General features: G+C 41.3%; 8 protein-coding genes and 2 long non-coding RNA genes across 22 annotated transcripts; 4 read left to right on the top strand and 6 right to left on the bottom strand.

Moving 5' to 3' along the window:
• Positions 1–2324: 2324 nt before the first annotated feature.
• On the top strand, positions 2325–3590 carry LOC118512127 (phosphopantothenoylcysteine decarboxylase subunit VHS3). Its single transcript, XM_036056128.1, has 2 exons — positions 2325–3105; positions 3241–3590. Exon 1 carries the CDS (start codon positions 2621–2623, stop codon positions 2870–2872), a length of 252 nt encoding a protein of 83 aa, XP_035912021.1. The 5' UTR covers positions 2325–2620; the 3' UTR covers positions 2873–3105; positions 3241–3590.
• Positions 3591–7476: 3886 nt separating this feature from the next.
• LOC118512131 lies at positions 7477–9166 on the bottom strand. Its single transcript, XR_004906247.1, has 2 exons — positions 8758–9166; positions 7477–8699 (listed from the first exon to the last, which is right to left on the bottom strand). It is a non-coding gene; the product is annotated as an uncharacterized LOC118512131 (long non-coding RNA).
• A 2908-nt stretch (positions 9167–12074) lies between these two features.
• LOC118512135 lies at positions 12075–13885 on the top strand. Of its 3 annotated transcripts, none has more exons than XM_036056158.1 (4): positions 12075–12203; positions 12606–12969; positions 13046–13234; positions 13322–13865. In XM_036056158.1, the coding sequence occupies exons 1-4, from the start codon at positions 12182–12184 to the stop codon at positions 13797–13799; spliced, it is 1053 nt and encodes a 350-aa protein (XP_035912051.1). In that variant the 5' UTR covers positions 12075–12181; the 3' UTR covers positions 13800–13865. The 3 variants fall into 3 exon arrangements, with proteins under 3 accessions (XP_035912051.1, XP_035912061.1, XP_035912043.1); XM_036056150.1 differs by having other exon boundaries at positions 12160–12260; XM_036056168.1 differs by having other exon boundaries at positions 12088–12969; positions 13322–13885.
• Positions 13886–16245: 2360 nt separating this feature from the next.
• LOC118512175 (lysoplasmalogenase) lies at positions 16246–22913 on the bottom strand. 8 transcript variants are annotated; one of them, XM_036056265.1, is made up of 8 exons: positions 22679–22913; positions 22041–22095; positions 21725–21852; positions 20956–21125; positions 20688–20878; positions 17838–17953; positions 17671–17772; positions 16246–17608 (listed from the first exon to the last, which is right to left on the bottom strand). In XM_036056265.1, exons 3-8 carry the CDS (start codon positions 21749–21751, stop codon positions 17471–17473), a joined length of 744 nt encoding a protein of 247 aa, XP_035912158.1. In that variant the 5' UTR covers positions 21752–21852; positions 22041–22095; positions 22679–22913; the 3' UTR covers positions 16246–17470. The 8 variants fall into 8 exon arrangements, with proteins under 8 accessions (XP_035912158.1, XP_035912203.1, XP_035912194.1 ...); XM_036056310.1 differs by lacking the exon at positions 22679–22913 and adding an exon at positions 22244–22648; XM_036056301.1 differs by lacking the exon at positions 22679–22913 and adding an exon at positions 22230–22648.
• Positions 22914–27312: 4399 nt separating this feature from the next.
• On the bottom strand, positions 27313–30209 carry LOC118512146. 2 transcript variants are annotated; one of them, XM_036056182.1, is made up of 4 exons: positions 29565–30209; positions 29080–29443; positions 28719–29023; positions 27313–28630 (listed from the first exon to the last, which is right to left on the bottom strand). In XM_036056182.1, exons 1-4 carry the CDS (start codon positions 29665–29667, stop codon positions 27441–27443), a joined length of 1962 nt encoding a protein of 653 aa, XP_035912075.1. In that variant the 5' UTR covers positions 29668–30209; the 3' UTR covers positions 27313–27440. The 2 variants fall into 2 exon arrangements, with proteins under 2 accessions (XP_035912075.1, XP_035912084.1); XM_036056191.1 differs by having other exon boundaries at positions 28487–29023; positions 29565–30207.
• A 247-nt stretch (positions 30210–30456) lies between these two features.
• On the top strand, positions 30457–32399 carry LOC118512163 (RNA-binding protein 12-like). Its single transcript, XM_036056241.1, has 2 exons — positions 30457–31001; positions 31067–32399. The coding sequence occupies exon 2, from the start codon at positions 31069–31071 to the stop codon at positions 32137–32139; it is 1071 nt and encodes a 356-aa protein (XP_035912134.1). The 5' UTR covers positions 30457–31001; positions 31067–31068; the 3' UTR covers positions 32140–32399.
• Positions 32301–35127, bottom strand: LOC118512157. 3 transcript variants are annotated; one of them, XM_036056205.1, is made up of 4 exons: positions 34724–35127; positions 33963–34374; positions 33574–33881; positions 32301–33513 (listed from the first exon to the last, which is right to left on the bottom strand). In XM_036056205.1, exons 2-4 carry the CDS (start codon positions 34343–34345, stop codon positions 32417–32419), a joined length of 1788 nt encoding a protein of 595 aa, XP_035912098.1. In that variant the 5' UTR covers positions 34346–34374; positions 34724–35127; the 3' UTR covers positions 32301–32416. The 3 variants fall into 3 exon arrangements, with proteins under 3 accessions (XP_035912098.1, XP_035912108.1, XP_035912118.1); XM_036056215.1 differs by lacking the exon at positions 34724–35127 and adding an exon at positions 34579–34596; XM_036056225.1 differs by lacking the exon at positions 34724–35127 and adding an exon at positions 34450–34535.
• Positions 35128–35314: 187 nt separating this feature from the next.
• LOC118512168 (mitotic checkpoint protein BUB3) lies at positions 35315–38482 on the bottom strand. The gene is made up of 2 exons (XM_036056253.1): positions 38028–38482; positions 35315–37965 (listed from the first exon to the last, which is right to left on the bottom strand). Exons 1-2 carry the CDS (start codon positions 38220–38222, stop codon positions 37177–37179), a joined length of 984 nt encoding a protein of 327 aa, XP_035912146.1. The 5' UTR covers positions 38223–38482; the 3' UTR covers positions 35315–37176.
• Positions 38483–39648: 1166 nt separating this feature from the next.
• LOC118512228 lies at positions 39649–43086 on the top strand. Its single transcript, XR_004906270.1, has 3 exons — positions 39649–39982; positions 40111–40916; positions 40977–43086. It is a non-coding gene; the product is annotated as an uncharacterized LOC118512228 (long non-coding RNA).
• A 234-nt stretch (positions 43087–43320) lies between these two features.
• LOC118512222 (uncharacterized protein K02A2.6-like) lies at positions 43321–51893 on the bottom strand. The gene is made up of 2 exons (XM_036056341.1): positions 50990–51893; positions 43321–44847 (listed from the first exon to the last, which is right to left on the bottom strand). The coding sequence occupies exons 1-2, from the start codon at positions 51019–51021 to the stop codon at positions 43485–43487; spliced, it is 1395 nt and encodes a 464-aa protein (XP_035912234.1). The 5' UTR covers positions 51022–51893; the 3' UTR covers positions 43321–43484.
• Positions 51894–59597: the final 7704 nt, after the last annotated feature.

A 59597-nucleotide genomic window follows, 5' to 3' on the forward strand; every position in this document is an offset into this window, starting at 1 on the left:
ACATTATTATTTTTTGAATCTCAATAAATCTTATTGCACGATAGTTATGGCCTCAAAAATGTCAACCTAAAATATTAAATGTTGTAAATTAATCATCTTAACTAATTAATTTAATACCAATAACGATTAATACCAATAACGATTCTGAGGTTCAGTTTACAGCAATTGTTTAATTTTAATTTTAATTTTAGAGTTTTGCAGGATTTTGTGTTTAGCTGTTGATATATTAGATGTTCTACATAAAGATGGAGTTTAAAATAAAGATCTATTGCAAACTCACCCGGTTCGCTTTGCGATTCTGGAGAATTCACATGTCACTATTACGCACGCAATGCTTTAAGGCCGCGAACTGCTGAACCAGCGCAACAGGGACGCACAGAGACTTGTGGGATTTTAGGATAACCGGATCGGCTTCCCAACACTACTCTCGGGGCTCAACAAATGCGTCCCACCGATGTTGCTTCGCCCTAGGTCGATGCTCAACGTAGAGCATTGCCGAGCACGATTGGGCGATCCATTTTTCTTACGTGCCGTAAGTACAGCGCCATATGTGATCGTCACCAACCGAAAATGTCGTGCGCCACGTTTGCGCACGTGGCTAGGGCCTAAAACTGGAAAAGGAACGCTATTTGAACAAAACATACTTATTAAAATCACAAATGATAGAAAACGACATTCAGCTCACGACACATAAGTTGTAACAGTTTGATTTGTCTATAATTGGTCCTGGTACACGCAAACACAGATTAAACATGTTTAATCTGTTTGGAGCTTTCGTATTGGTCAGGTCTACGTATTGGTTCCCTACAAAAAGTACATTGAATAAATTTTTATTTGATGTTGTTCGATCGGCGCAGTAAACGCGATGTTTCTTTGTTATGTACCTTAAATTCTATTTATGATATCAGCAAAAAAGGGAAGCAAATAATACAGTTTACTCTATGGATCGTACGACCCATCATATTCCCTGTGTTTGGCGCATAGAATATTTTAACTATTTACATACCATCATCATAAGTCCAAACACTTGCTTCAATTTCGTCTCACACCAAAAGCAGAAGATAAAATTCTACAAGTATTGCCCTGGTCACTTCAGGTATCGTTAGCAGGCAGATGACGTTGATCACCGCAGTGGATTACCACTTTGGTAAAAACGAATAAAGGTAACTTCCCACGACTGGCCAAAAAACGATGAACAGTATTTGGATATCCCTAGACATGGATACGCGGCTTCCTAAAGTCTGGGTTTGGGACCATATGAGTAAGGTTGTAGCGAAATAAGATTACTAGATAGCTATAGTGTCTTTTGTTACACTTTAGTGATGAAGAAGGAAGTTGACCTCCCGGGGTTGCCTCGTGAGGTTTTCCATCCCAGTGGCTTGAAGATTGGAACCACCCAACCGTTGGTTGACTATTGCTAATACTTCGTGACGGCTTTGGTCGATTTCTTATTTGCTTATTTATTTGATCTCATTATCCGTAAGTTTTAACAAAGTTGACTTGTTGTCTGTAATTAACTTAATTATACTAGTCGTAGGAAGGAGAAAGGAAAGAGTATGAATAGCGTTCAGTGAGAGGGTGTGGAAAGATTTAAGGAAGGAATTGAAGTCGAAGAGGATATACAGACTGTTGAACTGGCGAACCCATGAAAGACACGAATCCTTTGCGCCATATATAGTGCGCCTGGGAATATCTGACAGGAAATGTTGAGAACGAAAATTATGTGACGGAACTAATAGTTATAGAGAGTGGAAGCAGTGCCACGGGTTACCTTTACCAATGCTGATGTCACTGGTATAAATAACTAATCGACTTAGAGTTCGTTTATGTATTAATAACAGGAAGAATGTAAAAAATACTATACTACGGTTACATTAGGATTTAATTAGTGTCTTACGTAAAAGCCAGGTTACATGAAGCGAGATGTCAAAAAGATTTCGCTCAAAAGGGGAGGTTATCAAGGTATATGTATATAAGAGGTAGAGTTGTTTAGAGCAAATTGACATTTCTCGGCCTGACATAACAGGTCTCTGGTCATCGAGGGGAAGGGTATTGAGAGGAGTGATAGAAGCGTCGGAGGAGGCGCCGGTGGTGGTATCGCTTGCGATTTTTTGACGAAAAATACAATCAAATGTCTTCAATCCTCTGTGGGACAACATTTGATATGCGGAAATGACCCATAAACTAGCGAAATTGCTCAAAGGACTGAGAATCGAGACTGTTTGTTTATGTTGGTAGCCCCATGTCATATGTTTTTGTAAACAAACTCTGACACATCTCGACTAAAATGGTGGGCTGTCAAATCGACAAAAATTCACCTTCTAAATACATACACCTTGCGCACACCCTGTAATACAGCCGTAACCCGCAAGCGATCGGTATCAACTGTTTTCCCATTCTCGCTCGGCACACACCCGCGATCGTGCGTCGATAGTCGACAAACGATTGGCGACGTCGAGCAGCTGGTTGCGTCTGTAGGGCCGCTGAGGCCGCGTTCTCACAACATCTCCCTCCTTAGTACAGTAGGTAGAGGTCGAACCAACGCGGTACTCTTCTATCTCTAGAAGAGCGGCGTGGTGATAGTGCCGACTGTTCTTCCGTTCCGTGCGACTCTCGAGAGATGAAGTCGCTAGCAGGAGGTGCTGATGGTGGTTGTTTCACGGGTGATGACGATGAGAACGAACCCGATGATGCCGATGGTAATGATGACGATGACGATGATGACGATGACGAGTGCGATGCGGACGATGGCAATGACGATGATCACGATGGACCAGACTGTCCGGACGATGACGATGATGATGATGATGAAGGCGATGGACTAGACGACGTCAGTGATGATGGCTGGCTGGACGATGATAGACGATGGTAACAACGATGAAGACGATGGACCAGATGACTACAGTGGTAATGAACACGGAGAGCTGAATTCGTTTAGCAGGATATGCAGCGGCAAAAGGTTCTGATTCTGCTGCACGGTTGAACCTCGTCGACGAAGCTGGTTAATATGACTCCGTATTATTCGATGGTCCTTAGTCATTACACGGTACATCACGTTTCCGCATTTACGAAGTATTTTGCATGACTTCCACTTCCATCCGTTTCGTGAGTAAACCTTTGCATACACCGGATCATTTGAGCTAAAACTGCGTCGATGTTCGTCGTTAATCTCTCTCTCTGGCTTGCGAACTGGGCGTATAAGCTCTAAACATGTACTAATTTGTAGACCAATCATTACAGTTGCTGGAGCATCATTATTTGGCACTTGCGGATTAGGTGTGGCCCGGTATGTTTGTAAAAATATTTCCAGTGCGTCCTCAATTGCAGTTCCATCGCTCGAGATTTTACTTATATCGCGCTTGAATGTATCCACGAAGCGATCCGCTTGCCTGTTCGATTGAGGGTGGAACGGGGCGGTAGTGAGGTGATGTATTCCGTTGCATGTGCAAAAATCCTCAAATTCGGAACTTATGAACTGACGACCGTTATCGCTCACGAGAGTGATTGGCATACCGTAGCGTGCAAAAATGCTGGTCAGGATAGGTATGGTCGCTTTAGACGTCGCGCTGGCAGTTCTTATAATCTCAGGCCATTTAGAGAAAGCGACTGCAATTAGGTAGGAGTATCAGTCGATAGGACCAGCATAGTCGATATGGATGCGTTGCCAAGGTGCAGTTACCTTTGGCCAAGGTACTGGACTAGAACGTGGCGGCTATTTTGCTGCAGACGAGCAAGCGTTACAGACAGCCACGAGGTCAGCGATATCGTTAGCTTCTTGTCAATGATTTCATTCGTTGTATACCTGGATGTGCATGGTGTAATTGGCGTAAGCATCGTTGCATGAGAGCTCTTGGTATGACCACTCTTTCTCCGAATAAAATACATCCTTCCACCTCAGACAATGCATCTTTTCTGGAGTAGAAGCTAGCCAGTTCACCGTCGAAAGCACTAACACGTGGCCATCCTTTATGCACATACTGTAAGATTCGACGCAATGTGTTATCCGATTCCGTAGCAGTCTGGACGTCATTTGAATTGAGTGCGATTGAGCTTAAGGAGCTAACAACAACTGTCCGTATGTCCTCTTTCAGGTTGATGCTTGCTATAACATAGTCTTGGTCAGGCTTGTCGTGGTTTCTAATTAAACGCGAAAGGACATCAGCGTTTCCAAAACTCTCAGTTGCTACATATTGTATGTCGAAATCGTAAAATTGCAGTGTTAGCGCAAATCTCTGAAGGCGGTTGGCGTTATAGACTGGAATGCCTTTCTTTCTACCAAAAATACGCAAAAGTGGTTTGTGATCCATTTGAAGAATAAAATGCCGTCCATAAATGTAGTTGTGAAATTTGGTCACAGCAAAGATGATTGCCAGACCCTCTCGATCGATCTGGCTGTAGCTCGTCTCAGCTTTCGTTAGAGCACGGGATGCGTGTTGTACCACCTTATATGTTCCGTCGGGGAACTTGTGACTAATGGTCGCGCCTAATCCAATAGACGATGCGTCGGCAGATATGACGATCTCGCGCCTTGGATCGTAGTGCGTGAGAAGCAATTCCGACGAAAGTATCGTTTTGAACTGCGTAAAGGCCTTTTGGCATTCTGGGGACCAATGGTCCCCAATGGTTAAAGCTTCCTTGCTTTAACAGGTCGTCCAACGGATGGCGTAGTTTGCGCATATTTGGGATAAGTCTACCGTAGTAGTCTATGGCGCCAAGGAAGGAACGTACACCACTAACGTTTTTCGGCACCGGAAGGTCCGTTGTGGCAGCTATTTTGATAGGGTCGGGGCGGATCCCTTGGTTGTCGACAATATGACCAAGATAGCGTTTTTGACGTTTGTTGAACGAACATTTCTCGGGGCGGATAGTGAACCCATGATCCTGAATACGCCTCAGGGTTTCATTAAGTACTACGTCGTGTTCCGCTTGCGTCCGACCACCGACGATAACGTCATCCATGTAACTTGCGGCACGTTCCATTCCTGCAAGCATTTAGTCCATAACCTGCTGAAACGCGCCTGGCGCTATTTTGATCCCTGGTGGTAACCGATTATACAGGTACAACCCTATGCTTGTTTATGGTGAGCAAGCGACGACTTTGCTCTGCAACGGGGACCTGCAAAAAAGCATCAGATAAATCAATTTGGCTAAAAATTGTTGCGATACCCAGCTTAGTGTAGATGTCCTGTGGCAGCGGTAGCGGATAGTCGTGGGGGTGTAGTGTTGCGTTGAGGCCCGTCAAATAGTCACCGCATATCCTTATTTGACCATTCGACATGCGTACCATTACGATCGGGGCTGCCCACTTCGAATGCTGAACTGGTGTGATGATGTTGAGCCTTTCAAGTCTGTTGAGTTCAGCAGCCACTGCATCGCACATGGCATAAGCTACGGGCCGTTTTGCACGGAAAACAGGACTGCAATCCGGTTTCAGGTGTAGTGTAACATCAGCTTTCGTACAAAACCCCATCGTTTGTCGAAACAGGCCGGGAAATCTCCTTATGATTTCCTCAGGAGTATTCGTTGTACTGGTGACCTTATTACATAGCTGGTCAATAGGGACAGACCATGGAGAGAAAGCTTCAGCTAGTTCGGTTCCCAATAATGCTAATCCTCTTTCGACGACGAAAATTACAGCTGTCCTCTCCCGGTCGTTGATTTTGACAGTGTCGCGAAATTCGCCTGCAATTTCGAGCTTGTCACCTGTTGCCGATCTCGCTGCTACAGAGGGTGGTGATAGCTGTGGGCTACTGATGCGCTTCCAAAGCTGACGACTAATCACACTGATGTCTGATGCGGTATCCAGTTGGAGCCGAACTTCGACGCCGTTCATCGTACATGACATAAATTTTCTGCGATGTCATAGGCAGTTTACGTTTACGAAAACACTGCGCATGTTGGCTCGATTCGGGTAAATCTTCTTGTGGCTGAACTGCTTTTTGTTTCGTTGCTGCTCACAGAAACCTTCGCGATGGCCAACCAAATTGCATTGTGTGCACGTGTGCGTCTTGAATATGCATTCGCGAGTCCAATGCAAGGATCCACATAACCAGCAGGGTCGGCTAGGTTTGTTTGTATGCTATTCGCTTATTTGATGAGACGGGGAAGAGTTGGTGCGTTGATCATGATAAACGCTACGATGAACAGCAAACACTTGTTTGCTACGGTCGCGTTCTATCGTATCGCTACTTGGCGCAGGTTTGTCATGCGCTGACATTCAGCAGACAGTTGATGAAGCATTACCACCTGATTTTCGGTATCGGTATCCTGATTTTCGGAGCAATCGGTATCAACTGCTCTCCCATTCTCGCTCGGCACACACCCGTGATCGTGCGTCGACAGTCGACAAACGATTGGCGACGTCGAGCAGCTGGTTGCGTCCGTAGGGCCGCTGAGGCCGCGTTCACACAACAATATAATATAAACATTCATTTCATTGATCAGGTATTAAAACGAGCAACATGCAGAAAGAGTAATGAAACTTTTATTCGAAGTGATATGGCGAACGGCGAAGAGGTGTAATTCTCGCACTTCAAAAGGAAAAAGATTTAAATAAAGTTAATAACTGCTAAAGAATTCACAAAGCGTTCGTGAGGATTGTCAAACATTTTTGCGCGCCCCACCGTACCCTCATAAGCCCCCAGCCAAGACAATAATTTCCCTTTCCCTCTTACTTATTAATCTTTTGCCATTATCAATCCATGGTAATAATAAAGTTAAAAGGCTATCTTGACCAAATGATAAAAAAAACTAAAAACAATGAATTGGTGTTTGTTCCCGAGCGTAAAAACCATGCGGATTTTTCGCATTCACTTTTTACGATAAAATAACGATAAATCGTAAAATTGCACAAAAAAACCTGCATGTCATCTTATTCAACACGTACTTTTACTTTTACATCTTATCGTACACGTACGTACCAGGTACCGGTCCGTTACTTATTTTACGGTACTTTTCCCATCACTAATTCTGAGTCACTTGTCGCACCCGAGCATTCCATTGGGAACGGTTCGGGACCGTTCGAGTTTCAGGCGAATTATGGTATTATCGTTCGCCTATTATCACGCATATTAAAGCTCATAATACCACACTTTTGAGTTACTTTCGTCACCAGGGATTAAGCTCCTTCGATGTTCCGTTCGTGAATTAAACTGCATTCGTCAGTGTTCGCTCGGTATACTTTTGTGTTTGATGCTGCACGGTGCTACGTACAACACTTCCTTTCTTGACGAAACAAAAATCGTGCAAGCTGATAGCCGCATCATGGAAGAGTAAGTGCGTGGGAATGGTTAAAGTGTGCAAAATATTTACAAATTAGTTCTTCTATTTTCAGCGCAAAGCCACCGAAAGTGAAGGTGGTTGATGGAAAATGTGTTCCAAAAAAAAGGAAAATAATGGTAAGCATTATACGTTCATAATCATTAATAAAATTTAGCTACTACTGTAAACATAATCAAACAATACACATATAATATATCCGCTTAAAATATGACTGTAATTTTTTATTCAACTAACGTATGAATTAAGGGGATTAAGTTATACTGATGCTCCTGAGAAATGGGTACTAATACAAATTTACAGTTTATATCCTAACTCCCTACAGTTGTTACACTTTCTGCTAAATCATTAATATTACCACGATGTATATTTTAAAATTAAGAATTGAACGGATAGTTTAAATCATCCACGGTTGGGAATAGTTATTTTTTTGCAAATATATCAACGGAGGTTTCTCGAAGAACTGCATTAACGTATTGGCATACGCTACCCGATTTCGTTAAAAGACATGCGTTACAATGATAATTTTTTAAACAAAATCCTTCGCGTACATGAAGTGTAGTTATATTTCCCCTCTGATTAATGGAGGAATACTTTGCCTGCTTATTATGTTGATACGCATTGAAAGTCTCGCGTTCCGAAATTCGATGTATAGTCTGTTGCAAACATTTTGAACTACTTGGCAGTAATCGTTTTATATGTTGTCGTTCATTTTCAAAAGGATATGAAGATAATGTATGAAGTGGGCCAAACTGATCAACTTCTACATAAATGTGTAAAACGTTGTGCACATTGCTTGAAATAAATTCTGTACCGTATAAAGCTTGATATTTTTTGATGAATAGCTGAAAGAAGGAATTTGCTAATGGCCAATGCACTTTGTAAATCTATGGTGACAAAAGTGTAATACTACAAAAATATAACATAAAGGATTATAATGTTGTTCACTCAATACATCTTTAAGGACAACAACAGATCCGTAAAATTGAAATGAGGCAAACTCTGATCCTCTCCAATGTCTTAAATTGTGGAATGAACGGAACTTTTTTTGTATCTCTGCTGGTAATTTGATATTCATCAGCATTGCTGTCATATTTTTAGTTTTTGCAGTGAATAGCTTTTGCTTCACACCGAATTTACCAAACATCCAGCTTACTAACAATCGTTTCGTAATTCCAAAATCAATTAAATGCAACAAATCTACAACTATTACTTGTTTTATCACGTCGAAATAATTTAAGAATAATGCAATACGGCCAGGCCGTTCTTTATGAATAAAAAAAAAATTTAGGAATAAAAGAGGAGATTCAATTTTGTGATGGTCATGCATCCATCCTGAATCCTTCATCAATGCGATCTGCAGAAATAGCAGAATCTTCCCTTCAGAAAACAACAGTTACGAGCATTGAAATTGATAACACCTATAAAGAAAAGTTATTATATTCATCTACAGGCGAAATTTCACAACAGATGATTTACCTTATATTATTGCTCTAGCAGGAGAGTCGGCATAATAGCAGGTATCTGTATCTTTACCCGTTCCGGTCCGGTGGCCGAGGCGACAACGGCGCCGGTCCTCACACGGCAGGCCCGGGGCTCAAATCCCCTCAATTCCAATTGGATCAAAAACTGTTTACAACCAACGGAAATAGCTGCATCGCACAATAAGGTTCCCCGGATGTTTTCACGGTGCAAAACGATAAATTTTATCTAAAAATTTCTTAACAAGACTTCAAGGATCATCAAAATTTCACACACTAGCAGCTGGAGATGCTCAAGGATCCGGCACCAACAGCAGCATCAGCTAAAACAACAGAAAAAATTTCCTACCTAAACTTCCTAAACACCCAACTGACATCTGTTATACAAAAAAGGCTAAATCTCAAAAAAAAATTGCCCGATCCTCGCCATAACTGCTCGCTTCGTGCGCGAATGCTCGTTACGCTCTTAGAGCAGCTCAGCACCATACCAGTTTGCCGTTGGAACGAGCAGCACAGCACACACCCGTTCGCTCTCGCGTGCAGTGGCGCTCAAACATTTTCTCGCTTTCCGCAATGTGCCGTGCACTGCTCGAACCATGATCCTCCGCTTGAGAGCCCCTGAGTGGGAGAGAGCGAACACACGTGTGCAGGGGCGCTCGAACTGTTTCTCGCGCGCCGTTTTGGTACTGGCATGCAGCGCGCATTTTAAAACCGCCTGGACACCCCTGCAAATTTTTGCTTCTCTCTTTCTTTATTCGCTCTCCCCTGAGCACGCTGAGCGACAGTCGTGTTCTGAATGTGATGGGGGGAGGATGTCGCACGCGCACGGATAAGCCGAAGCGCATGACCCGGTGTTTGAATGCAGATGGTGTTAGGATTAATCGTGTATTTGCGTGTAGGTGAGCTGCGGTAGCCTGGAGTTTCACTCGGTGATGATCGATTCGTGTTTGCCGCTTCCCGAAACATGTTTTCTGCGAGAGATGAGGTATGGTTCAGCATCTCATGTACGGCGAAGAGCATCATTTCTCAACTCACAATCTTGTTTTTTCCCCCTAAAGGAACCCTGGCGAACACGAGGAGTGCAACGGAGAGAAAGAAACATGAATGGGTTTGTTGAATAAATAAAAAATTATTCATTCATATCACAATCTAATCCGAGTGTTATTGTTTGCTTTGTTTTGATTTGCGCTGCCATAGCGCCTCTGGCCTATGACAGCTTGGATCCGAAGGAAATGGGTGAAAAAACTACGTGAAACCACGCGTTCGAACTGTTATAATTAGCTAAATCTGCTGCTCTCTAAGGCAAGATTAAGCATCGAGATTTAGCTAAAAGAACTCGAAAACCGCTATAAGCCTGCTATAAAATGTCAGTTGGGCATTCCCACCCCAACTGACATTTTATAGCAGGCTTATAGCGTTTTTCGAGTTCTTTTAGCTAAATCTCGATGCTTAATCTTGCCTTAGAGAGCAGCAGATTTAGCTAATTATAACAGTTCGAACGCGTGGTTTCACGTAGTTTTTTCATCCATTTTCTTCGGACCCAAGCTGTCATTGGCCAGAGGCGCCATGGTTGCGCAAATGAAAACAAAACAAACAATAACACTCGGATTAGATTGTGATATTACGCCGATGAATTTTTATTTATTTAACAAACCCGTTCATGTATCTCACTATTCCGTTGCACTCCTCGTGTTCGCCAGTGTTCCTTTAGGGGAAAAAACAAGAGGGTGAGTTGAGAAATGATGCTCTTCGTCGTAGATGAGATGCTGAACCATACCTCATCTCTCGCAGAAAACATGTTTCGGGAAGCGGCAAACACGAATCGATCATCACCGAGTGAATCTCCAGGCTACCGCAGCTCACCTACACGCAAATACACGAACAATCCCAACACCATCTGCATTGAAACACCGGGTCATGCGCCTCGGCTTATCCGTGTGCGTGCGACATCCTCCCTCCATCACATTCAGAACACGACTGTCGCTCAGCGTGCTCATGGCAGAGCGAATAAGGAAAGAGAGAAGCAAAAATTTGCAGGGGTTTCAAGACGGTTTCATAATGCGCGCTGCATACCAGTACCAAAACGACGCGCGAGAAACAGTTCGAGCGCCCCTGCACACGTGTGTTCGCTCTCTCGCACTCAGGGGCTCTCAAGCGGAAGATCATGGTTCGAGCAGTGCACGGCACATTGCGGAAAGCGAGAAAATGATTGAGCACCACTGCACGCGAGAGCAAACGGGTGTGTGCTGTGCTGCTCGTTCCAACGGCAAACTGGTATAGTGCTGAGCTGCTCTAAGAGCGTAACGAGCATTCGCGCATGAAGCGAGCAGTTATGGCGGGGATCGGGCAAATTTTTTTTGAAATTTAAGTGTTTTTGTATAACAGATGTCAGTTGGGTTGGGCATTCTGTCAGTTTTATGAGATGCGTCGACCTCTGTCCTATATAGACTTTGAAAATCTGCCAGCATTGACGACGAAATCAATCAACATAAAGTTATTCTTTTTTTCAAGAATTTTAGCAAAATAAGAGTAGAAAGTTGTTTAAAATATTTATCTTTAACTAATTACACCTTTTCGAGTGTTTCAAATCGTCTATTCGCGATGCCGAAAATAGGAACACAGCCTGCCCAAAAACGGAGCAAAACCAATGTTTGCATTTTTGCTAATATTTATTAAAAACTGATTTAAATCACTAAATCATGTATGCTGAAACATTCTTTGTTAGTTTTACAACCAAAATAATACCACTTTCAATCAAAATTATTGACTTTAATAATTGTATTTGTATTTTTTTTTCTGATCAGCTGCATTAACGTGCCGAAAACTGGTACAGTTACCATATATCAGAAATATAATTATAAAAATCAAGCCAAGGCCAAACCCATGGAAGCAGATCAAGACCTGCTATACCAATGCGGAGGTGCAGTACCAATGCAAAACAAGGACGTTATTGACCAGTCCAGTAACTAGTTCACAACCAATTTCCTGCAAGTTAAAATTTTATGACTTGTGTTTCTTGTTGTATACCAAAAAATATAACGAGGAAATGGAATACAGATATTAATTGAACTTGATTTAATTTCTTTTTAACACTAGCGAATAACAATACCGCACGGCGTAAAATCTTGTTGTGGATTAACATGAATGAAATATAAATTACTTTAAAATCAATTATTCAAAAATGCTACAGTAAGATATGTCTAAATTTAAGCACAAAATTGTGGTATGAGCATAAGCAAATCTTCAATATTAGCGCCTAAGGAGTTGTTGATAATTGTTCCCTTCAAAGCGATCGTTTAAGGTTATCAGAGTCAACGATCCTTATCGCCCGCTAGACCGTTTCCTGAGGTGTAGCATTTTCTACCGGCAGGTTTATCAGCGCTAGATAAGTGTCACAGACGATAACGTTTAGTCACGATGGCATGGCATCATTGCCTTTACCAGGTACAAGTTAATAGATGCGCTATGTGATTGGTAATCGGGTTCAAAACAGTGATTCTGGTACATACCACAGCATACCGTTTGTAGAGTATTGTAGATTTTCGGGCAGGTTGTACAAAGTTAGCTAATAATGTTGTTTCTGTAGTGAATGTGAATTGAAAGGAAAAAAATACATTACTTAGTGGAATTACAAATGTGTCGAAATTATCTATGCGTATGGAATTATATGTGCAATCAACCTGCAGTCAACAATATTTCAACATTTCAACCGACAATCGCCATAAATCACAATCGTCATGCTACGTCATCTGGTTAATGTGTTGCGATTCATGTTGCAAGCAGTTCGGAAGAATATCAAACCACTCATCTTAATAGCATCATTTCTTACGTTCATATGGCTTATAGCCGACACTGTTCACCGGCCAGAATTTGTGCGGCACGCCTCGAAACATTCCTTCCGGCATGGGAACCGTTCCGATGGCCAAGATGAACGATGGAACCAGCGGTCAGTACAACAGTTTCTGGATCTACTAGAAATTGATTTCAATGCAACGAGTGGGACCGAAATAATGCGAGTTGAAGAAGCATGCCGTTCGGAAACTACGCTGTTGTTTACAGCGTTTGCTGGAAGTTCGCTGTCGGAACACTTATGGCAATACTTCTCGCTCATAGCCATCCAAAACAGCTTAATGTCAGCTACAAGTAGGCAGCGGATAGAGTTTGTCATCACCGGTACGGCATTGACTGAGCTGAGCCAGCTCTTTGTGAGGTAATAGTTTGTACCACTATACTTATAGACGATTCGTTTTAAAAAAACATAACAATTGTGACGGTTATTTGTCCAGAGTGCCATACGAAGTGATTGATCTCGATACCATACGATGCTATTACATTCCGGCAGCGTGTATATTAAACAGCAACACACACATCGACATAGCAACCGAGAAGAACCAACTGTATATACTCAACAACCAGGCTATACGTTTTGAAGAGATCCTAAGTGTACCATGGCAACAGCAAAAACAATTTTTCAAGTATATCTTTTCTTTCTTTTCATTCACTCAACGCACCACAAACAAAAAGCATTATTGAACTTTTCTCTTCTTCAATTGTTCTTTTAGTTTTCGTCCGGAAACGCTAAACACGGTGCACGATTTATTAAAGGAACTGCGCCATCGTGCAAAACTGTACGGTGATGAAGATGATGTAAACGGTCTGCAAGTTGTCGGTATACACGTTCGTGAAGACGTTCAGCTACCATTTGAGTATTATTATCGTGCCATTACTTTCCAACGAAAAATGCATGACTCCGGAATGCTTCTGTTCGTAGTGGTATGTGAAAATCCTAAAGGTGCGGTTTGTGACATGTTGAACACACAGAACGAACGAATTGAAGTCATCGCAGAACATGATGAACCTGATGTCGATTTTGTACTAATGATGCTCTGCAATCACACCATTGTTTCGAATGAACGCGATATATTTCCACCATTGCTCCGTGGTATAGGTAATAATGTTGTGTTTGGTAAGGAAAACGCTGACAGTCAATATGGGATTGAATTAGCAAACTATTTAGAGAACTGGTACATCATTGTCTAGTGAAGGACCGTGTTGTAATTATAAGGAAAGCAAACAATCAATAAATGAATGTGGTATAACTTATCATTCTTTGTGAAGGCACAATATTACGTTTTTTTTTACTTTCCGCTCAAGCAGCTATATTCTAAGAATATCTTGGGCTGCCATTCGCTTTCTTCGTTACCAATGGATAGTAAGTTCTGCATAGAAGGATACTAGGGTAACTGCTCCAGTTTTCGGCAGTGTACCTATTTTCGGCAGGTCGGCAAAAATAGCAAAATTAATGGAAAAATCGCAAAAGAAATTATCTTTCAACTTCTAATAAAGGAATAAATCATTGTTTATTCTCAATATACGAAGTTTTGACGCATTTAGATCGATATTTTCCGAAATATCGCATTATTTGTGCCGAGCTCAAAACATTTCGTCAATTTGGCTTTGTACCAATAGTTCGGCAGTTCTGAGATTTAGCAAACTAGAGCTTAAAAAAATTGGGGTTTCGATTTTTCTGAACAAAAAAATTAGTTTAAAATTTATTCAATGCGCATTGATAATTTAAAAATCCAATAAATGATTATTTTTTCAATTTAAAGGCTGCCCAAAATAGGTACAGGGAAAATGTTGATTTTTGACAGCTCAATCCAGTGCAATTTCAGAGCGATTTTCGAGAGACGTCAAAATCTGGCAGTTTCATATCCAAAATGGGCAACATAAAATTAATTATTTAACTACTTTCTATCATGAATTTAAGCAAAGTAAGAGTAGAAAATTGTTTAAAATATTTTTCTTTAACTAATTACACCTATTCGAGTGTTTCAAATCATCTATTGGTGATGCCGAAAATAGGAACACAGCCTGCCCAAAATAGGAGCATTTTGCCCAAAAAAGGAAAACAGTTCGAGCGCCCCTGCACACGTGTGTTCGCTCTCTCCCACTCAGGGGCTCTGAAGCGGAGGATCATGGTTCGAGCAGTGCACGGCACATTGCGGAAAGCGAGAAAATGTTTGATCGCCACTGCACGCGAGAGCGAACGGGTGTGTGCTGTGCTGCTCGTTCCAACGGCAAACTGGTATGGTGCTGAGCTGCTCTAAGAGCGTAACGAGCATTCGCGCATGAAGCGAGCAGTTATGGCGAGGATCGGGCAATTTTTTTTTGAAATTTAGCCTTTTTTGTATAACAGATGTCAGTTGGGGAATGATTGCTGAAGCGTTCGCAAGCGTTTGGGGTAACGCTTGACAAATATTTAAAAAATATCCGGTAAAAAACACATTTCTTGTAATTCCTTTTTTTCAAAGATGTTAAATAAAAAAGAACGCATAGATTGCGACATAGTGATCATGTAATTAGACAATAATTATTTACTGCGCTTTGAACATGTTACAATGCTCAAAAACAAATATATTATTATGTGGTATAATCACGCGCACTTAACGTATAGCGTTGCTGCTGGTATAACTGGTATAAGACCAGCAGAGTAAGAGTGATAGAGTTGAAGGTACGCGTTCGAAGCGAGTAAAACTGCACGTTCTTCTCTCTCGGAACGCCAAACAGTGACCATCTAGATTGCGATACTTAGAGCTTTTATAAAATTATGGTTTTTTAACGTTAGGTTTAGTTAGTTTAGATGTAGTTGTAGGTTAGGCTTATCAATAAATGATAATTATATGTATAATGTTTTTTTTTGGCATTCAAGTATATATTTTATTATGTAAAATAAATATGCAAACTGGAAGGGATATGAACCCCGGTCCTGCCGTGTGAAGACCGGCGCTGTTATCGCCTCGACTACCGGACCGCCCTATAATATGGAGAATATACGGTCGCCAAGTAACATGGAGGAAAACGGTCGCCATGTAATACGCGGGATCGGTCGGTCTTTTACGACGGGGCTTTTGTTGGGCAGAGTAATATGCACAAATAACAAGGATGAGTTCACCAGAACAACAGAAAAAATAGTTTTATTAAGCTAGACCGATTAGCGCACGCTTTATACAGTTGACTCGAAGGGAACCAGTCAAAGGATACTAAGATGTATCCGTGTGATGGGAAGTTGCTAGTCTGTCAGAAATGACAGTTGCTGTTGTCAGCCCTTGCAATGGTGAAAATAGCATGGCACATCTGTTGCTATCACAACAGCTTTGCGCATCTGCGATTTGAGTCGCGCCGTACTTACGTGCTTCATTTTCGACGAGAAAGACGAACAACAACTTGCTGAGCGAACCAACTCTTCCATTTATCGACTTTCCAGGCAATCGTGAAGATTCTAGATGAGAATCTTTCTTACTGGATTGTTGGAGACATCGAGGCCTAACCTTTGGTAGGGGTAACCCGAAGCTCATCGGCGTTGAGTCGGCCAGGCGACTCTCGATATTCAGAAGGAACTTCCCTTACTGGCTCGTTGGAGCCTTTGAGGCCTTACCTTGGGTAGGGGGACTCTCAAAGCTCTTGAAAGGAATTGGACGTCAGATTATGAGTTGCGTCAAGTCTCAGCCAAAAACCAACTCTCTCGTTGGTAGGGGAAGACAGCTTTATTTATACCGAAAATTTCTTAGTTTATGGTTATTTCATTCGCCTTAAATAAGGATAAAACTTTTTTACGTTATTGAGTAACTTCTTGGTTGACGGGGGTTTCGTTGTAAACGAAAGAATCAAGTTACTTTTGGAATTTTCCTTAGGGTGGTTTTGGTTTCAGTCGTTTCCGTTTCATTATCCGTTGACCTGCTGATATGAAACTATCATTCATTGATTTGCTTGTTTCGGGGCGATCGAACGCGACGCGATCGATTGCTGCGCTTGCTTAAAATGTGTCGCTATGGATGAGTTGGTCGCGGTGCGATCGATTGCTACGCTTGCGTAAAATGTGTCGTTATGATTGTGTGTTTTGTTCTATTTGTATGCGATGGTTCGGAGTGGATAAAGTTTTACGCTAAGTTGCTGTCCGCTGTCTGCACCGCACGATGTTTGGTGCATTGGATGGTTTGGTTTCGTATTGCATTGCGCAACTTGCTTAGTCGAGTGCGCTAGTCAGATTTTAATGTTCTTATTGCAACGCGTGTTTGGTCAAATCTGCTGAATATGCTGTTCTTGGTGGGGTATAGGGTGCTTGAGTTTAAACAGTTATTGCATAAAGTTGTGGTGTGATTGACCGTTCCTTCGCACGTGTTTATGAAATGTATGTTTTTCATGACGTGTTTTGCAGATGTATAGCAGGGATGCTAAAGCCCCATACAAATACTGTAGCATATTGCAATATAATTTAGAAAAGAAACTTTGTGAAACGTTTAAATCTTCTTCTTCTTCTTCTTCTTTGTCACTACAATCTCGAGAGGTCTCGGCCTGCATTTCCGGCTTTCTATGACTTAATTTTACCCGTAGTTAAGTAGTCAGCCTTACGTACGGGGAGGCGGTCTGGATGAGATTTGAACCCCGGCCCTGTCCCGTGTGAAGACCGGCGCCGCTGTCGCCTCGGCCTCCGAACCGCTCCATCTTCTACTTACATTTTAGAAGTCTATTATTCTATACCAGTCTATATTATATAGACGTTTAAAACCAGTCTATTTATTTTTCTTTTCAACAAGCATAAAAATCTGAAATTTAATGGAAGATTTCCAACTCCAGGAAGAAACAAAATCACAGATTTACTATTCTTTACTGTTTCACCAATATTGAACAACTAAATACCATAACCATTTTCAATTCGATTTAGTTCCAGATTTTTTATGTTGTCTCTGTGAATTCTTTTTAACCCCTGTTGACTCATTAAGTTGCACATCATTAACGCTGAGTGTTATTCCTACTTGCGCGAAGTAGTATGTTACCATAATGTAGGTCTGAAATTAAAAGCAAGTTATTAATAATCATTCTTACACCTTAAAATATTCGAAATCAATACTTGTGCTGATTGTATGGTAGTGAAAAATTTATCAAATGCAATGATTCCGTCAGATACAACAAATAATATGCTGGCAATGCCGCATACAAGCCTCAAATAGTTCTGGAAGTAAGGATAATAACATTTGTTTATATGCTTCAAATATCATATTTCAATATCTTGCTTACGTTGGAACCCTCAATGCGAGCTAATGATCTCCAACACATTGTCAACAATAAAATAGCATAAAATGGAAGACATACTTTTATCACGGAGTTTAAATTTCCAAAGAACACAGCAGTTGCTAAAAATGTAAATAAGTAAATAACAATTATTACAATGTATGAATGAGCAGTGAAACATATGTACATGGAAACATCATTATACAGAAGCAACTTTAACGTTGCTCTCTTGAAATTATTCGTCTTGAATTTTTTTTTATTTATAAAGAACGGCCTGGCCGTATTGCTATTCGTCTTGAAATTATTCTAATAATTCTTTTTTGGCTCTTATCATACATTTTCGGCAGAAATACGACGTTAGAAACGATTAAAACTCTTCCTTGAAAATATCTTCTCTCTCTCTTCTTGGCCTAACAACCTCTTAGTCATACCCGTTAATTCTGGCTTATTAGATTTCATGACACCACTGTTGCGGATGCGACAAAATGAAATTGAGCTAAACTAACTGGCATGCAAGATTTAGATGAACAACTTTAAATAACTAAATACCTTTCGTTTAGGATAAATTCTCACCGGAAAATATTATCTTAGGAAAACAACCTTAAGTCACAGAGCGACCTCTTACCATGACAAAACGAAAGTATGGTGCGTTATTAGAAATATCAAAAAAAGGAACAATATCCAGACATGTGGAAATCATAAATAAACTCAGGCCATGTAATAAAAGACGAAAGTGAAGAACTTGGGCCGAAAAAGGTTAACGCTAGAACCCAACGCATACATTATCGTTGCGCGATTAGTTTCACGAAAAGGGGACCTGCGCGAAGATCAAGGCACGGTCGTAGTGCAGTGAAGGAAAGATCACTCAACGAATAGGAAAATAAACATATGCACTTGAGCTACAGATTTAGCCTATCGAATATGCATAGGACGATGCACGATGAATTTCCCAGAGCCATTAAAAAAAGGATCGCTAACATGATCTTACGGTCCGGAAACATAAACAGATAATAAAACATCGCTTCAAGGTTCGGGATACGCCCGCCATTATAGGTTTATGTTACTTCAAGGCAAAAGAAGTTCTATCTCTTTCGAAACTTTTCTTTCATCTAACAACCTAACTTTCGGGATCATTTTAGTATTTAAGACAGGATTTTTGAGAATAAAATCAACTTGTAATCTTCACTCCATACGAAGCAGACTTGTGCTTTGCGGTTTGTGCGGAAGCGATCGATATTCTCTTTTTCAAGGAAATATCAAAAGGTGTATGTTACTACCTTAAAAGATAATAACCACGTTGTTGGATAGTCAGTCCTTACATCGTGGAGGGATAAAATCCGGATGGGATTTTATCCCCTGTCCTGCCATATGAAAATCGAACAGTTAACCAAACCAAACTTAAAGAAAAGTAGGCAGCAAAACGTTAATTTGAATGTTATGTATTCCTACATACCGAAAAAATTAATAAGCCAATCAATTTTAAAAGTTTATTTTATTTTATTCCGTTCATTTCAAGTGCAGTATTCATAATTAATATGTGCACTCTATATGAAATGTACCCACTGCATAGCATGAGGAGGAAAATTATGACACTTACTATAAAACTTTAAAAAAATTGTATAAAAATACAAAATGATACGTAACGTAATGTTATAAACAAATTTATATCCTTAATTCTCTCATTCAAATAGAACGCTGTAATATAATAAATAATATCCTTACTCTTCCTTTTATTTCTCTGAGGAACAGCCTGACCTTATTAGTAAAACTTCTCTTATTTCAATATGTAACAATCACAAATTTTTCAACCGAGCTCACCCGGGATAAGGTGCCCTTTCACGGTTTGGAGAAGGAAATGTTTCCAAACCATCGTGAATTGTACTTATTTTTGTAATTTAGCTTTAAGCAATACGGCCAGGCCGTTCTTTATGAATAAAAAAAAATCACAAATTTTTGCAAAATAGTGCAAAATTCAGTGTTAAATATTGAAGCAGTCCGTGGACAAGGAGGTAACGGCGCCGGTATTCACACCGCCGAACCTGGGTTCAAATCGGATCCAGACTACTATTTGAATGATATCTATAACTATAGTTTAAATCTATAGCTTAACAATTGAGCGCAATACCTTTTTTTATATGTATAGATCAAACGTAATTAATTTGAGCTATGTTTTATGGTTTTAGATTTGGTTGGTCATTTATATAATAATCTGATAAACTGATAACTCTTTTTTCGTGATGATCACGATGTATTGCGAGTGCCTGCAGTTTTTTAGAATGCTAGATTTATTTATGGTACGAGACCCATCCGCGACAGGTTAGTTGAAATTACAAATTCAATAGGAATAAACAATTCGGACCAAACACTTACTGCATATCGCATTAGTGAGAGTTTTTCTCATTATTATTCAAAATGTTAAAATTTTTTGAATATTTTCGGGAAAAAAAATATTAAAAAATAAAACACAAGAAAAAATGCTAAAATATCTTCGAAACTTTTTCTTATATAAAATTACAGAATAAGGAGTAAAATCTACTCTCTTAAGATCTTTTCGAGAAAGATTAAGGTTTTATGTTAACAAAGAATAACATGAATAATAAAATAATGCGAACACAAGCAGATCGTTTCCAAGTGGAAAGCATATTATTAGTGGAAAAAACTATTAAAACTTTCCAGACCGCTGTAGTTTATATGTATTGTGTAACGTTTAGAAGAAAGTAAAGTGTCGAGTGGAATGCCAGAATATACATTTAAAAAATAAAAAATCGAATTGTTAAAATCGAAATATTCACAAATTCCAAAATAAAGTTTCATTTAGCGAAGCCGTGTGATAAGAGAGTGTAAATAAATACTCACCGAAAAATCCTGACAAATATAAGGTAACACCAATCCACAGCTTCAGTGGTTTCATACCGAACGCCCATATATAAAATACTTGGGCCACCCCGAACGCACCCATTCCAGTTTCGAACAAATCGTAGTTTAGTAAAAAATCACCAAAAGAAGAAAACAGAAGTCCATACATGATGCGTTTCTGATATTTTCCCCTAAAAAGACGATACAGCATGGATTATTGTATACTTTTCACAAAATCATACAAACGGATTGGCTGTAAATTACGTACGCTGTAGGATTTTTTGATGACGTTAGCATCACATAAAATAATAAGCTGAATATCGGCATGCATTTTAACACCGTCGATGGGGTACTGCCACGATCCGTATGTTGAATAAGCGAAAAATAAAGTATAACCGTTGTTATAAACGGTATCAACTTTGAGATGGTAGAATTATCCTAAACAGAAAAAATAATAGAAGGAGTTAAGTAATTTGTAAAAACATGCATAAAATCTAAGTTTATAGTTAAATATCGACTTAAAGAATAAATATATATATATATATATATATATATATATATATATATATATATATATATATATATATATATATATATATATATATATATATATATATATATATATATATATATATATATATATATATATATATATATATATATATATATGTATATATATATATATATTTTTTTTAAGTTTTTTCATTCGTAAGGAACGGCCTGGCCGTATTGCCGAAAAAGATATTCTAGTATAAGAATATTTTTATATATGCTTTTTTATTCGTGTAGGATGGCCTGGCCGTATTGTTACTCGTGTGTATTTATAAGGAAAAATAATTCGCCCAAGTATTTGCAAATAAAATACTCTTGTTTTATCTGAAAAATATAAATAATAAGAAAAAGATAAAGGTCGCAAATACAGTAAGAGTTACAGGTCTGTTTGTGTGCTTTTGCAACCTTAAATCACACAAGGATTGAAATTTGTTATAAAATTGAAAGGGGATTGCAAGGAAGATAAGATTACAGCTAATACTTACATTTTTGTCGATAGCCCTTTGCGTCATAATTGTTATTATCGCACCGATACTGATTGCTGAGCCCTCGGGTTACCGTTTGCGGATTTATGTTTCTTACTAGCACTTGTTTGTAACGATGGGGTCCTAGACTAAAGTAAGATTTAAGGAACATAAATATATTTTCATCATTCGCGGAAACCATTGCTTATACGATCTTTACAATTTCTAGACACTTAACCAATTGCACTATACATTTGCATGAAAATTATTTTCAACTGACAGAAAAAATACATTAGCAATGGAAAAATTAAAACAGGCATAGCAGGAAGGAACTTACGCTTCTTAAATTAACAGTACAAACAGAACGTTATTTACAGCTGCCTTGCTAGTTGCTAGATACAGAAAAAAATGAAAAAGTTTTGCTATCCTATAGTTACTTATGTTATAATAGAATACATTTTATTTGTACTGAACACCGATAAACACGACCACAATTTTTCGCTTCAATTATCAATTACTTGCGTACTACAAGTCGTTAACCTGATCAGCTTCATACACAACCGAACAACGCTGCGCTCAATTCAGCACTTAAGATCAGCGACTGCGATACGAGCCGAGGCCACGTTTGTGATCAACCAAAAATAAAACGTGAATGGTTCTGATAACAGAGTGACATTATCAAAATGAAGAGAATATTTGTTGCGATTTTGAGGCAGAGTTCTATTACATCTCCCAAATTACATGGTAGGTTAAGATAGTAGAATATTTACTATATTAAGGAAATTTGCCAAAATTTCTCAGACATTATTTCGTTTTCACTTCCGTTTAATGTTGAGCTCAAAGGACAAAGTAAATAATTAGAAAATAACCATAAAATGTAATTGATAGAACAAAAAAAACAGGTTAAGCTTCGAGGACGACGCAAAACAACCAATTTGTGAATTAGCAATATATTAAACAAAGAATGTTCCCTACATATGAAAGTGTTAATTTCACGGAGGAATAACACACTATACTGTTCCATTCTGATTATCGAAATGGATGAGAAAATCCTCAACTTGTTACACAATATGCTGCTCCATTTTCATAAGACAGATGGTAAGCAGATAATCTAGCGGATTTACAATACAAAGCTCAGAATAAAACGCAAACAAATTGTTTTTAATTTTGTTTACATATATTTTGACAAAATGTTCACACAAAATTTTGACATGGTCACAGCCAAGGTGTGTGTATTTAGAACAAGGTGTATGTATTTAGAACAAAGTGAGTTGAGAGGAGGTTTCGGAATAGCGATTTCTCGGTCGGACATCTTGAAAAACAATTTGACGTTTACTTGACTGAAATGTAAACAAGCTGCGGTCAAGCATTCTTTGTTTGTCACAAGCAAGGTGTATGTATTTAGAAGGTGGATTTTTATCGATTTGACAGGGCGACATTTTAGTCGAGTTATGTCAGAGTTTGTTTACAAAAACATATGGTATGGCAACAAACATGAACAAACAGCCTCGATTCTCAATCCCTTGAGCAATTTCGCTAATTTATGGGTCATCTTTGCATATCAAATGTTGTTCCACAGAAGATTGACGATATTTGGTTGCATTTTTCGTCAAAAAATCGCAAGCGATACCACCACCGGCGCCTCCTCCGACGCTGCCATCACTCTTCTCAATACCCTTCCCCTCGATCAGCAAAGAACTGTTATGTCAGATCGAGAAATGTCAATTTGCTCTAAACAACTCTACCTTCTATATCTACATACCTTGGTCACAAGGTGTATGTATTTAGAAGGTGGATTTTTATCGATTTGACAGGGCGACATTTTAGCCGAGTTATGTCAGAGTTTGTTTACAAAAACATATGGTATGGGGCTACCAACATGAACAAACAGCCTCGATTCTCAGTCCTTTGAGCAATTTCGCTAATTTATGGGTCATCTTCGCATATTAAGTGTTGTCCCACAGACGATTGACGATATTTGGTTGCATTTTTCGTCAAAAAATCGCAAGCGATACCACCACCGGCGCCTCCTCCGACGCTGCCGTCACTCTTCTCAATACCCTTCCCCTTGATCACCAAAGAACTGTTATGTCAGGTCGAGAAATGTCAATTTGCTCTAAACAACTTTACCTTCTATATCTACATACCTTGGTTTGTCAAGCAAGCGATCCCCAACCGACCATTTTGACATCGTCCGTCATACCGTTCGTATGCCGGACGCTTATGACGAAAGGAAGCTCTCCCCATGGACCAAGGTATATGGATATAGAAGGTAGAGTTGTTTAGAGCAAATTGACATTTCTCCACCTGACATAACAATTCCGGGGTGATCGAGGGGAAGGGTCAAAGTGAGTTGAGAGGAGGTGTCGGAATAGCGATTTCTCGGTCGGACATCTTGAAAAAAATTTTGACGTTTACTTGACTGAAATGTAAACAAACTGCGGTCAAGCATTCTTTGTTGGTCAAGCAAACGATCTCTAGCATACATTGATGAAGCTCGATCTGCTGTGCTCTTGATGAATTTTTGCTTGCAGATCGGCAAAAAAGTGGAATAATCCTATATCTCGGATCTTCCAATAGTTCGGGGATGCAAACCGGCTCCGTCTATGACGCCGATACAGTCAGCTGCCCTGTCCATATAGGCGCTGAATCGTTACCACCAAAAACAGTTATAAATATAATACAGAATCACCTCGGATAGTACTGACACACTACAATATCCTAATTTTTTCATTTGATCTAAGCTTTTCGAACGATATTGAACAGCAGAATGGAAGAAAACAAATCATATAATGATGTTATTGCTTCGAGAATGATAAACAACACATATAACCAGCTGATTCAATGCGGTCAAGTAAACGTCAAACTGGTGCTGGTCTTCTACTTCTTTCCATGTGTCAAAACGGGCTTTTTACGGCACCTCCTCTCAACTCACTTTGGGAAGGGTATTGAGAAGAGTGATGGCAGCGTCGGAGGAGGCGCCGGTGGTGGTATCGCTTGCGATTTTTTGACGAAAAATGCAACCAAATATCGTCAATCTTCTGTGGAACAACATTTGATATGCGAAGATGACCCATAAATTAGCGAAATTGCTCAAGGGATTGAGAATCGAGGCTGTTTGTTCATGTTTGTTGCCCCATACCATCTGTTTTTGTAAACAAACTCTGACATAACTCGACTAAAATGTCGCCCTGTCAAATCGATAAAAATCCACCTTCTAAATACATACACCTTGCCATGGACGGTCCGGCATGTCATGGCGGCGATAGACGTCAGACGTATGACGGACGCCCATCTCTACCGTCAGATGGTCCGGCACAAAGTGAGTTGAGAGGAGGTGTCGGAATAGCGATTTCTCGGTCGGACATCATGAAAAAAATTTTGACGTTTACTTGACTGAAATGTAAACAAACTGCGGTCAAGCATTCTTTGTTGGTCAAGCAAGCGATCTCTAGCATACATTGATTAAGCTCGATCTGCTGTGCTCTTGATGAATTTTTGCTTGCAGATCGGCAAAAAAGTGGAATGATCCTATATCTCGGATCTTCCAATAGTTCGGGGATGCAAACCGGCTCCGTCTATGACGCCGATACAGTCAGCTGCCCTGTCCATATAAGTGCAGAATCGTTACCACCAAAAACAGTTATAAATATAATACAGAATCACCTCAGATAGCACTGACACACTACAATATCCTGATTTCTTCACTTGATCTAAGCTTTCCAAACGATATTGAACAGCAGAATGGAAGAAAACAAATCATATAATGATGTTATTGCTTCGAAAATGATAAACAACACATATAACCAGCTGATTCAATGCGGTCAAGTAAACGTCAAACTGGTGCTGGTCTTCTACTTCTTTCCATGTGTCAGAACGGGCTTTTTACGGCACCTCCTCTCAACTCACTTTGGTCCGGCATATCATGGCGGATAGAAATCTACGTATGTGTGTGTAACTGCACAAAAAAAATGACACAACACCATCATGTGGCGTTGTTTACTTGTGGTATTCTGGTTATTTTTTTGTCGTGGTGTTTCATATGTTTTGCGTGGTATCTATGATTATATTCTTTTTCTTTACCTAGGTTGCATTTGTCTGCCGATGCTGCTGAAGAAGATTTGAACCGTGGATCTGTAAGATAAAGAGACGTGAGTGTAAACATTAGACTAACAGTGCTGTTGCAATTGACGGTGTTAAACGTTCTACATAAATTTTTAGGATCGTGCAAAATGAATGCGTCTATTATTTTGGATGAGCATATGTACTGTTCTAAACACTGTTACGCCGATACTGGTTCCAGTTCCGTGGTCGTCTGCTGCTTCACCATCAGTGCAGAATCCGTGCCCATCCACATCTGCTGCAGCAAGTGTGGTTATTAAGCAGCCGGTTCCCATTGCACTTGCCGAATCCGCAAGTGCCGTGAAAAATCCTCCGCGTCCATCCACATCGGTTGCAGCGGGTGCGGTTGGTCGGAAGCTTGCTCCCACTGCTGTTGTTGCATCAGCGAGTGTCGTGCCGGATCCTTCGCATCCATCCACATCGGCTGCAGCGGGTGCGGTTGGTCGGAAGTTTGCTCCCACTGCTGTTGTTGCATCAGCGAGTGTCGTGCCGGATCCTTCGCATCCATCCACATCGGCTGCAGCGGGTGCGGTTGGTCGGAAGTTTGCTCCCACTGCTGTTGTTGCATCAGCGAGTGTCGTGCCGGATCCTTCGCATCCATCCACATCGGCTGCAGCGGGTGCGGTTGGTCGGCGGAATCTTACTGAAATGGAAAGAAAGAAGGCGGTAGCTCGCGCGTTTTCTCCGGAACAATGCATAATATTAGAAGCTATGCAACGGGAAATCGATCAACTGCGAAAACAGGATAAAATAAATACAAAACAAATAGCGCTCCAACGAACAATGTTGGAGATGCTAGGTGGTGCTCGACCGGCAACGGAGCAGCATCCTTTGAAGGAATTCAAACAAATTGAGACCGCCCAAGAGCTTGCGGAATTGAATAGCCGACTTGGGAGCGATGTGGATGACAGAGTTGCTTTCGAAAACTGGCTGAAAATGAAAATCATTGGCAGGGATGCAAGCAATAGATTGCACGAGGCCATTGATCTCATTTTCAGCCGGTCTTTCTTTGCACAATGTAGCTGGACCGGGCATGGCAAGACTGAGAAAGTGTCATTACAGGCATACACCCATGTTTTGGCAATAATGAAACGCGATGCTAGTGCGGTAAGTGATATTTCTGATGTTTTTTTTAAGAGGTTTATGCAACGGAAATTAAAATATGCGAAGGATCGCTTAAATTTAAAAGGTGCTGTGAGGACATCTTGCCATCTTCGACAAACGTAAGTTTTTCATGTTTTTCGTTTTGTTTAACTTTTGTAGATTTTTAGACATGCGGCCTGGCCGTCATTACATGAAAAAGTGTTGTAGTTTTAGTTATTACCCTTTTTTTTACATTTTTTTACTTGGACTAAATAAAACCATAAAGAATTTAATGGAGGCTAATTAACTCGTTGCACTACTAATTAAATTTTGCTTACTGAAAGAAATGCCTGAATTTACTGAAATAAATGCCTACAAATGAAATAAAAAATATAGTATGCATATTTAATCAAATCTATTACAGGTTACGTATTTCGGTTTTATTTTCAACATACACCTAATATAATAAAGCAACAAAAATACATAACAACTAAACATATGTTTAACCTAATTATATTTACATCTTAAACTATTACATTAAAGTATGAAGTAAAGGAATTAGTACAGCATTCCCTTCAACATCTAATCTATTTAATACTAACTTGCATTTTATATGCTCTGGATGACACTCGACATTTTTACTTATATTTTTACTGTTTATATTTACATGGCAGATGTTAAGCCCGGTGGAATTGCAAGGTTCTTCAAAGTAATGTGAATGGTCGTTGAAACGCTTTCCAATGATTACCACTGATGTACTTGATGTATATAAAGCTCTGCTATACTGTACTACCTGATTTTCAGCCGTGAGGAACCACGAGTCTTGAAACTTTTTTTTTAACTTGAATCCATTACATTCGATTATTACTTCACTGCCATGCTTTGTCAAATTGACTTGCGAAGGAACAGCATCTTGATTCATTCGACTTTGAAAATCTTCAAGCTCAGATAATCGATTTACAATTTGATGTAAGTTTTTCCATCCATTTCTCAATAGGCGCTTTAAATGTTGAAGCTCATTTTCAAATGGATACGCAGATAGAGTATTCAGAGGGCCAAACTTTTTTATCTCCTCAACCACATGCAGCAGATTATGCACATTGCTAGTCATGTACCTGGTCCCATAAATTTGAGGGAATTGGGTGACAAAACTTTTTAAAAGCTGCCCACCATACTCCCAGTACGATCTGTAAGCATTGGAAGAAAAAATTGTTATTGCGCAAAAAAATAACATAAAATGCTTGTATTGGTCGTCAGCAATGTAGTCCTTCAAAACTCCTACACTAGCATAGTGCAAGAAGGAACTATACTCCGACGCCTTCCAATAATTTATGTCCTGAATGTTACGGAAGGAACGGTGTATTTCGTTAGGCAATTTTATCGCTTTCAGAGCTTTGGAAAATGCGATGCACGTGGCAGTAGACCATTTGGGTTGCCCTAACCGCCCTAAAACCCATCCTTTTAAAAGTTTCCGCATAATTCCTAGATCTAATAAATGTAACCGATCCGATATTATTATATCTTCTATCATGTCTATGTATAGTAAATCTAGGAAAGGGGATGGTTCCTTATGATGTATCCCGTACGCAAATTGTCGAAATAAGGAGTCTGTCCTCAGCGGTGCATCGCAATCAGTGAAGACAACCGTACGCGAGCTAGAATTATGCTCACCGACACAGGTGCACTTCAAGCATCCATGCTTGGCATTAAAGTTAGCAACACCTGGAAAAGAATTAATTTAACATTGGAAAAAAAATGTATGTATTAAAGAGGCTAAATTACCATCAACCATTTTTTATATTAAATATACCTTTCAAAAACGCCCTTGCCGGGGCATCTGCTATTACAGCCCGAACTTTGATTTCGTGCTGCATATTATTGATAGTCAATCCAAATTCCTCTAATTCGTTTAGCTCAGTCACAAAAGGTCGCAAGAACTCCTCGATACTAGGGGGCTTTGTTATCCCGTGGAAGATAGCCACCGTCATTGGAGGAGCCAAGGGCATTTCATGTACGGAAATCAGTATAGGCCAAAATGTAGCTGGGCTACTATTATGCAGCGGCAACCCATCGATTGATACGTTGAGCGACAACTCTGCCGGTAAAGTCGTATTGCTGAAAGAAAATAAAGCATTAGCATTTAAAACTAATTAAATACAATGTTTACTTACCGGAAACGATTTAAAAGGCACTGTTTTACGCCTTTGTACCAATACAACCCTCCTTCAACGTTGATGATGTTTGATGCAGCTGTTCGGCTCGTTTTTAATAGTGTCCGAGCGTCCTTAGGTAAATTATAAGGAGTTTTTTCTCGGAGAACGTCCAGAATTAAATTCATGGTTTCATGAGGGATCCCTTTCACCAAAGCACAGTATCGAAGACATTCTTTCAGCGACATGTCCCCATATTTTCCGTGCCGAGCTGTTGCTTCCTCAGGATCCTCGGAATTCGCCTCCTCGCCGGATGATTGTAAATTTGCTGAAGGAGCATTCCACGCACTGAATCCTGCTCCATCGTCAATAGTATCAACATCATCTAAAATACAATGAAATTTTCTAATTAAGCACAACAATAATGGTTTATCCGTGGCATAAACACTTTTAAACTTTCGTTACGTATACCTCATCCACAATTTTAATCACTTATTTATACCTACCAGAGGATTCATCAAAGTTGCTCAGTCGGTTCAGCCTTTTAGCATTCAACTTGTACAGGTTTCCCGTACGCCGATGTCGATTAAAAAACGTTCTACGAGACATTATCAATTTTTTTAAAACTCTTTATTTCGTTAACTCACAATAACGGTCTGATCGGTTATGTTTTGATTGAAAGAAAAGCGCTGACAACCAACACGGACTCACAAACATTCGACTGATCTTTGCACCGTCCGGCATATCGTTCGTCAGTTCTTCTGAGCATAGGCAGCGTGAGAAAGAAAGACAGTGTTTCGGTCATGGTGATCTCGCTCTCGCAGGCAATGTTATTCCGGACGCTGTCAGTATGGTTGGTTGGGTCTCTAGCAAACATTGATGAAGCTCGATCTGCTGTGCTCTTGATGAATTTTTGCTTGCAAATCGGCAAAAAAGTGGAACGATCCTATATCTTCGATCAACCAATTGTTCGGGGATGCAAGCTGGCTCCGCCTGTGACGCCGATACAGTCAAAGCTGCCGTGTCCGTATAGGCGCTGAATTGTTACCACCTCAAACAGTAATAAATATAATACAGAATCACCTCAGATCAAGGTATGTAGATATAGAAGGTAGAGTTGTTTAGAGCAAATTGACATTTCTCGACCTGACATAGCAGTTCTTTGGTGATCAAGGGGAAGGGTATAGAGAAGAGTGATGGCAGCGTCGGAGGAGGCGCTGGTGGTGGTATCGCTTGCGATTTTTTGACGAAAAAGGCAACCAAATATCGTCAATCTTCTGTGGGACAATACTTAATATGCGAAGATGACCCATAAAATAGCGAAATTGCTCAAGGGACTGAGAATCGAGGTTGTTTGTATATGTTGGTAGCCCCATACCATATGTTTTTGTAAACAAAATCTGACATAACTCGACTAAAATGTCGCCCTGTCAAATCGATAAAAATTCACCTTCTAAATACATACACCTTGGTCATGGCGTACAAATGACGTTCAATGTTGAACGTACCTTGCGTTTTATAATGCCGAATAAAAAAAAAAATCGATGCAGAAAAATATTTGTCTCGCTCTTGCTGCAGATGAAAGGTATTGGTACAGTTTCCTGGTGTTCTTTTCTTTCGTACCACCGAGCGTTACCGAAGTTCTATCGGAGAACGTCGTTGGAAGCGGGAAATCCTGAAACTTTTATGTGAGAGGTTATTTGCAACATGAATATAACTCTTACCTTCGGCGTGACGGTGCAGTTCACAAATCCAACGCATATTCGGTGTACTGCCGGTGCCAGTGTGACTTACGAATAAGAACCAGAGCTCGTTCAAAACTATTTGCGGATTTGGCACAATTCATCAGAGCTGCGCAGTGTATCATCGGTGCTGGCCGGCGTTTTCAGATCAAAAACGAGTGCATGCGTGGGTGGCTTACAGTTAGCCAGTATTTGCGAGCGGTAATGTCACTTTTTCTGTTCTTTAATATTTTGAATATGCTTGCTAAATGATTTGTTCGTTTTAGGTATGGCAGATAAAGACAACAATTTGCAAAAGAGGCTACAATGCTCTAGCAGCGGAAATCCGTCAACAACAAATTGCCGATCATCATCTCCACCACCAATTACACCAAGTTCTATTTTAAAAAATAGATTACTCGTGCCAACTCGTTCCAATCCCCCACCACCATCTCCATTTGTTGCTCCTGAATGCTCATTCACATCCATTAATCGTCCTGTTGTAAAGTATGCTTCCACTAAAGAAAACAAACATGGTCTTCCGTACCGCCCCCCAGCCTCCAGAAAACCAATCATTCCACCCAAACCAACCGTACCATCCAAACCATCCATTCCTTCCAAACCAGCCATACCGCCTAAACCAACCGTACCATCCAAACCATCCATTCCATCTAAACCAGCCATTTCGCCTAAACCAACCGTACCATCCAAACCATCCATTCCACTTAAACCAGCCATTCCGCCTGAACCAACCGTACCTTCCAAACCTCCAAGTTCCACTCAATCTAATTTTGGGCTGGTAGATTTGTTAAACTCATGTCCATCGTATTCCAACCTCTCACAATTGGACAGAATAGAAAGGAAGGTTGATTTAGGATTGAACATGATGGAAAAAATGGCAGCATGTATTAATCTTGTTTTAAATCAGGTGTATGCAAATGGACCCACAGTACCAAGAAATTTTGCATTAGATAAAGTTAACACGGAGGAAGCTCTCAACAAGTTGGATAGTGACCTTCAGGAAGGAAATTACATGGCAGAATTGGTGAACGACATGACGCACATGTTGAAAAATATTAGCGATTTTAACAAAAGATTAAGCATTCTGATGGATCATGTTTTTGAGAAGGATTTTTTAAAAAAATGTAGCTGGACTGGGAGAGGATTAAATTGTTCAAAAATTTCTGTAAGAAAATATTCTGCAATTTTAAAGTTATTTAAAATAGTCGGGGGAAACGAAGTTTCCAAACTTACGGACGATCAAGTTGAAAATTTTTTTATTAAAAAACTTTATAATATTAAGCCAGTTGGACAATTAACGGTTAAGAAACGACGACTATCGGACACTGAAGGAGAATAAAATAAGTTAAGTTAGCTAAGTGATTTAGGTTAAGTAGGTTAAGTTAGATTATAAATGAATTAGTCTATATCATAAGAACTAGTTATAAATTTTCTGAACATTATTTTTTTCGAATATACGTTAAAATATGTACATAAATATAAAATATAGAATATGCAATATGTATATTATACAGCAGATAAAATTTTGTTTTGTTTATTACATTAAAGTGTGCAAAAGTGGACTGAAATAAAATGAGCTATCATCGACAGAAATTGCTACAAGCTTAACTTTAACATTACTTAATTCTACCTGAACCTGAAATATCTTCTAGTTTTCCTAGGAAATTATAAACTGTTTCAGAAGCAATCGGATAACTGAACGCAGCTTGTTTCCTCAATAATTGCTGTCCTTCTATAACGTATGATCCTGATACTTGCTTAACGCTACTGTACCTTATAATTTCATTTTCTTTTGTTAGGAACCAGCCATTTCTATTCCCTTGTCTTAACATAAATTTTGATGTAATATTAAAGATAACCTCAACTTTCTTATGTTTTACTATTGGATATGAAATATTTGTCTTATTATGCTTATTTTCTAGTTCCCTAAGCTCTGTTAGCCTATTTACTACTTGAGCTAACGTCCTACGACCTGTCTGTACTAATGATTTTATAAATTGTAATCTGTTCTCAAAAGGGTACGAAGAGATTGTAGGGAGGGGTCCAATTTCGCGTACATCTTCAGCTATATGTAAAATATTGTGTATGTTGCTAGTGATATACGATTTATGATAATGCAAACTAAATTCTGCGACAATCTTTTCTAAAAGTGTTTCTGCATAATCCCAAAGACTTTTAAAATGGGAACTAGATAATAAAGTAATAGCTACGTAAAACAGCTTAAAATGATGATAGGCATCATCATGAATTCTTCCTTTCAGTAATGGTATGCTAATATGGTTTAAGAAAGTGCGAAATTCAGACCCCTTCCAAAATTTTACATATTTAAGCGATCTCATAGCCCTATTAATTTCTACTGGCAAACGAGTTTTTAATAAAATGGTCGAAACCTCTTCTTGTTCTTCTAACGTCCACTTGGGAAACGAAGACAAAGTTCCTTCTGCATGACCTACCACGAATAACTTCATGAATCCGGAATATAGTAGGTGGAGATCGTCCGATACAGGTATGTGCTTAATAATGTCTAAACCTGTAATATCCGCTATAGGTGTAGGTCGCCTTTGATGCCCAATAGCGTATTGCCCGCTTCTAAACCCTGCATCAGTCCTTTTAGCTGCTACGCCTTCAAAAATCATTCTGCGAGTACGTTTGCCATGTCGACCCACAATTTTACACTTAATACAGCCATTTGCAGCGTTGAAATAGGCCACTCCTGAAAAAGAGACAAGTCATTAATACTGCCTTATTTTTTTATTGTATTGAATTTGCTTACCTTTAATAAACGCTCGAGCAGGAGTATCAGCGATGATGGCTCTGAGGCTTATGGTAATCTTTTTGCTGTGGATGATGATTCCGGTTTCCAGAATGTTATTTAAATCGCTCACTAGAGGACGTAAATAATCTTCTACGTTGTCTGGTTTCGACGAGCCACAGAAAATACCTAACACCATTATAGGCTCCTCCGGTAGCTCGTGAGGCTGCATCATAATGGGCCATAATTGTGTCGGTCCACTATGATGAAGCGGTAACCCATCTACGAATAAGTTGACTGAAATTCTATCCACGGGAAGCTTTCCGGTTCTGAGAAGAAAGATAATAAATATCATAATTAATACACGAATGTAAGTTTGGGTGAATACAATGGTCGTAAAGATATATTACCTGAAATGGTATTGCAGAGTGTTTTGAATCCCCTGATACCATAACTGTCCACCTGCCACCGAAGCAATTTGTTTGCCAACGCCAACGGGAGTCTTCAAGAAAGTCCGGGCATCTTTAGGAACATAATATTCCGTAGTTTCCTGAACTATCTCCAATAAATCGTTCAAAGCAGCATGTGTTATTCGATGAGATAGTGCCCACAATTGTAATTTTTTGGAAAACGTGTTGTTCCGGTTGGCTTCATCATCATCCTTGAACACATGCTGCTCAGCATCAACTTCCTCTTCATCTTCTTCATCCGTAAACGATATCCATTCCTCTTCGTACTCTGCACTCTCAGCCATGCCAGTATCAAGCTCATGCAAATATATCTCTTCATACATATCCTCATCGGTGATATGAAGATCAGTATCTGAAATAAAGAAAAAACATACACGGTAATTAATTACACTGCACCACCGAGTTTGGTTAATTTTTTACAAAGCACCAAGCGCTACGGTTCTGCCCGGTTCTATCGTATGAAAGAGTGCAACTGCTCGGCCGGTACCGAAACTTTCACTGTATCAAAATCAGCGGAAAGCCACTGGATCGCCACAGTTGCAGGACCGATCCGTACATTAAACAGCACAAGCAGCAACAGTTAACAAACCCGACCATTCATTCCAACACTGTAACACGATATTCGTAATATGTTTTTAATATTCCTGCTTCTATTTTCACACTCTTCACTTGAATACACAGCCAGAACACAAAAAACTTACCTGTTGCAGTTTGGCTTGGGTTGGGTTGCAGCGTACTCGGTCCTGGTTGATTTTCAGCATCCAATTCTCTTTCGCACTGCTCCCTGAAGGACTTTCCCAGCCTTCTCAATAGTCCACTTTTCTTCGCTCGCTTCACGTTCTCCAGTTTCAATTAATTTTCGCTCAAAATACTTTAATTGAAATGATAAAAACAGAACACAGAGAATGGCTTCTTCTGCACTAGATAACGCCGGGTATATTTATGTAAACAATTATGTACGTCATTCGTCTGTTTTCATTGTCTCTCGTTCTTTCTTATATGCGCTCTCTGTCTTTCTATATGCCAGTCAGCCAGTGCAATTCACCACTGCTCTTCACCTCGTTGTTTCTGTTCTCTTTCCACCCCCTTTGCCCACAAGATAGCTGTCAAACGCTGCTTGGGTTTGCAATTCACTTTGGCTATTATAATAAAAGGAGAGCAAAATGTAAACATTCAGGTCATCATGAACCAAACTCGAGTGTGTGACAATTCATCCGTCCTGCGAACGGAAGAGGTATATAAATAGGTTATTTATCCTCTAAAAATTCCCCTGGTAGACTTTGCAATAAACATTCATTCTTACATTCGTCCTTTACATTCTTTATATCATTAATAAAATGAACATAATACAGAACGTAGAAGATGTTTGATCATCGTCTCAAAAAATACAAATGCAATATATTACAATAAATAAAGTGTTTCCTTTATCACGTAGCGTTCGCTTAAACTTTCTTAAACAATACAATTCTGAAAATTACTGAAGATCATTCATTCTTCGAGTCTTAGAGACCCGAAGCTTCTGTTAAGAAAGGTTTAAAAAACCATTCACAGATTTTTCAACATATTTAGAAATTTGTTTTCGCCTCGTTACTATATTGTCGACTCCTCTGTGTAGAATTTAATTGAATTGAATATTCAAAATACAACATACTTTAGCCGCATTATTTTCTTATTCTTCTTCTAGCTCTTAGGTTATTCTTATTCTAACGACCTCTTAGGTTATGCCTGCCATGTATGGCTTAATAGACTCAGTGATACCACGTAGTTGGATAGTCAGTCTTCACTACGGGGAAACCGCCATGTGACGACCGGCGCCGCTGTCAACTCTGCCACCGGACTGCCCGGTTGTTATTTTATAACCTGGAAATACTCGTTTGGATTATCCGCACATACTTTTAATAAATCGTGTACATTTTCCCTACAACCTACGACTAGCAATCAAAATTAAGAATATGTAAAATAATAATTTGGGAACCTGTTTTTATTGCTGGGACGGGACGGCAGCGATAACGCCCAAATAGCCAAAATTAAAGAAATCGAACTATCGTGCTGCTTGAGGGCTGCTTAAGGAAAAAACGTACCAGCGCCGAACTTTGAGGCAAGTTAAAAAGAGCGTGGAACTTGATGGAACTATGAAGCTTTTCTACTTGCACTTGGAACTCGATGGAACTATAAAGCTTATTTATAAACTATGCAGAGTGTTCATCCGAACTATGCGGCTTATTAAAAAGCATGAGGTACTTCATGTAACTTTATGCCCATTTAAGAGTGAAAGATGGCCCTTCAAGTTGTTTGTTTACAGGATTATGTCAATAGGACATTGCTATCTGCGATGCGTCGTCAGAAAAACATTGTGTGGAAAAAAGATGTGTTGAAAGTGTGTAAAAAAATTGGGAAATTGTTTTATAAAGCATGCTTAAATTATGCGTGAAATATTTGAGAACGAAGACGACTGCGAGATAATCGATATTCCAATCGATATATCCGACAGCTCTAGTTCGGAAGATGATCAGCTGATTGAAATCCCGAAACAGATGCCTTGCATGAAAATAAATAGCACATAAAAACTTTCTTTAACAGCTCGATATACGAAAGCTGCTTAAGGCCCGGTTAAAAGTTCGAGGAACTATGACGCTGCTTATCTACTGCAAAAGAAGTATTAGATCAGCGATCTATAGCGTGCTGAAATTGGCTGCTTAAGATAATTTGGCTATTTGGGCGGAGCCGGTCTTCACACGCCAGGATCGGAGTTCAAATCCCATCCAGACCGCCTCCCCCTACGTAGGGCTGAATACTTTACTACGGGTAAAATTAAGTCACAGAAAGTCAGCAATGGCAGGCCGAGACCGAGACCTCACGAGGTTGTAGTGCCAAGGAAGAAGGAGAGTTTTTATTGCTCCATTTGAAAGCAATCAACTGATACTAGAAGGCGTATTATGATGGGAGTATTTTCATGAGTCTTGACGTTTTCCATGGCATTTTTCAGGCAGGTAAAAATAAAATACATCTGTTTATGGTTACAGTCGAATCGCCCATGCAAATCAAACCAAGCGCCGTTCAATTCAAAGCAAACAAAGGACGAATCCACTGTAATTATAAACAGGTATAGCTAAGGTGCGGTTTTAAAGAATCAAGTTCTTTAATTCCTTAACTACTATTTCGGTCGCGTTTCTTGTTCATTGACATAGCGAACGTAAAGTGTAGGTTGTGGAGGTGGCTGCGGAGCATTTTCCGCTTCATCCATATAGGAACAAGATATCGCTAACGTACTACCATCATCACTAAAGCATAAGCTTGAAATGGAACTATCGTAGAGGTGAAACTGGCACAATCGTTTCTTGTTAAATCCGTCCCATATATTAACATAACCATCCGACCCACCAGTGGCAAACGTGTTATAAACGCTGTGAAAACTGATGGCATTCACAGGATAGATAAGCTCCATTTCGTTTTCCTTTGCACGGTGACACTTGAAGGCGAACTTCTTCTTCTGAACTTCGGGGTTAGGATCAAAATATTCTACTGCAACTCTTCCCTCGATTGAGCTCATCACATAGCCCTCCTTGTTCGGAAAGCAACGGACAGCACGTGTCTGATACTTCAACGATGATTCCCGTCGCTCAACATAGCTGTCCATCTTGCGCAAATCCCATATTAACACCTTACGTTCCGAAGTGGCTACCACAAGCTTCTCATCAATGCTACTCATCGAGTAAACTTTACCATTACTTTGGTCGTATGTTCCTACGCATTCCTTTTCACGCACGTCCCAAAGCTTCACCGTTCGATCCCAGCTGCCCGTAAGGATAGTATTAAGCTTTGATGAATATTCAACGCATTTTACTCCTGCGGTGTGATTGCCGAGCGTAACTTCAGCACTAGCGTTGAGATCATACAACTTGACCACGTTATCCAAGCTACCGCTGATTGTTTTTGTAGAATTCTGTAAGCGGCATGTCGTAAAGAAAATTAAAGTTGTTACGTTATGTGCATGTAGATACTTACCAAAAAAGCGCAATCCAATACCGGTGAAGAATGTATAAATTTATGTCGTAAGGTATTACTAACAACATCATAAAGACGGACTGTTGTGTCCCACGAAGAAACCAATAAAAACTTGTTTATTTTAGGTGAGAACTTTACGGCAGATATTATATCTACAGGAGTATTTTGTAGCTGTGTTTCTGGTTTGCGAGCCATTGTTTGATTTACGACGGTTGCGATTTCTGTGCGTCAGTATATTTAATGTTTCATGGCAAACGTTTTCATGATCTAAGCGTTAATTCGGGATTTTTTTCTAAATTCAATTGATGAAACAAGAACAAGTTTTCTACTTCCGTACACAACCAGCACGAAGAACACAATTGTAATGGCATTGTTATTTTTCTTCTTTTCGTTCTAACCGGTGCACAATGCGAATGCGCGAAAGTTATTGCTCTGTAAACGACACATTCTGTATTGTCAGATCCAAGGTATATGGATATAGGAGCAAGGTGTATGTATTTAGAAGGTGGATTTTTATCGATTTGACAGGGCGACATTTTAGTCGAGTTATGTCAGAGTTTGTTTACAAAAACATATGGTATGGGCAACAAACATGAACAAACAGCCTCGATTCTCAATTCCTTGAGCAATTTCGCTAATTTATGAGTCATCTTCGCATATCAAATGTTGTTCCACAGAAGATTGACGATATTTGGTTGCATTTTTCGTCAAAAAATCGCAAGCGATACCACCACCGGCGCCTCCTCCGACGCTGCCATCACTCTTCTCAATACCCTTCCCCTCGATCACCACGGAACTGTTATGTCAGGTCGAGAAATGTCAATTTGCTCTAAACAACTCTACCTTCTATATCCATATACCTTGTATAGGAGGTAGAGTTGTTGGAAAAGAGCAAGGTGTATGTATTTAGAAGGTGGATTTTTATCGATTTGACAGGGCGACATTTTAGTCGAGTTATGTCAGATTTTGTTTACAAAAACATATGGTATGGGGCTACCAACATGAACAAACAGCCTCGATTCTCAGTCCTTTGAGCAATTTCGCTAATTTATGGGTCATCTTCGCATATTAAGTGTTGTCCCACAGACGATTGACGATATTTGGTTGCATTTTTCGTCAAAAAATCGCAAGCGATACCACCACCGGCGCCTCCTCCGATGCTGCCATCACTCTTCTCAATACCCTTCCCCTCGATCACCACGGAACTGCTATGTCAGGTCGAGAAATGTCAATTTGCTCTAAACAACTCTACCTTCTATATCTACATACCTTGGGCATTAGTGCACTCGTACAGGGTTTGTCTAGTTACTTTACGATGTGAACGCCCGGAGCGCAAAATCAGTCGAATTAGGGTCCGAAGGCGGTTGTTCTGACCGTCGGAACTATTGTGATATTAGAGGAAGAACCACACGATCAGTAACGAATAGCAATGATTAGTTTCCAGATCCTTTATTGATTAGAACTGTACTGTTGATCGGACAAGACTTGACTGAAAACCAACATGCTTATCAACCTGGTACGCACACCACCTAGCCAGCAATCGACACGCGAACGGGCAGCTTTTGTCTATTTACACTACTAGGTTGACGAGTTCATATGCTTATTAATCATTTTTTATTGAAAATAAGTTGAAAATCCATCAGAAACTAATTTTAATACAAAGTTATTAATTAATTACGTTCGTTTTCATTACATTCTTTTGTTTATTCTTTAATTTTATGTTTTGTATCAAAAATCGTGTTCATTAATATTGTTGATGTTGGTACTTTGGCCGTCATTGTTGTTGTTTTTCTATATGTCATACGAAAGAGGACGCACAAATAAAGCAAAACAGCAGCCAACAGCAACAACTGTAATACCAGTTAATATTTCAGTGATATTTTAAGTGAATTGAAAAGATTTGTTGTTATTCACAAAGAAAATATCATAGAGAAACCTTTCGCGAAACGAATTAGGTACAATTCTCATCTCTATCGCAATCGCGATCGGCTCTTAAAAGGCGAACAGGATGATGAGCTGATATAAGATATGATATAAGATATCTTTATAGTTCGCTTTTGACAAATTTATCGTTTAATTACAGTTACTCTTCAATTGCCCAACGTTCATGATGGTTCCACGTATGAGCTGGATGATAATCATCTCACACAAAATGCTGGAGAAAATGAAAATACTCTAACAACAGAATACGGTGATGGAGCAGATGACAATGATGATCTTGATGAAAGCATTGACCACGTTGTCGATTATCTAATTGAAAGTTCTGATGAAGAGCTAGAAGATGAGCTATCTACAAAAGAATATTCGGTACAAGATGCCTTACGTCGCTGGGCCATATCCAAAAAATAAACGTACGAGTCGATCGAGGAAGTAATGGAGATAATACGGAAAGTAAGTGACTGCAAGCTACCGAAAGATGCAAGAACCTTGCTGAAGATCAGCCGCAACCCTTCTGCGGAGATACTAAGGGTACAAGGAGGACAGTATTGGTATCATGGAGTCCAAAAATGCTTTTCATTCATTTTGTACAGACTTTATGGTTCATTATATTTACATGTACTGCTTTGTTCCGTAATAGCAATGTAAAAGTTCCAACCAATGCAACTCTTTCGATCAATATTTCAATCGATGGGTTACCGATATTCAAAAGCAGTAACCTTCAATTTTGGCCTATATTAATAAACATCCATGGAATGTCGAAAGTGCCAGTTATGATAGTTGCAATCTATTGTGGTCCTTCTAAACCAGCTAGTATCGAACACTTTCTTCGACCTTTTGTTGATGAATTAAATTTCCTCGTGAGAAATGGAGCACTCGTCAATAATAGGAGAGTTATGTTACAAATACGTGCCATTATAGCCGACTCTCCGGCTCGTGCATTTATAAAAGGTAATGGAAAACAATCATACAATATTGAGTTCTGGTTGTAATATGACTTTTTCTTTACAGGTGTTATTAGTTTCAATGCTAAAAACGGCTGCTTGAAGTGCATATCCGAAGGGAAGAGTATCCAGGGACGAGTAGCATATTCCGAATGCATTGCTGCAGATCGCACTGATGAGGTGTGGTGACCATCACAAATTTGATTCTCCTCTCTTACATTTACATTGCCTTGATATGGTGAAACAAGTTATTGTAGCAGAATCGTTGCATTTGATCGATTTGGGTGTTACGAAACGAATGCTGATTAGCTGGATATTAGGGAAATACGGAGTAAAGAATAAGCTTTCCACTGCACAACTCAACAATATGACAGCGATGTTTGTTAACATAAAGATACACAGAAAGTTCCGTTCATTTCGTGACTTAAAGCATTGGAAAGGATCCGAGATTGCCTCGTTCCTATTTTATGGTTCTATTGTTGTGCTTCAAGAAGTATTATGTGAACAACAGTATAACCATTTCATGCTGTATATTTGTAGTATTACACTTTTGGCATCAAAGGTTTACAAAGAACATTGGTCTTTAGCAAATTCTTTGCTTCAATTATTTGTCAAAAAATACAAATTCCATTACGGCCCAGAATTTGTTTCAAGCAATGTTCATAACCTTTTGCACATTTACAAAGAAGTTGATCAGTTTGGCCCATTGCATACCATATCTTCATATCCTTTTGCGAATGAACTGCAGCATATAAAACGTTTACTGCGTAGTGGATCAAAAAGTTTGGAACTAACTAGGGTAACCGTACCAGTTTTCGGCACGTTAGTGCAGCAGATCAGAAAAAAATACAAATACAATTATTGAACTCAATAATTTTGATAGAAGGTGGTATTATTTTGGTTGTAAAACTATCAAAGAATGTTTCAGCATACATGATTTATTGATTTAAATCAGTTTTTAATAAATATTAGCAAAAATGCAAAAACATTGGTTTTGCTCCTATTTTTGGCAGGCTGTGTTCCTATTTTCGGCATCGCGAATAGACGATTTGAAACACTCGAAAAGGTGTAATTAATTAAAGAAAAATATTTTAAACAACTTTCTACTCTTATTTTGCTAAAATTCTTGATAGAAAGTAGTTAAATAATTAATTTTATGTTGTCCATTATGGATATGAAACTGCCAGATTTTGACGTCTCTCGAAAATCGCTCTGAAATTGCACTGGATTGAGCTGGCAAAAATCAACATTTTCCCTGTACCTATTTTCGGCAGCCTTTAAAAATAATCGTTTATTGGATTTTTTAATTATCAATGAGCTTTGAATAAATTTTAAATTAATTTTATTGTTCAGAAAAATCGAAACCCCAATTTTTTAAGCTCTAGTTTGCTAAATCTCAGAACTACCGAACTATCAAATCAAGAATTGGCTTAAAGCCAATCTGACGAAATGTGTTGAGCTCGGCACAAATAATTCGATATTTTTGTAAATATCGATCCAAATGCGTCAAAACTTCGTATTTAGAGAACAAACAATGATTTATTCCTTTACAAGCAGTTGAAAGATAATTTCTTTTGCGATTTTTCCCATAAATTTGCTATTTTAGCCGACCTGCCGAAAATAGGTACACTGCCGAAAATAGGTACACTGCCGAAAATAGGTACACTGCCGAAAACTGGAGCAGTTACCCTATAAACCGAATATCAGAACGAGAGGCTTTACATACGGATCAAAATAATGACCATTTTGAACATCCCTTCATTTTTCAAAGAGGAAGTATAGCTACACTTCATGTGCGCGAAGGATTTTGCTTGAAGAATGACCAACGTAATGCATGGTTTTTAACCAAAGCGTCGAGTGTGTGTCAATATATCAATGCAGTGTTGAGAGAAACCTCCGTACATATTACCGCGAAAAAAAAATGGCTAGAACGGTGGATGATATTATGTATCCTTTCAATTCTAAATTCCTGAACATACATCGTGGTAGCATTAAAGACTTAGAAGAAAGGAATATAACCATAGGACCACAGGATATAAAATGTAAGCTAGTACTAGTACCTCTTTCTCAGGAAAATCAGTATAACTTTGTCCCTTTAATTCATACTTTAGTATGAATATATAAATAGAAGCGTAAAGTTTTAAATGATTATATAATATGTTTATTTTATTACAGTATTTGTTTCTGCTTTGTCTGTTTATAAGGAACTGTTTGTACATTAAATGCTTAATCTATATATATTATTTTTTGTGTCTTTAGGTTTCGGGTAGCCGATAGTCGTGATATAACATAAAACGGAACTGGTACTAACACGCTACAATTAAAACATTGGTTAGGCCGATAAGACACAATATATTCTAATACTAAATTACAAGTGAAAACGTGGACCGCTTGTCCCGAGGACCGTTAGAGAACAGAATCCTTGTTGAACGCCAGGCTTCCGTTCATTGCCCCTGGCAACGTTTCCCAGGTCTACCGCTCTCACAAACACATCAACACGCTGGCAGGATTGTCAGCGGTGAGTGACTGCAGTAATCCAGGGAACGGCAGGCCGGGTCACAACATCTCCCCCTCTTTAGTAGAGCCGATATCCGTCGAGCCTACGCGGGGGTCTTCTAAGCCTAGAAGAACGGCGTAGCGGTTGTATCGGCTGGCGGTTGCTGGTCCCGAATGTAGATGGCAGAGGTTGCACGGTCTGCTGCGTTGGGGACCCATTGGAAGATAGATGCCGTGGTGTGCTGGACGGATCTTTGTTCCGTTCCACTGGTGCCTTCGGTGTTGGTGCCATTTCAGTAAGCATGTCTAGCGGCAGCTGGTGCTTAGCTGATTCGCTGGTAAGACTTCTACGGCAGCCTGGTGTGCGTTTGCGTAGCTGATTTACATGCCGACGATGAGTGCGATGTCCGTCGGTAATGACCTCATACATAACGCTTCCAATACGTTTGGAGACCACTCCAGTTACCCATTTCCACACATTTCGCGAATAGGTTTTCGCGTAGACAGCATCTCCGGGTTGAAACTGCCTATCTGCAAACGGTTGCTGATTTTTTCGTTGGTCGACTTCGGTGTGTGGTGTTGGGCGTATAAGGTCTAAGGCAATTCTGATGTTTCGCCCAAACATGGCTTCAGCTGGCGTGCGTTGGTCTAATGCAGGATGTGGAGTAGAGCGATACGATTGCAGGAAGATGTCGAGAGCCGCTTCCGTGGATGTATCTTTTGATTGTATTTTCTTCAGGGCACGTTTCAAGGTATCGACGAAGCGCTCGGCTTGCCCATTAGATTGCGGATGGAAGGGTGGCGTTTTTACGTGCTCAATGCCACTTTGTATGCAGAAATCGTTGAATGTGTCGCTAGTGAACTGGGCTCCGTTACCGCTGACTAGTTTTGCGGGCATGCCAAAACGTGCAAATATACTTCGAAGAATCGAGATAGTAGCTGTCGTGGTTATGGTGGACGTTTTGACGACTTCTGGCCACTTTGAAAATGCATCAACCAGGATCAAAAAGTAAACTCCGTCCACAGGTGCAGCATAATCTATGTGCACTCTTTCCCATGGTGTAGACGTCTTGGGCCAAGGTTTTAGTTCCAGTAGCGGCGGTGATTTTACGACTTCCATGCAGGATGAACAAGTGGAAACGCAATCGGCTATATCTTCATCAATCGACGGCCAGTATAAATAACTGCGAGCTATGGATTTCATGCGTTGTATCCCTGGGTGTCCTCTATGTAGATGATTCAAGCACCGCATGCGTAGCTCTTTTGGGATCACCACTCTCTCTCTAAAAAGAACACAATCACCCACGGTTGACAGGTCATCCCTTCTATTGAAGAAGCGTGCTAACTCCAATCCGTGTGATGAGTCGGCGGGCCAGCCTTTTTGGATGTATTTGCGCACCTTCCACAGTAGGGGATCTGCCCGAGTTCCTTCCTCAATCTCTCTGAAATTGAGAGGGAATGTATTAATCATATTAAGAACTACGGACCTTACATCCTCTTCTAGCTGAAGGCTGGCGATGACGTATTCTGTCTCCGGTTTAGCGTGCGCGACAGGTCTTTTGGGACAAAACACGGGGCGAGCATTTTCTTTCAACTGCAAATGAATCCGGCTTCTGGTACAAAGTCCCGTGCTGCTAAAAACTGTCGGAAACTTCTTTTCAAGGGTCTTGATGTAGCCGCTTGACGATAACATTTTGCAGTAACTATCCATTGGCAGTGAACTGAGACCAAAACGATCGATGAGATCAGCTCCAAGCAACAAAAGGTTTGCCTGCGACACCCGAATTACAGCTTCCTTTGTTTTGCCTGCTATCTCGACGCTGGTTTCGAATTCACCGTCGAGTTGGAACTCCTCACCTGATGCTGCCCTTGCGCGGACCTCTGCAGGAACTAACAATGGCTTACCCAGATGTTGCCACAACGATCGGCTGATGACCGTTATGTCGGACCCCGTGTCCAACTGCAAGCTCACGTGTTGTCCGCAAATGGTCAGGTTCACGTATTTTCTTCTGTCGCTGACTTTACAAACATTTATTGTTACAAAACGTACCTGAGGGCGCTTTCGGTGGTAATGATGTCGTCGCTTTGATCCTGCACGACACAAACCTTCGCGATGCCCGCTTTTTCCACAATCGGAGCACTTGTGATATTTGAACTTGCAATCCCTAGTCCAATGCAGTTCACCACATAGCCAACAGGGTTTGGAAGGTTTCGCTGATGGTCCGGAATCTTTTGTTTTCCACTTCCGGAAATTACCTGGCTGCATGCTCATTCGAGGGTTCCGCTGGTTCACCTGCATGCTTCCACCATGCACTGCCAAGACGCGTTCACTCGCTTCCGTCCCGATCATCGCGCTGTCTACCTTCAGGTTTCTTATCCGCTGGCACTCGGCTGCAAGCTCCTCCAATGCAACATCTGTTCTCTCCTCGATCCGTGCAAGGAGTCGTGTGCGAATGTCTGCGTCAGCCTCATCTCTCAACCCACACACGAGCGTTAAACACTTGAATTGGTTTTCACTCATGGAGGAAAACTGGTAGTCGACACACGATCGGTTCTCGCGACAGATGAAATTAAGGATGTCTTCGGAGTGCATTTTCGTTAGCTTCATGCACTTGTATCTCTTGCTAACGAGAGATTCTGCCCTTTCGAAAAGTGCATTCAGTTTGCTGACTGTTTCTTGAAAATTTACATCACGTGGAACTCGAGGAAGGATGAAGCTGGTGTATCGTCAATGCTCGGTTGTTCCCAGCTTTCGCACGAGTAAACGGGCTTTGGTTGCGTCGTCGAGTCGGGAGGCATCCTGGTTAAACAAATCTTCGTAACGTGCAAACCAGGCTGAAAACGTCACGTCGGATTCGGCGTGTGTGTGTGTTTTTTTTTTTTGACAAGGAGTTTAAAATCTTCTTAGACACCTTGCGGGCGACATGGGATTTTTACCCATGTAAAAAAATCTCCTTGGCCACGCAGTGTCGCTGCCACCACTCACGGAATCACCTCGCGGTATTACTTCATGAGTGGGGCTCTGCAATGGACTTAGTCAATATACACACGGAAAACTGCACATTCCAAAGTTGGTAACAATACATTACACGAACACAACACTATTCACGGAGCACAGATACACTTATGAGGGACCAACACGTTGGTCTTCCTTCCACTGTCGTTGGAGACTCGTCCCGATTTGCCGCATCATGGTTGCCACAGCTTCCCACAGGTCAGCGCTTTGCAGCATCGACTCCACCAGATTTGCACTAGAAATTTCTCTGCCACACTTGCTGCTTAGCTGCTGTCGCTCTTCCGTAAACATCGGACACTCAAACAGCACATGCCCTGCTGTCTCATCCTCGTCAACGCACGTCGGGCAACGAGGCGATGAAGCGTGCCGAAACCGGTGAAGATAGGCTCGGAAGCAGCCGTGGCCGGAGAAAAACTGCGTAACATAGAAGTCGACCTCTCCGTGCTTCCTCCCAACCCAGTCTGCCACGCTAGGGATCAAGCGATCCGTCCCTTCGCGGAACTGTCCTACTCAGCTTGCCACTTCCTCGTCGAGTTCCTTTTCGCGGTGTTCCTTGCGTTACCGGCGTTAGGTTCCCCCGTACGTGCATTCCAGAAGCTCTCCAGATCTTCTGCCAATGTGATGCAGATAGGCACCATGCCGGCGATAACACACGCTGCTTCATAGGAGATCGTCCTATATGCGCTGGTGACGCGCTTAGCCAACATCCTATGCACTGTGTTGACAGCAGCTTGGTGCTGTTTCTGCACCAGGATGTGTGCCCATGCTGGGGCTCCGTATCTCAGCACAGAGGTAGCTACGCAGGCGTGTAGTCGTTTGGCACTACTGCTAGGTCCACCGATGTTGGGCATAAATGAAGCGAGTGTGTTTGCCGTCCTTGATGCCTTTACGCAGACCTGCTTCAGGTGCTCGTCGAACTTCAAGCGATCGTCAATGGTGACCCCTAAGTACTTGAGGTGTCTGACTGACTCAATGTACTCTGTTCCAACCATGATCGATGCCTTCTGGATCCGTTTATGACTGCTAATGACGATAAACTCAGTCTTCGCATGTGCTATCTGCAGTTTCACTGACTGACTCATCCAAGAGTCGATACGTCCCACGGCGTCGGTCGCTAACATCTCGATCTCCGCGACGGATTCGCCGGTGATGGTGAGGGCGATGTCATCCGCGAAACCGATTACTTCCGCTCCTGGAGGTAACGCGAGGGTCAAGACATCGTCATACATTGCGTTCCACAAGGTGGGACCAAGTACTGATCCCTGCGGTACGCCAGCTGTGATGCTAGCGGTCTTGATTCCCTCCGCTGTGTCGTACTGCAGCACGCGTCCATCGAGATAGCTCCTCAGCAGCCTGCACAGGTACGGTGGAACCTTCATTCGCTCCATTGCTGCCGCAATTGCCTCCCAGCTGGCACTGTTGAAGGCATTTTTTACTTCTATCGTGATGATTGCGCAAAAGCGTGCTCCACTCCTTTTCCGCTGGAACGCGGCATTGCCCTTTTCAAGCACTGCCAGTATCGCGTCGACTGTTGATCGCTTCCTCCGAAACCCGAACTGTCGTTCTGAGAGGCCGTATTGCCCTTCGGCATGCGCAGTCAGGCGGTCCAAGATTGGTATTTCCTGAACTTTGGCCAGGCCGTCTATGAGACCCAAGGGTCTTAGGGCCGACGGGTCACCCGGAGGTTTACCTGGTTTGGGTATCAGTACCAACTTCTGTATCTTCCATATCGACGGGAACTGACTAGAAGCTAGAGTGCTCTGCAGTATGGCCTGGAACACTTGTGGGTATGCCTTCATTGCTGTCTTGACTGCCTCGTTGGAGATCCCATCTGGTCCGGGGGCTTTCCCCAGTTTGAGGCGCTCGGCTATTTTCAGGACCTCGTCTATGGTTACCGGTTCTGGTACGGACTCAGGGGTACTGAAGGCAGAGCTCAGCTGTGGGGGCTCGTGTTCAGGGAATAATTGCGCGATGATTCCCTTCAGTTTCTCGGGGCATCTCTCAACGGGCGCCTTGCGAGTTTTGGTTTTTCGCATCACCGTCTTGTATGCAAATCCCCAAGGCTTCCGAGCAATTTCAGCACAAAGCTCGAGGAAGCATCGTCTTTTGCTGGCCTTAATTTCCCTCTTCAAATCCGACCTTGTCGTGACGTAGGTTGCCTTCAGTTGTTCTCTGCTCGCCAAGCACCTGTTCCGCTGTAGTCGCCTCCGAGCTGACATGCACTCGGTCCGGAGCCTCGCAATAGCAGCGGTCCACCAGTATACAGGTGGGCGCGTGTTTTTGGGGGACTTCCTCCTGGGCATCGTAGCGTCGCATGCTTTGGAGAGTGCATCCCTCAATTCTAACGCACTCGCAACGTTCTGGAACCCACCAGTGCGTAGCGCGCTTAAGAATATCTCCTCGTTATAGCATTGCGTTCTCCAGCCGCGAACTGATGCCCGAGGTGTCTGCAGTGGATTGTGATCTCTGCCGATGGTGTACCGAAGCATGCGGTGGTCGCTGAAGGTACGCCTACGCCTTGCTCACTCGCCAATTCAGGTGTCGTGACAGCACTGGGCTGCAGAACGTGATGTCAATGACAGAAGTTCTGTCATTTCTGCTGAACGTGGGAGTGTTACCAACGTTGCCCAGCACCACATCGAGTTGGGAGAGGCTCTCGAGTACCGCTTCTCCTCTGCTGTTGGTACTCCGGCTACCCCACTCAACCGCCCAAGCGTTGAAGTCCCCGGCAACGACGACTGGGTTGCACCCTACAAGAGCATCAACGAGGTTGTCCAACATTGTGTTAAATCTCTCCAGTTCCCAGCTGGGTGGTGCGTAGCAGCTGCAGAAATAGACCCCGTTCACAATGGCGATGGTGAAACCCTCCGAGTCGTGCGAGACTACTTTCTGTATGGGGAATCTGCCCACCGCCCAGATAGCAGCCAGGCCTGTCCGGTCTGTTACACAGCAGCTGTTGTCTTTCGGGGTACGATACGGCTCGGAGATTAACGCGACGTCGCCCTGTTCTTCCGCTATCGCCTGCCACAGTAGGTCCTGCGCTGACTCACAGTGGTTTATGTTGGCCTGCACTATCTCCATGATTTCGCTTTTGTCACCGCCGGGCAAAGGGGGCCACTGGTTTGGTGTGCGTTTACGCCAGGGGCACAAAGTACACACTTCGGAGCGTTGTGGCAGCTGCGCGCCTGGTGGCCTTTCTCTCCACAACGGAGACAGAGATCGGTTCGATCAGGTCCCTTACAATCGCGGGAGATGTGGTCTGTTGCCCAACAGCGGAAACATCTCCTGTTAGACGGTAAGATCCGTACCGGGCAGCTGGACCAGTCTACCTTCACCGTACCAGCACGTACCACCTTCGCTGCTAAATCCCCAGGCATCTTTATATATGCCGTCTGCGTACCGTTGTATGACGGTCTTAGCTTCGCCTCCAAGAGGGTGCTTCCACAATCGAACTGCTGCCTGAAGGCCGACACCACCTGTTCGGCCTTGGTCTCCAGGTCAACATCGCGGCACTCTACCGTTTCCGACCGGTTCAGCACCCTCACTTGTCCGGTTGCGCCAACAGACTCCTCTATGAGGCTCTGAAAATCGGAAGCCTTCACTCCATCCTTTAGCTCGAAGATCAGATCGTCGAGCCGAGTGCGACGGATTCTTGCCACCTTCTTTCCAAAAGCCTTGAGCTTCGGGTTTTGTTTCATATTTCGCAGCGTCTCCTCTTTTTCTTTAGACGAAACGATGATGGCCTCAGGCAACTCCCGTTTCGTGGGTGGTTTGGGCTTCTCCTGTTTTTCCTGTTTTTGGTGCACAACAGTTTCATTTCCCGTTTTTTGGAGTCGTTTCTGGCTCGTCTGTCTCTTCCTGTTTGCCACAATTCTCCACTCTCCCTGTAGCGGTGGGGTGCACTCATAAGTATCTGATGTCGGTAGGTTCGCAGTGGCAGTAGTACTTTCGCAGTGGCAGTGGCAGTAGCGTCCGCTGTGTCACTGTTTGCTACTTTGCTCGTACCAGCATCGCTTTTTACTCGCTTCTGCTGCTCCTCAAATACTTCAGGAGAGCCGAGATTTCTCCCCCTTTTGGACGGAGCCTGGGGTCCCGATGCCACATTATTTCTCAGCACTCTTTCAGCTCTCTCTGCCCGTAGCTTCCAAGAAAGTAGCTCCCGTTCAAAACTGCCTAGGTCTGACAGTATTTTTACGGCCATTTTCTTGATGGGAGCATGTACGTTGTGCCGGTCCTTCGTGTACAAATGTAACTCTTTCGCCGTTGCTAACGCAGCCTGTAGTTTGCTGCTGTTTTGCGACGGTTCCAGCATCGTCAGCGTCGACTCTTGGGGGTTGCGGTCCTCCATGCCGTCTCGTTCTTCTGCGATATCAGCGATTGCGCTCGGTGTTTCTTCCGCATTTTCCGGGGTAGGTGCAGCGGGAGGAGAGGGAGGGGATTTTGGGGTCTTGGAGCTCCTTCCAAAGAATGCTCCGATTGTGGACCCAAACGAGGTGTTGGACGCCTCGTTTCCACTCATTGGGGAGTAATTTATAAATATATGTAAATATATATTTTTTGGAACTCACCCGCCTTGCCTCGTGTAGACGGACCTTAACATTAGGCCGCCACGCTTACACCCACCGGGATAAAGCGAGAGAGGTAGAGGTAGGCCACGCGTGTGCGTGCGCTACTAAGCGCTTTCTCGTTGCGTTTGTCCGCGTGTACTCTTCCTTCTGAGTGTCGTTGTCACTAACACGAACCCACGGTTGATGGTTCAGGAGGAACCGACGCTACCGAATTAAATCGGTTTATCAAAACTTCCCCTAGCTCGGTCGAAGGATCCGTACCACAACACTACACTCACTCTCACTTCACTGCACTTTACTTAACTTCCGTCACGAGAAAGCGTTCGCAGCCTGCTCACTGGGACCCTGTAAGCAGCTTTGTGTTTAAGGCTGATCCAGGCGGTTCGGCGTTCTCGGCCAAGGGCCTGGGGCCGCCCGATTCCCTCCGTAACAGAACACTTGATCCTAGTTCACTTCACTCAGCAACTATCACTGGAACTATCACTTCCACAAGCACTTATCTCCAGCCCAGCAAAAAAATTGTAGTACAAAATTGCTGCTTTCACAAAAATAATGCCAATAACACCGGGAGTGATTTGCAAAACACGTCCGTTCCTCGACATTGTTTACTCTACTCTACTCGACATTGTTTACGTGTGTGTGTGTTTGTGTTCACACACAAGTTTCTCCCCCCGTCCCAAAACGCGACGTTGATCCAGCCCAAGAAGAAGCGATCTTCTCGGACCGAGGCTCCGGCGGAAAGCCTGGCTTTTCCATCCGAGCCCATGTGCTTCCCGAGAACCCCTACCCCATCCTTGTCCGAGATCCATGAGTCCCTCCTAATGACCCTTAACCTCCCGCAGCATCTACACATGCTCGCAACTTGGGCCCTTCCTTTCCTGAAGGGGATGATCAAACAGTGACTGGCTCAATGGCCATGCTTAATGGCTCCTACGGCTACTATCATACAGTGGAACTGTAGGAGTTTGCTTGGCAAGCTAAACTCCTTTAAAGCATTGAAATTAAATTAACCTTCCCGGGATATAATATAATCCGTGAAGATCGCGTTACTAGGGGTTGGGGGGTACTGATTGGTGTTCGAAAGAGTCACACTTTCACCAGAATACCCACCCCTAGACAAGACATGATAGAAACTGTCGCAATAAAGACGCAATTGAGCATCCTTCACGTGACAATTGCATCCATTTATATCCCCCCGATAGCCAACAATGAAAAAGAAAAAATCGAAAAGTTCAAAGAGGATCTTGGAAATTTAGCAGCGGTCTTGCCTGGACCGCTTTTGATCCTGAGAGACTTTAACTCCCATGGAATCGACTGGGGGTGCGATAAGGATGACATTTGCACTCCCATCATCCGAGATATCTGCGACAGATTTGGTTTTTCAATCCTTAACTCAGGAGAGGCAACTAGGATGCAGACACCTCTAAGTAAGGCGAGTGCACTGGACCTGTCTCTATGTCCATCAGCAATGGCCCTGGATTTTAGTTGGAAGGTGATCCAGGACCCTATCGGCAGTGACCACTTGCCGATAGAAATTTCCTACATCAAGGGAGGATGTCCAGTAGAAGGAATCCCCGTTACATGTGACTTAACGAGGAATATCGACTGGACAAGATACGGCGAATTAATAGCTGCTTCGCTTTCTCTTGACTTGAAAGATTTGTCTCCTGTCAAGGAGTACGAAAAACTTGTTTCAATTATAAACAAGTGCGCCCTTGAGGCCCAAACAAGGCGCTCCCACTAAGCAAGGACATTTCAAAAACCTCCCACTCCTTGGTGGAACAAGGATTGCAAAGCAGCTTTCACCAAGAAGCGTGAGGCATTTAAAGCCTTCCGGGACACGGGCTCGAAGTCCTTATATGAAAAATATAAAGGACTAGAGAGAACGTGCAAAAACCTGTTGAAGGCGAAGAAAAAGGGTTATTGGCGTAGATACGTCAATAATCTAGACCCTGCCACTTCACTGAATTCGCTTTGGAGAATGGCTAGAAGGATGCGAAACAGCAACAACATCAATGAGAGCGAAAGCTTTTCTGGCGAGTGGCTGAATGAATTTGCCCACAAGCTTTGCCTCGATATCGTTCCTGCGTAAAACTTTACACATCATGCGCCTGGTAGTGACCCTAGGATGGATTCACCGTTCACAATGGTAGAGCTGTCACTTGCTCTCCTATCAAGCAAAAATTATTCACTATGTCTGGATCAGATTAGTAGCAAATTGCTTCAAAATCTTCCTGACATAGGGAGGAAACGTCTGTTAAGCATCTTCAACAATATGTTAGAGGTCAACAGCGTCCCGCAAGAGTGGAGAGAAGTGAAAGTTTTCACTATCTTGAAGCCTGGCAAACCGCCATCAAGACACGATTCGTATCGGCCAATATCGTTACTGTCGTGTCTGAGGAAACTCCTTGAAAGGATGATTCTTTTTCGGTTAGAAGAATGTTTGGAATCGAACAAGCTTCTCTCAAATATCCAGTTTGGTTTTCGTAAAGCCAGGGGTACTAATGACTGCTTAGCCCTTCTGGTAACAGAAATAGATCTTGCTCGTACACGCAAGCAGAACATGGGATCTATTTTCCTGGATATACAGGGGGCATTTGACTCAGTATCACCATACAAGCTGAGTCAAAAATTAGAAAAAGTGGGGCTGGATCCAAAGTTCAATAACTTTCTGTTCAACCTTTTGTCGGAGAAAGCTATGAATTTCAACAATGGTCATGTTCAGCTAAAGCAGACCAGTTTCCATGGACTAGCACAAGGGTCCTGCTTCAGCCCTCTGCTATACAACTTTCATGTCAGTGAAATAGATTCTTGCCTATCTCCGAACTGCAGCATTAGACAATTAGCAGACGACGGCGTCATATCTTTTGCAAGCAGGGACGCCGCCGAAATACAACTGACTTTAGAAACCACTTTGGACAATCTTCCCGAGTCGTCTAAAAACCTTGGTATCAAGTTCTCTGAGATGGTAGTCTTTTTTCCTTTTAGCGACACGACAAAAAACAGGGAGAAAAGGCAATTTGACCCAAAATTGATGTATTTTTGTACGGTGAAAAGATAGCAACTACCGACAATTTTCGATACCTTGGTGTTTGGTTCAACTCAAGGCTAAACTGGAGTACACACATCACCCATCTGGTGCAAAAATGCAGTAAAAGAATCAACTTTCTAAGGACAGTCACAGAATTCTGGTGGGGCGCACATCCATCAGACGTCCTGCGATTGTATAAGACAACGGTTCTATCCGTGTTGGAATATGGCAGCATATGCTTCCATTGGGCATCCAACACGCATATCCTCAAACTAGAGAGGCTACAGTATCGTTGTCTTATACTCGCACTAGGGAGCATGAAATCAACACACGACATGTCCCTAGAAGTGATGACCGGAGTGATGCCGCTGAAACTACGTTTTGAAATGCTGTCGCTTCGCCTTCTAGTCCGTTCTTCAGTATCAAATCCCTTGATCGAAGAAAGTTTTAAAGCGCTTCTAGAGACAGGTTCTAAGAACAAGAGGGCACCGGCTTCGGCGTTTTAAGAGAGTCCGCCGAAGCATTTTTCAAATTGCGAGAGCCGTGTAGTGTCTACACCGCAGAACTAGTCGCAATCTTGTACGCACTATTGATGAGAGCAGCGAGACCTTCGGATCAGTACTTTATTTTTACAGATAGCCTTAGCGTTATCGAAGCACTACGATCCCCGGAGGCTTTTAAGAGTCAGGATTTTCTTACCGTGAAAATCATAGAATTGCTTGGCTCCATGTTCGACAAGGCGTTCAGGATTTCGCAAATTAGGGTACCTTCTCATTGTGGAATTCCCGGCAACGAGAAGGCAGACTCACTGGCCAAAACAGGCGTCCAACAAGGCGCATTTTACGACCGTCCGATCTCGGCCCGAGAGTTTCTTCGCCTACCACAGTAACTTTTCCTGTCTCGCTGGCAGAGCATGTGGGAGGCGGATGATCTCGGGCGATTCCTTTTCTCGATCTCTCCGCAAGTGTCCCTGCGGCCTTGGTTCGGTGGGCTCTCTGTAGACCGGGCGTTCATTCGCATGATGTCTCGACTTATGTCGAATCATTTCGCGTTGAACGCTCATCTGCAGCGTATAACTCTGGCTCAGACGAAGATGTGTGGCTGCGGTGACGGATTTCACGATGTGGATCACCTTCTGTGGTCCTGCGTGGAGTTTGAAACCGCAAGACCCTCCTCGGTGGGTGTAGTCGAGAGCATCGGCAGACGACTGGGTACAGAAATTAGAGAAGTGTTGGCGACCAGAGACATCGCATACATGAGGCTCATCTTTCGATTCGCCAGAGACAACGGTCTTATCCTTTGATTCCGCATCCCCATTATCCTTCCAAACCATATCCGCCATTCCTTTTTTATTATTCGTTGTGTTGTCTTTGTCTTAAGTGTTAAGTGTTTTTTTTCTTTGTTTTTTGTAACACCACGAGTGATCCGTTGACGGAACAATGGCATCCGGGCTCAATGACTGCGTTGTCGTTAAAAGAGGGGCAGACTTTGCAACAGTGTTCTTCATCCCAGCCCAGCCTAGGTGAAGTGGGTTCAGCCTTGCTGGCGTTGGGTTCGGAGGTGGTCGGCGGGTTCGGTATCGTGATTTGCAGAAAGCCTGCTGTTTCGGAATAGAGCTTGCCGATAGCTTCTGAGTTCGGTGCTTGAGGAACACTGTTCGCAGGCAATTGTGTGTGCTGTCTAGTTTGTTTTTTTTTTTGGTTATTGTTTCAGCTCGGACCCGATAGACGGAAGGACGATATCCAAATGTCGAAACAGCAATAGAACCGGATCCAGACAACGAACATCCCTATCATCTACACCAACAACCTGGATACACAACCCGCAACCACCTCACACTCACAACCGAGCATGCCCGGGATAAGGCAAATAACAGGGAGGAAATGCCTTGTTAAAATTTGTGACTTTGTAAAAGTCAACACATGCGGTGTTGACAATACGGCGTCAAGCCGTAATCCTAAAAATATAAATAAATAAAATAAAAGCGGTCCCATTTGCATTAACGGAAAAAGTTGAGCGAAATTTGGAAGAGTTGGTTAAAGAAGGTATACTGATATCAACACGTTCTGCGTCATGGGCAAGTCCAATAGTTATAGTGCGTAAAAGCGTCAGATATAAAAGAACATACAGAGTCATTTTTCGCGTATTTTGGTACAGCAGAAGAGGTTGTAACGGATAACAGTCCACCGTTTAATTCAAAAAATTTTAAATTGTTTCTCGAATCATATGGGGTTAAAGTAAAGAAATCACCACCATATCATCCTCAATCGAACGGGTTGGCCGTGAGAGGAGTCAGAACTGTCAAAGAAGTCTTAAAAAAATATCTTATTGATCAATCATTCGCCTTAACGCTACAGCGAAAAGTGAACAAAAGTTATAGAAATTCACCGTGTACGATAACGAACGCAACTCCAGCTGAAAAAATATTCTGCTATCTGCCTCACACTAGAATAGGAAAGGTGAATCAGATGAAACTTGAAGTAAAAGAAAAAATACCACAGATTCTGAGACAAACAGTTGAAAAGATTAAGCGATGTCAAAAGAAATTAGAATTTCACGAAGGAGAAAATGTTTTATATCGAAATCATTTTAAAGAGATTGTTCGATGGATACCAGCCACAATATTGAAAAGAATAAGTGCAGTAACTTTCCTTATTAATCTAAAAGGTAATGTACGTGTAGTCCATATAAATCAATCTAAAAAGTTTATAAAACCCCTGGTAATACACGTACCAGATAAAGCAATAGTACCTTTGCGGAAAAGAAAAACGTAGAAAACGTAGTGAGGACAACCTAGGTTAAAGAAGTAAGAAGTGTGTGTGTGTGTGTGTGTGTGGGTTGTGTGTGTGTCGACTTTTGACGGTAGATATTCCGCACCATCGTTTTGTTCGTGATAAAAAATTAGATCTGGTCGCGTAAAACTGTTTGTGCCTAGTATGCTGCAGATTTCCTAGTAGCGCTGTTTATGTTTGAAATGATTTATTATGTGTTGATGCCGTATTCAAATGGGTGGAAGACAATCAAAAGTAGAGCGATTTTACAACCATACCAGAAACTGTGTGTGCGGTGCAGAGTCCTGGCAAATCTGTTGTTGACTTTATTGCTTTCAAATAGCAAAGCCATTGAACTAGAGACATTGTCTTCTAGAGACAGGACTAGTTCCTTACGGCAGTCCTGTAGCATCCATTGTTGTTCAAATTTTATACTGTCTATGACATGCGTTCGAGTAGGTTGATGGTACAAATCCTGTCAGTTTCAGCACAGTTGGTTGAAGAATATAAATAAGATTTAGAAATAACACCACAAGCAGAACATAGTAAAAAGGGATGTAAGTGGATATTACAAATTTTAACTAAGTTGGTGATTTAAAAACATTTGTGCTAAATTTAATGTGTAAACTCGAAACACATTTGAGTTATGTCTAAATCATTCTGCCAGCAATACGGCCAGGTCGTTCCTTATGAATAAAAAAAAATCATTGTGCCAAAGCGCTGCCTTAAATTATTTTCTTGATTTTGTATGAAAAGATTAAATTTTCATTTGCTTACTAATGTTATGATCATGAGACTTTTATGTGTAAAGAAAAAAAAAATCTAATATGCCAAAATATTGAGACTGTGGAAACTGTTCTGTATAGCGATGAAATTTTTTATTTTGCCACAACAACTTTTCGTTATTTTGTTTCTATTCGGAAGTTGTGTTTGCTTATTGCTATTGCTATTTTTTGTAATTTTAACCGAGTTTTGACATTTGAAGTAGCTTGAATTGTTTTAGTTTACACCAGTGCTGTCATAAAACTTGGAAGCTTTTGCGTGGTTCAAGTACTGCATTTTTTGCTTTCAACGCAGTACATTTGTTGCTTCACGAAGTTTTGCTGTTTTAAAAGGTTCAGTAACATACTTTTTTCATCACATACCATCATAAACTCTCAGCAACGAAGATATTATGGACTTCATGCAATGGCATTCATTTTTATTGTGATGGCTAGCTTATTAGGCTGACAACAGGGACCACGCATTATAAAAAAAAACTCTGGAGTTTTCCAAGATGTGTGTAAACTCCTAAGTATGTGCGAAGAAACTCTTAGGGTAGAATATTCTTCACAACTAGACTTCTTTATATACTCTAATTTACTCTAAAAATTTGTATTTTTTCTCAATTTTGTTATATCACTTTTACTGTTTACTATTAAATGATTGAGATATTTGTATTCGATTAATTTTTATATCCCGCAAGATACAGATAAAAATTTATTTTTGATTATGACGGATGAAAACCGTTACAAGTGGATATGTTTTCAGTAAAGCCGTCTTATTTCTGTTGGGTTTTTTTTTCCTTTATCGTTTGTTCGAACACGAATTAAGGATTTCTAAGATGTTGTATATAGCCATCAAAATTGCTTATTAGCGTCCAGCGTTAAATTAGTTTACACGTTGGTATCAGTTTTGCACAGCTGTTTCAAATGAATTCATAGATTTTATTTTTTTCACGTACAATCCGTTCATTTGATAAAAAGCGAATGTAATACAACTAACTCATCATCAACCTCACCTAAAGTAGCGTTATAGAGGTTAAACTAATTTTGATCCGCTTTGATTTGAGGCGAGTTTAGATTACATGAATTCTCAATCTTTCTTCGTACACTTGTGCGGTTCGGTACTCCTGAAAGGAATCTATTTTGGCTTGTTATCGACAGTGATTGTGTGGCGCTTACTGTATAAATGGTGCCCTAAATTAGTGTATGAATATTTACTGGCCTGCGTTAACTTACCTGTTTGGTGTGCTTACTTCCGTGTTCGGTGTGGCAATTGATATCATTTTATGGCTATCTTATCTTATGATGTTATGTTGGATGATTTATTCGCTTTAAAAATCCTCTGTTTGTGAATTCTGGTTTATATGTATGTAGAACAAGTTAAATTCTGTTATAATGTTTCTGACCTTGGCATAGTTTAGCAGGGTATAATATTTCACTCAACTACGGCAAAACAAGAAAATAATTTCGAAGGCTTCAAAGGCTGTTGGACTTAATTCAAACTTATTTGAATTTCACATGTATCAAATGACATAATACTTTATTGTTAAAATGTAGCAAGCCTGTATTGCAATCTGGTGCGATCGATAGTCGAATAGGCAATAGTGATGGACATCAGCATGCATTGATTCACGAATAAAATATTTAACCCAATGTTCAACAACACGCCTGCAACACACGCTGCCTATTCTATTACTCAGCAGCTAAACATTAGAATCCAGAAGCTGTAATTTTCTATTATTATACAAAATTCCTTTTGGGTCGATCAGGTGACAGAGGCGACAGCGTCGTCGGTCTTCAAACGGCAGCACTGGGGTTCAAATCCCATCTAGACCGTTGACTTTTTTATTACGAGTAAAATAAAGCCACAGAAAGCCAGACAGTTACGGGAAGCAGGCCGAGACCTCTCGAGGTTGTAGTGCCAAGGATGAAAAACCAAAATTGCTTTCTTGATACTCCATTTTTCAACCAGGCATCAGTAACTGATTCCGAGTGATCGTTGATAACATAATTCTAGTAATGTCTTAAATGTTTTAATTAGT

Source organism: Anopheles stephensi, chromosome X (genome assembly GCF_013141755.1).
Source record: "Anopheles stephensi strain Indian chromosome X, UCI_ANSTEP_V1.0, whole genome shotgun sequence".
Lineage (NCBI taxonomy): Eukaryota > Metazoa > Arthropoda > Insecta > Diptera > Culicidae > Anopheles > Anopheles stephensi.

Excerpts from the sequence above, each read along its gene's own strand:
- LOC118512127 (XM_036056128.1), top strand. The coding sequence starts at position 2,621 with ATGAAGTCGCTAGCAGGAGGTGCTGATGGTGGTTGTTTCACGGGTGAT.
- LOC118512135 (XM_036056168.1), top strand. The coding sequence starts at position 12,497 with ATGCTACGTCATCTGGTTAATGTGTTGCGATTCATGTTGCAAGCAGTT. Across the intron at positions 12,970-13,045 it reads CTGAGCCAGCTCTTTGTGAG|AGTGCCATACGAAGTGATTG; the intron begins GTAATAGTTTGT and ends TTATTTGTCCAG. Across the intron at positions 13,235-13,321 it reads CAGCAAAAACAATTTTTCAA|TTTTCGTCCGGAAACGCTAA; the intron begins GTATATCTTTTC and ends TTGTTCTTTTAG.
- LOC118512175 (XM_036056265.1), bottom strand. The coding sequence starts at position 21,751 with ATGACGCAAAGGGCTATCGACAAAAAT. Across the intron at positions 21,126-21,724 it reads AAAGGGCTATCGACAAAAAT|GATAATTCTACCATCTCAAA; the intron begins GTAAGTATTAGC and ends TTTTCTGTTTAG. Across the intron at positions 17,609-17,670 it reads CTACCATACAATCAGCACAA|ACCTACATTATGGTAACATA; the intron begins GTATTGATTTCG and ends TTTTAATTTCAG.
- LOC118512146 (XM_036056182.1), bottom strand. The coding sequence starts at position 29,667 with ATGTCTCGTAGAACGTTTTTTAATCGACATCGGCGTACGGGAAACCTG. Across the intron at positions 29,024-29,079 it reads TGCCTTTTAAATCGTTTCCG|CAATACGACTTTACCGGCAG; the intron begins GTAAGTAAACAT and ends ATTTTCTTTCAG. Across the intron at positions 28,631-28,718 it reads GGCAAGGGCGTTTTTGAAAG|GTGTTGCTAACTTTAATGCC; the intron begins GTATATTTAATA and ends ATTCTTTTCCAG.
- LOC118512163 (XM_036056241.1), top strand. The coding sequence starts at position 31,069 with ATGGCAGATAAAGACAACAATTTGCAAAAGAGGCTACAATGCTCTAGC.
- LOC118512157 (XM_036056205.1), bottom strand. The coding sequence starts at position 34,345 with ATGTATGAAGAGATATATTTGCATGAGCTTGATACTGGCATGGCTGAG. Across the intron at positions 33,882-33,962 it reads ACTCTGCAATACCATTTCAG|AACCGGAAAGCTTCCCGTGG; the intron begins GTAATATATCTT and ends CTTTCTTCTCAG. Across the intron at positions 33,514-33,573 it reads TGCTCGAGCGTTTATTAAAG|GAGTGGCCTATTTCAACGCT; the intron begins GTAAGCAAATTC and ends TCTCTTTTTCAG.
- LOC118512168 (XM_036056253.1), bottom strand. The coding sequence starts at position 38,222 with ATGGCTCGCAAACCAGAAACACAGCTACAAAATACTCCTGTAGATATA. Across the intron at positions 37,966-38,027 it reads TATTGGATTGCGCTTTTTTG|AATTCTACAAAAACAATCAG; the intron begins GTAAGTATCTAC and ends TGCCGCTTACAG.
- LOC118512222 (XM_036056341.1), bottom strand. The coding sequence starts at position 51,021 with ATGTTAAGGTCCGTCTACACGAGGCAAGGCGG. Across the intron at positions 44,848-50,989 it reads GTCTACACGAGGCAAGGCGG|AGAGATTGAGGAAGGAACTC; the intron begins GTGAGTTCCAAA and ends TCTCAATTTCAG.